Source organism: Triticum aestivum, chromosome 5B (assembly GCF_018294505.1).
Source record: "Triticum aestivum cultivar Chinese Spring chromosome 5B, IWGSC CS RefSeq v2.1, whole genome shotgun sequence".
Taxonomy (NCBI): Eukaryota; Viridiplantae; Streptophyta; class Magnoliopsida; order Poales; family Poaceae; genus Triticum; species Triticum aestivum.
Window position 1 is genome coordinate 707,045,595 of NC_057807.1, and position 71,911 is coordinate 707,117,505.

A 71,911-nucleotide genomic window follows, 5' to 3' on the forward strand; every position below is an offset into this window, starting at 1 on the left:
AGGCATTATTTTCATTCGAGAACGTGCCTTCCTCTTTGCCTACTGCTGTCACTAACATTTTGCAGGAGTTCGCTGAAGTCTTTCCACAAGACGTGCCACCGGGATTACCGCCTATTCGAGGGATTGAGCATCAGATTGACTTAATTCCCGGTGCTTCACTGCCAAACCGTGCGCCATACCGTACCAATCCAGAGGAGATGAAGGAGATTATGCGTCAAGTACAAGAGCTTCTCGACAAAGGTTATATACGCGAATCCCTTAGTCCTTGTGTTGTTCCTATTATTCTAGTGCCGAAAAAGGATGATACATCACGTATGTGTGTTGATTGTAGAGGCATTAATAATATTACTATTCGTTATCGTCATCCTATTCCTAGGCTAGATGATATGCTTGATGAATTGAGTGGCTCTACAATATTCTCCAAAGTTGATTTGCATAGTGGATACCATCAAATTCATATGAAATTGGGAGATGAATGGAAAACAGCATTTAAAACTAAGTTTGGATTATATGAGTGGTTAGTCATGCCTTTTGGTTTAACTAATGCACCTAGTACTTTCATGAGATTAATGAACGAAGTTTTACGTGCTTTCATTGGACGATTTGTGGTAGTTTACTTTGATGACATATTGATTTATAGCAGATCTTTGGAAGAACATTTGGAACATTTATGTGTTGTTTTTATTGCTCTACTTGATGCACATTTTTTTGGTAACCTTGGGAAGTGCACCTTTTGCACCGACCGAGTATCTTTTCTTGGCTATGTTGTTACTCCACAGGGAATTGAAGTTGATAAAGCCAAGATTGATGCTATAGAGAGTTGGCCGCGGCCCAAAATGGTCACACAAGTGAGGAGTTTTCTTGGCCTCGCTGGATTCTATAGGCGTTTTGTGAGAGATTTCAGCACCATTGCTGCACCTCTCAATGAGCTTACAAAGAAAGATGTGCCTTTTCTTTGGGGTACCGCACAGGAAGAAGCCTTCACGGTATTGAAAGATAAGTTGACACATGCTCCTTTACTCCAACTTCCTGATTTTAATAAGACTTTTGAGCTTGAATGTGATGCTAGTGGAATTGGATTAGGAGGTGTGTTATTACAAGATGGCAAACCTGTTGCATATTTTTCTGAGAAATTGAGTGGGCCCTAGTCTGAATTATTCTACTTATGATAAAGAATTATATGCTCTTGTTCGGACTTTAGAAACATGGCAACATTATTTATGGCCCAAAGAATTTGTTATACATTCTGATCATGAATCTTTGAAACATATTAAAAGTCAAGCTAAACTGAATCATAGACATGCTAAATGGGTTGAATTCATTGAGACTTTCCCTTATGCCATTAAACACAAGAAGGGAAAAGAAAATGTTATTGCTGATGCATTGTCTCGTCGCTATACTATGCTTTCACAACTTGACTTCAAAATATTTGGTTTGGAGACCATCAAAGATCAATATGTGCATGATGCTGATTTTAAAGATGTAATGCAGAATTGTAAAGAAGGAAGAATGTGGAACAAGTTCGTCATTAACGATGGATTTGTGTTTCGTGCTAACAAGCTATGCATTCCAGCTAGCTCTGTTCGTCTTTTGTTGTTGCAGGAGGCGCATGGAGGAGGATTAATGGGACACTTTGGCGTGAAGAAGACGGAGGACGTACTTGCTACACATTTCTTTTGGCCAAATATGAGACGGGATGTTGAGCGTTTTATTGCTCGCTGCACTACATGTCAAAAAGCTAAGTCACGACTCAATTCCTCATGGTTTATATATGCCTTTGCCTGTACCTAGTGTTCCTTGGGAGGATATATCTATGGACTTTGTTTTAGGTTTACCTCGAACAAAGAAGGGGAGGGGTAGCATATTTGTTGTCGTGGATAGATTCTCGAAAATGGCACACTTTATACCATGTCATAAAAGCGATGATGCTGTTAATGTTGCTGATTTGTTCTTTCGTGAAATTATTCGCTTGCATGGTGTGCCAAATACTATTGTTTCAGATCGTGATACTAAATTTCTTAGCCACTTTTGGAGATGTTTATGGGCTAAGTTGGGGACTAAACTGCTTTTTAGTACTACTTGTCACCCCCAAACTGATGGACAAACTGAAGTAGTCAATAGAACATTGTCTACTATGCTTAGGGCTATTTTGAAGAATAATAAGAAAATGTGGGAGGAATGCTTGCCTCATATTGAATTTGCTTATAATCGTTCATTGCATTCTACTACTAAGATGTGCCCTTTTGAAGTTGTGTATGGTTTCCTACCTCGTGCACCTATTGATTTGTTGCCTCTTCCATCTTCGGAGAAGGTTAATTTTGATGCTAAACAACATGCTGAATTGGTTTTAAAAATGCATGAGTTAACTAAAGAAAACATTGAGCGTATGAATGCTAAATATAAACTTGCTGGAGATAAGGGTAGAAAACATGTTGTGTTTGCACCTGGAGATCTTGTTTGGTTACATTTGCATAAAGATAGATTTCCTGATTTGCGCAAATCAAAGCTAATGCCACGTGCTGATGGTCCCTTTAAGGTGTTAGAGAAAATAAATGATAATGCATACAAACTTGAGCTGCCTACAGATTTTGGGGTTAGTCCCACTTTTAACATTGCAGATTTGAAGCCTTATTTGGGTGAGGAAGATGAACTTCCGTCGAGGACGACTTCATTTCAAGAAGGGGAGGATGATGAGGACATCAATACCATTGTTACACCCACAACCCCTGCTGCTATACATACTGGACCAATTACTAGAGCTCGCGCACGCCAACTAAATTACCAGGTACTTTCGTTTCTTGGTAATGATTCTAATGTTCATGAGAATATGATGCTGCCTAAATTGGATACATTTGTTTTGCTTACAAATGAAGGGCCTAGCTTGGAGAAGGATGAACATTGGAGCAAGAGAAAGCATGGAGATGATGGCATGCGCAAGGGGAACAAGAACGGAGTTACGAGTGATGATTTCAGGTCTTTGAAGCCACCATAACGAGTGCATGAAGCCTTGGACGAAATATACAAGATGCCACTTCATAAATGTCTTCCAGAGGCTATTATAGGTGCTACGTCACCTTTTTATTGGGCCAGGCCCATGTAATTTCGAAATACATTAGTATAGGCTATTTTTAGAGTCCGTATGGGTGGGGAAACAAGAGATAGGGTTGATTTCGGACCCCTCCACCAAGGGCCACGAAATTCCCCCTCTCTTCTTCCATATATACAGCCCTTAGGGCACCGTTTAGACTTTGGGGGTTTTGTTTAGATTAAAGTTCGCCATAGCTGCAACTTCGCATACTTCGTTTGTGTTCAACGACCAGACAAAGGCGTCACAGACCCCCACCTTGATCAATAAAGCTTTCATCTTATATTCGCAATATCCAGATTGCAATCTCAGTTTCTTGCGTGTTCTTCGTTTGCTCGCAGGAAACAGACCCTCGTGGTCAGGTTGATCGTGCTCCGGCGTGGTCAATAACCTCTCGGAGTTGGTTTAGCGATTGCTAAGGCGCGACGTCCTCGCACGTTCGTAGTCGGATCGTCAAAGTCGACTTCCACCAAAGCGATATCCATCATCTCATCAAAAGACGGGACACCTTTGCCCCTATCACAAACTTTTCAAAAACGAGTGAGTCCAAAGATCCATCAACATGGAGCTTCTTCATGCGTTTTATACCAATATGACTTATATGGCAGTGCCACAAGTAAGTGGTACTATCATTACTATCTTATATCTTTTGGCATGAAAATGTGTATCACTACGATCGAGATTCAATAAACCATTCCTTTAGGTGCAAGACCATTGAAGGTATTATTCAAATAAATAGAGTAACCATTATTCTCCTTAAATGAATAACCGTATTGCGATAGACATAATCCAATCATGTCTATGCTCAACGCAAACACCAAATGACAATTATTCAGGTTTAATACTAATCTTGATGGTAGAGGGAGTGTGCGATGTTTGATCACATCAAACTTGGAAACACTTCCAACATATATTGTCGGCTCACCTTTAGCTAGTCTCCGTTTATTCCGTAGCTTTTATTTCGAGTTACTAACACTTAGCAACCGAACCGGTATCTAATACCCTGGTGCTACTAGGAGTACTAGTAAAGTACACATTAACATAATGTATGTCCAATATACTTCTATCGACCTTGCCAGCCTTCTTATCTACCAAGTATCTAGGGTAATTCTGCTCCAGTGGCTGTTCCCCTTATTACAGAAGCACTTAGTCTCGGGTTTGGGTTCAACCTTGGGTTTCTTCACTGGAGCAGCAACTGATTTGCCATTTCATGAAGTGCCCCTTCTTGCCCTTGCCCTTCTTGAAACTAGTGGTCTCACTAACCATCAACAATTGATGCTCCTTCTTGATTTCTACTTTCGCGGTGTCAAACATCGTGAATATCTCAAGGATCATCATATCTATCCCTAATTTGTTATAGTTCATCACGAAGCTCTAGCAGCTTGGTGGCAATGACTTTGGAGAAACATCACTATCTCATCTGTAAGATCAACTCCCACTCGATTCAAGTGATTGTTGCACTCAGACAATCTGAGCACAAGCTCAACGATTGAGCTTTTCTCCCTTAGTTTGCAGGCTAAGAAAATCTTCGGAGGTCTTATACCTCTTGACGTGGGCACGAGCCTGAAATCCCAATTTCAACCCTCGAAACATCTCATATGTTCTGCAACATTTCAAAAAATGTCTTCGGTGCCTCAACTCTAAACCATTTAACAGTACCGAACTATCATGTAGTCATCAAAACGTGTATGTCTGATGTTCGCAACATCCACAGACGACGTTTGGGGTTCAGCACACTTGGCGGTGCATTAAGGACATAAGCTTTCTACTGTCCGCATAATCGCTACTGTCAACTTTCAACTATATTTTCTCTAGGAACATATCTAAACAGTGGAACTAAAGCGCGAGCTTACGACTTAATTTGCAAAGATCTTTTGACTATGTTCAGGATAATTAAGTTCATCTCATGAACTCCCACTCAGATAGACATCCCTCTACTTATCTAAGTGATTACATAAACCGAGTCAACTAGGCCGTGTCCGATCATCACGTGAGACGGACTAATCATCATCGGTGAACATCTTCATGTTGATCGTATCCTCCATACGACTCATGCTCGACCTTTCGGTCTCTTATGTTCCGAGGCCATGTCTGTACATGCTAGGCTCGTCAAGTTAACCTAAGTGTTTCGCGTGTGTAAATCTGGCTTACACCCGTTGTATGTGAACGTAAGAATCTATCACACCCGATCATCACGTGGTGCTTCGAAACGACGAACTTTTGCAACGGTGCACAATTAGGGGGAACACTTTTTTGAAATTTTAATGAGGGATCATTTTATTTACTACCGTCGTTCTAAGCAAATAAGATGTAGAAACATGATAAACATCACATGCAATCAAAATAGTGACATGATATGGCCAATATCATTTTTCTCCTTTTGATCTCCATCTTCGGGGCTCCATGATCATCATCGTCACCGGCATGACACCATGATCTCCATCATCGTGTCTCCATGAAGATGTCTCGCCAACTTATTACTTCTACTACTATGGCTACCGGTTAGCAAAAAAGTAAAGTAATTACATGGCGTTATTCAATGACACGCATGTCATACAATAAATTAAGATAACTCCTATGGCTCCTGCCGGTTGTCATACTCATCGACATGCAAGTCGTGATTCCTATTACAAGAACATGATCAATCTCATACATCACATATCATTCATCACATTCTTCTTGGCCATATCACATCACATAGCATACCCTGCAAAAACAAGTTAGCCGTCCTCTAATTGTTGTTTGCATGTTTTACGTGGCTGCTATGGGTTTCTAGCAAGAACGTTTCTTACCTACGCAAAACCACAACGTGATATGCCAATTGCTATTTACCCTTCATAAGGACCCTTTTCATCGAATCCGTTCCGACTAAAGTGGGAGAGACTGGCACCCGCTAGCCACCTTATGCACCAAGTGCATGTCAGTCGGTGGAACCTGTCTCACGTAAGTGTACGTGTAAGGTCAGTCCGGGCTGCTTCATCCCACAATACCGTCGAAACAAGATTGGACTAGTAATGGTAAGCATATTGAACAAAATCAACGCCCACAACTACTTTGTGTTCTACTTGTGCAAAGAATCTACGCAATAGACCTAGCTCATGATGCCACTGTTGGGGAACATAGCAGAAATTAAAAAAAATTCTACGTGTCACCAAGATCTATCTATGGAGAAACCAGCAACGAGGGGAAGGAGAGTGCATCTACATACCCTTGTAGATCTCTAAGCGGAAGCGTTCAAGAGAACGGGGTTGAAGGAGTCGTACTCGTCGTGATCCAAATCACCGGAGATCCTAGTGCCGAACGGACGGCACCTCCGCGTTCAACACACGTACAGCCCGGTGACGTCTCCTATGCCTTGATCCAGCAAGGAGAGAGGGAGAGGTTGAGGAAGACTCCATCCAGCAGCAGCACAACGGCGTGGTGGTGGTGGAGGAGCGTGGCAATCCTGCAGGGCTTCGCCAAGCACCTGCGGGAGAGGAGGAGGTGTCACGGGAGGGAGGAAGGCACCAGGGCTTCAGGTGCGGCTGCCCTCCCTCCCCTCCACTATATATAGGGGCAAGGGAGAGGGGGGGGGGCGCAGCCTTGGCCCTTCCTCCAAGGAAGGGTGCTGCTAGGGAGGAGTCCATCCTCCCCAAGGCACCTAGGAGGTGCCTTCCCCCTTTAGGACTCTCCCTTTCCCTTATCTCTTGGCGCATGGGCCTCTTGGGGCTGGTGCCCTTGGCCCATATAGGCCAAGGCGCACACCTCTACAGCCCATGTGCCCCCCCCCCCCCCGGGGCAGGTGGACCCCTGGTGGACCTCCGGACCCCTTTCGGCACTCCCGGTACAATACCGATAATGCGCGAAACTTTTCCGGCGACCAAAACAAGACTTTCCATATATAAATATTTACCTCCGGACCATTCCGGAACTCCTCGTGACGTCCGGGATCTCATCCGGGACTCCGAAGAACATTCGTTAACCACATACAAATTTCCTTTATAACCCTAGCGTCATCGAACCTTAAGTGTGTAGACCCTACAGGTTCGGGAACCATGCAGACATGACCGAGACGTTCTCTGGTCAATAACCAACTGCAGGATCTGGATACCCATGTTGGCTCCCACATGTTCCACGATGATCTCATCGGATGAACCACGATGTCAAGGACTCAATCAATCCCGTATACAATTCCCTTTGTCTAGCGGTATTGTACTTGCCCGAGATTCGATCGTCGGTATCCCGATACCTTGTTCAATCTCGTTACCGGCAAGTCTCTTTACTCGTTCCGTAACACATCATCCCGTGATCAACCCCTTGGCCACATTGTGCACATTATGATGATGTCCTACCGAGTGGGCCCAGAGATACCTCTCCGTTAACCGGAGTGACAAATCCCAGTCTTGATTCATGCCAACCCAACAGACACTTTCGGAGATACCTGTAGTGCACCTTTATAGCCACCCAGTTACATTGTGACGTTTGGTACACCCAAAGCATTCCTACAGTATCCGGGAGTTGCACAATCTCATGGTCTAAGGAAATGATACTTGACATTTAGAAATCCTTTAGCATACGAACTACGATCTTTGTGCTAGGCTTAGGATTGGGTCTTGTCCATCACATCATTCTCCTAATGATGTGATCCCGTTATCAACGACAGCCAATGTCCATGGTCAGGAAACTGTAACCATCTATTGATCAACGAGCTAGTCAACTAGAGGCTTACTAGGGACATGGTGTTGTCTATGTACCCACACATGTATCTGAGTTTCCTTTCAATACAATTATAGCATGGATAATAAACGATTATCATGAACAAGGAAATATAATAATAACTAATTTATTATTGCCTCTAGGGCATATTTCCAACAAGAATTCCATCCCTCCAGAACTGTTGGTCAGACAAGTTCCCAGTTCGTGTTACATTTCCCACACAACAATTCATCCATCTTGGCATAGAGAAATGGTCTCAAAAGCTTCACGGTTGCTTTGATGGTGATATGTGGAAAGACAATGGATGTTAGGTGGTAGGTCGATGGCAAATAAGGACAAGTTTTATCAAGGTCCATCTTCCCATCACTTTGTTGTGCTTTCCTTAGTGATAAGCTTTTCGACAGTCTTAATGGAAAACATGGTGCACCATCAAAACGATGTCCATGTATCTTAATGGAAAACTTGGACATATGACACGAAACCATCATTAAATATCAACACCAGATATCTCAAGTGGCACTAATACTTGCATTTTAATCACATTCCCATCATAAGATAAATTGCTCAATTTTCATGCTTACTCAACTATCGTTGCTCTGTTATCTCCATTTGATATCGTATTACCAGTTCCCATCGAAGCGAGGACCACAAAGTTGCTGGAGCCCAGAATACGAGGATTTGGAAGAAAAGCAATATTTTGTACTGAGGAAAAATAATACAAAAAAGGAACTTTTGGAAAATGGGTCATTAGCTGTCGGGATATAGTTTCGGCTTGTCGAGAGTGATTTAATATACTAAGAAGGTAAACTTTTAAACTTTCTCGATAAAATAGGTATCAACTTCTAGGATTTTTTTGGAACTTTCAACTTTTCCTAACTTGCATCATCAGCTTTGGATATGTGCTTCCTCAGCTACTAGAAAATGAGGCATTAAACTTTTAGAATGTGAGATTTAGGGAGGTACCAACTTTGAGAAAAATGGAATTTTCAACTTTCAGGATATGGATTCTGAACTTTTCGAAAATGCGTTGTTATACTTTTTGAAAATAATAGAATCGTCCAGGATATAAGTCGCCAGCTATCAGGATATCATTCCTAAAGTTTCCAAAAAAGAGTTATAAAATTTTGGATTTTGAGCTTTTGGGATTTGTTTAAAAAAAATGAGATTTTGATTTTGTGGGAAAATTTATGGATTTGCGAGCTTATGTCCCGCAAACTTTCTATTTGTATAATATAAGCTTTTAAGTTGTTGGCAAATTTATTTATTTTCCAGATTATATGAGCTAGTGAATTACGAGTGACTTGGCTACCTTTTGAGAAACAAACTTCCAACTTTCGGTGGAGAGGGGGTGAAAAATATATATGAAATGTTGGCTTCTTTAAAAATAATGTAGTGTTTTGCCTTTTTATGATATATATAAACTGATCTCCTAGAAAATGAGGTATTAATTATCAAAATCTGTGCCATTGGACTTCCATTAATAATGAGGTTTTAACTTTCAAAAAGTTAGGAAAAAGTAACTTTCAGCTTCCAGAAATGGCTTTCAGGATAAAATCGCCATTATATTTGAAAATATGTTATCTAGGACATTATTAAAGAAAATTAGCTTTTGAATTTCAGTGAAAAACAAATAGGAAGATTTCATCTTTTGCTCGCCAAATTTTGTATATGTTTTTATAGTTAATTGCAAACGAAATCTGAATTTATTTTAGGATTTCAGCGAGGCACATGTAGCATCTTTATTAATCTCAAGGACATGCCGACTTAGTCTCTCAGAAGTACTTATAGGGTTAGGGCGTGTGTGCGTGAACCCATAGGGGTGAGTGTATGTGTGTATGTGAGTCTCTGCCTCTATGTTGTTTTTTGTCAAAAAAACATTCAAGATGTGCGGGAAAGAAAGAAGTTGTTTGCTTTTGTAAAACATAATATGGGCTTTAACCTTCTAAAAAAATGTCTACTTGTATTTTGGAAAAGGCGGATGCTAAGCATCATCCAACTAAACCCCCACGCGGGATCAGTCGCCATGTGCACCGTCCAATGGAAGGGGCCACAACCGTAAGATTGTTTCTCTGACGCAATTCATGGTCTGCACGACCCCCGAGCCCCGACCATGAAGTACTGTGTTCTCTGCAGTTGGAACTCATCGCCAAACCTACCCCTGACGGCAGTGCATCGTTGCCCAGTTCGTAAAATCGTCGATTGTCACTCATAGCAGGCCGCCATCGCAGTACTAGCGGCCCATTGATGCTCTATCGCATCTCCATCATAGCATAGTGCGGTCCGATAGTTTGGTGGTGCATCATAGCATCGCATCTCTGGTGACACCTCGCGGCAAGGGTGATGCTGCAAATCCCCATTGCAACACCAGAAATGATCCGTCCGTCGGGCCGGTGATGTTCCATTGCAGCATTTACATTGTTCAAGTCGTCTGACGATGTTCCATTGTAGCTAGCACCAATGATGCTCCATTGCAGCATCAGCTATGCTCCCGGCAGTTTGACGTTTTTCCATAACAGCAACACTATCAAAGATATGCGCCATCCGCTTTCAACAAAAGATATATGCCCGCAAAACTTTGTGAATACAAACCACTAGCTTCTGTAAATATGGGACTTATAGTTGTTTAAAAAAATTGCAGTTTCTATATTATACATGAGCTGTCATCTACTGCACTTTCAACTTTCGAGTTCTGCGGGAAAAAATTTAGTTGTTGCCTTTCATAAAAAATAATATGGGCTTTCACCTTTGATAATGAACAAAATTATCCAACGGGCTTTTGGAAAACGAGGTATTAATTAGTACACCCTCCATTCCCATATGTAATGCGTATTTGTTTTTGGCTAGAACTCACAATGTAGTGCGCGTGAGCTAAATGACATTACCCTCAACTGTTGACGGGAGGTGCAGCCACATCCACATGCATGTGTACAGAGTGTTTGCATGCAGAGTTACTATGGTCCAAAAGTATTGAACTAGAGGGAGTAGTATAACTTTTCTCAAATGGTAACGCCCACACGTGTGGCACGAAGCAATATGGCCCAAATGCCTTCATTATCATCCATTTTCCACGTCAAAACAGATGTCATCAGCGAATTTTTTTTTTAATTTTCGGCTTAAAAATGTTTTATCTTCTAATTAAAAAAATCCATTTTCACCATTAAAACCGTCTCGACGAGATCTTCAAAACTAGATTCCATGTTAATATGTTTCGACGAATTTTTTTGGGCCAAAAGTTGCTATGATGTTTACACTGTATTTGCGATAGTGTTTACACTAAAGTTGCCATGTGGCAATTTCAGTTTATAGATCATGCCAATTTTAGTATTTTTAAAACGGATCTTCAATCAGATTTTTTATTTAAGAGATAAAATATTTTAAAAACTAGAAATTCAAAAAGATTTCCATATGCACGTGCGGTGACATGGCGCAATCTGTGTGTTATAGGGCATGTGGCCGATGTTGTTTCCACCACACGTGTGAGCGTCCTAACTTTTAGGAGAGTCATAGGGCTTGAAAATCGGTTGAGATCATCGTCTTCAATGGTCGAGGAAGAGTTGTACTACGATCAAGACTGCTAGTACTAGCAGTACAAGGACTCCTTTGTTATTTCTTTTAGCTAACGGATTCCTTTCCTTCGATACATAGTTTCCTTAGCTATATGATTACTTAGGAAAGAAGAAAAAGACAACTTAATTTCCAGACACCACGTCGGATCGAATCTCGGAACCCTCGCCGCGGCCGCAGCTAGCCATGGCGAACAAGGAAAAGTGCGTGCGTCATCCAGCAAATTAGATCGTCCCGTTCCTTGTTTCCGATCCGGCCGGCTTTTAGCCAGCAAGCTATATATGTGTACCCCCGCGTGTGAGTCTTCGCTCCTTCTCCTTCTCCCGAAGGAAAAAACAGAGCCTTCACTCGTTAGTTTCCGATCCATACACGCCACGATCGACCGGAACCCTCGCCGTCGCCAGCCGCGGCGGCCCTATGGCGGACCGCACCTTCCCACGGGTGGTCTTCAATCCCTCCACTCCGACCTAGCGCCGGCACACTATCGCCTGGACTTCCACCTCGAACCCGCTGCTGCACTTGGACGACGAGCCGCCGCTTCTCGATGAGCTGGACACCCCGACCGAATCTCTTCCTCGCCGAGGCGGAAGCAACCTCGCCGCCACCGCAGCAGCCATGGTGAACAGATACCTCCCCTTCTTCCAAGGGGTGGTACTCAACCAGGCCACGCCGACCCACCATCCTATCCCCGGGAACGGGAACGTCGCCGTCAACTTCGACGATGAGCCGCCGCTTCTGGAGGAGCTCGACATCGACACGGGCCTCATCTGGCGGAAGGCGGTCTCCATCCTCCACCCGCTCCGCTCCGTGGACCCGTCCCTCCACGCGGAAGCCGATCTCTCCGGCCCCGCGCTGATCCTACTCTCCTTGGCGTTCTTCCAGCTCCTGGCCGGGAAGCTCCACTTCGGGATCGTCCTCGGCTGGGCCACCGCCGCGTCAGTCTTCCTCTACTTCATCTCCTCCATGCTCCTCTCGCCGGGACGAGGAGGCCGTGGCGACCTCAGCCTCTACCGTTGCGCCAGCCTGCTCGGATACTCCATCATGTCCATGACCATCTTCTCGGCGGTATCCCTCTTCCTGCCGCGGGGCGGCGGGCTCATCTTCGCGGTGGGCATGGGGTTCGTGCTGTGGTCTACAAGGGTCTGCAGCAGGCTGCTGGTAGCTTGTAGCGGCCATGGCGATGGGCATCGGGGGATCGTTGCCTACCCGTGCTTCCTCGTCTTCATGCTCTTCTCCCTGCTCGTCATCTTTTGATGCTAGCTGTTTTTGGTTGGTATTATGCAAGAACATCATCATTATTATTATTATTATTATTATTATTATTATTATTGTCAGATATTCGTTGTTCTTTAGGTGTCCATTATTCATTTTGTTCCTTCTCCTTGTGTATAGGCTGCAGATCATGCTCAGAAATCTTTTGCCATGTGGAGTGTACAACTGCCTTTGATCAGTCATTGGAGAGGTTTTGCTGTGATGCTACAAAACTATTGATGATCTACTCCGCTGGTTGTACGGCACTGTATATCTTTATCTTTTTACCTAATAATATAATCTTTATCTTTATCTTTACCTACTAACTAGCTAAGTGTCCGTGCGTTGCCACGGATTAACAAATATATATATACAAAGAGAAAATTCATGTGACATGAGAGTCAAAGGTCATTTCTATGGGATGATATCTCATGGTCATGATCTAGTCGATACATACATCTTGTCATTGTCTTTCTTCCACACTCCATGTCTGAGCTACCACGCGACATTCGACTTCCTTCTCCCACCATGCATGCTTTTATCTCCTATTTCTCCTACCTTTACCTTACACGACAGTACCAAGTTTCTTGTCCAACTATCATAATCTTCTCCGGTAGGGCACCCCCTTAGATTATTACTGACTTGTACATGTTGCAAATAAGATCAACGAAAATGGATACTAAATTTCTGATGAGAAATGAGAATTCAGGGCAATATCTTCCCAAGACAATAATAATTCCAAGACAATCTTTTTATACCTTCTGTCAACATTGGGACACACATTCCACACAATAAGCATGCAATGATGTTGATACTTGATTAATTGTCATTATATGTCTACAGTAAAGATAACTTTACTCAAAACCGCCTATCTTAGCCAAATCAACAAATCTCTCTCATTAATGCAATTTTCTTTAGAAAACAAATAATAGATTCTTGCCTATCTTAGCCAAATCAACGGATCTCTTTCATTAATGCAATTTGCTTTAGCAAACAAATAATAGATTCTTTCCTACCTTAGCCAAATCAACGGATCTCTCCCATTAATGCAATTTGCTTTAGCAAACAAATAATAGATTCTTTCCTACCTTAGCCAAATCAATGGATCTCTCCCCGGTTCGCTGGGCGCGTTTCGGTGGGTGGGCGTGGGGGTGGGGGTAATTTGATGGAAATAAACCGGTTGAAAATAAACCGGTTGAAAATAAACGGATCCTGTCTCACTCTTCACTTTCTTTACAATAAACTTCAGAATAGCAATCTTGGCGAGTGATCTCGACGGGGTTCAATCGGCGTGGCGCACCGCTGATTCTTCCAGGAGTGGGTGTTGAGAGGAAGGATCCCAAACCTCCATTGTCAATCGGCCAGAGCTGCATCTTCCTTTGGATCAGAGCGTGGACGGGATCAAGACGGTAGGGTTTGAGGAATTTGTAGGACATGAGGGTTTATGGTTGGCAGCACGAGAACTCACCCATATCTTGGCAGACGGCAGGCCCGAGGTGCGGTCGTGTTCATGCTTCGGGAGCTGCCACATGCTGTCCTCGCCGCCATCAGCGACACCACCGCCATCACCTGTTGCCACCACTTCAGCGCCATGAGCGTGGGACCGAGGGACGAAGGGAAGGGAAGGAAGTGAATTGACGTACCTATGTTTGGTATATATCACACGAGGAATCAAAACTGGATGCACGTGAAAGCATAGAGATGGGAGAGGAGGACAGAGGAAGGGAAGGGCAAGAGGAACCTGAGGATGTGCGATGAAGGAGCGATGCCAAAACATCACAAAGGGGGACCCGTAGCTCGTCACGTAGCGCGGCCGCCTCATTGCCGGCTGCCACCCCGCGCTACCGCCTCCGTGCGCAGGTTCCGTTCGTGGAGCGTGAGGAGCGCATGACCTGCCTTCACCGCAGCCTGGTCCTCCCCACTATCGTGAAGCTCGCCCGCATCGCCGCCCCAATTGCTCAGGATGACGGATGAAGATCCTGCAACAGCGACGTGGGTGAGGGATGCAGCCGATGATGGAGGGATGATTTTCGTGGCTAAACCCTCCCTATCAAAATAACTACTTAAAAAGGCAAAGATCGATGCATTAGGAAAATTAGGATTTGGAATTGATTGTCATAAAACAAAATTTTATTAATTGATAACGTGCTATCGGTACATGCCCGTTTATAACGTGTCTAGTTAGGAAACTTTGGAAAAGTTAGGAAAGTTTTTATTGTGAGGGTAAAAAAATCAATGTGAAGAGATATGGTGGTGGGATATGAGACGAAAATAAACCGGACGAAAATAAACCAGACGAAATATAACCAGACGAAAATAAACCGTGGACGCAATCCTACCAACTGCTCCATTAGGAGTAGAGATAAACCAGCGATCGCTTCGTCGTCGGCTTTTTTGCACAAAACTCCCTTCGGTTCTGAGAAATTAACCCGCAGTCCTATTTTAAGTGGCTTATCTAGAAAAACGTTTCGTTTATGCAAAAAAGACCTTGTGATTTGGGGTATTCAACCCGCGATCCAAGCAAATTTGTAAAAAAAAATACACACGACCGGGCTCGCCTCCTCTCCCTCTCGCCCACGAAGCCGCCGCTGCCCACGCCGCTCGCTTCTCCGGCGAGCTCCGGCGCCGCGCAGCACGCCCCGGAGCTCCCCACGGTCCGTCCATCCCTCCCCTCCGGCCATATTCTCCGCTCCCGACCTCTACCGTCCGCTCGCAACCAAACCCTCGTGGCTAGGGTTTCGGGCAAAGCTTCGTCGGCGCATCTCCGGCAGCCCCAGGTTCGTCCTTCCTTCTTGGCCAGGATCTGCCACTCCCACACCTCACCTTCTCTTCATATCCTCTGCTGCAGATGCAGATGAAGCACGCCATGGGAGTTCCCCATCCACCACGGTCGCCGCCGTCAAGCGCTTCTTCACGGAGATGTGAAGGACCCCATGGACCTGCAGCTCCTCAAGGTTTTATCTTGTCCCCATCCTATCCCCTCCCCTTCCCGTCCCTTCCTCATGAACATACACATTGGGTGACGGGATGCACAACCACAGGACAAGGAGCAGGCTCTGGGTTCCCAGTGGACTCCCCAGCAGGCGCATCTTTTGAGGATGGCCACGATATTTAGAGGATAGTGAATTTGGTCAGCATCCAATGTAGATAAAGGAAATCATAATTTTCTATTGGCAATTTTCCCCAAGGTTTGAGCCTTCCCGTCCCTTAAAGCCAATTTCTGTTTGAGCCTGCAGCAGAATATGTGTGCCCCAAGGTTTGAGGTGTGGCTTGTGTTGTTACCAAACGGCAATGGAGATTTCAAACTTTCTATGTAAATTCGTACGAGTAGATTTCTTTTTATTTAACATCTCTAAAACAATTATCTAGAAGCATTCGTTTGTATGTTTTCAGTTTTTCAGAGAAGAAACACGTGTACATGTTTATCAGATTTTTTGGGGAAAGAAGCCTACAGAGTACACAATGATTTGGGATTTTGGATGTTTCCCATGGTCATGCACGAATTTAGTTATTGAGCAACTAAGCATCTTAGCCACCCGGTTGCTGATTTCATTCATCACGCGACCAGTGTGGCTAAAGGCGAATGCAGGTAAACCAAAATTCTATATTGAACATGCGGTACCTCCATGGTAAAAGAAAGCTAGCCAGCGGGGCATCAGATGGGCCTGCTCAGCTAGCTTTAGATTTTGTTCTGCATCAAGATTACAGATTTATAATGCTAGGTTAACCAATTCCAACGCAAGTGGCATGTATTTCTATATTTCTCTGTCCATTGTAAGGAGTACAAACTGTAAAAATTCCCACATTATCTCAAACATCTTGGTGTATATCTATGGTCTCTTTGTATTGCTCTGAGGTTGATCTGATTTCTCTATAGGCTCAAAAATAAAGTACTGGCATATATCCTAAATCATCTTTATATCACTTTGTAAGAGCAGCTGACAGGGGTGCATGCCTTGCTTGAATGCGCACAAAATCATGTTAATATAATTTATTGCCCTGAGTGAAATATTTGAACTATTTCTTACTGTGTACAAGCTTATTCTATATTACTTTGAAGAAAATAGAAACTTTTATAATTATCATCTTTTATGTGGGGGGGTGCTCCATTATTAAATCTAGAAGTTCGTAGTAGATAATATGTCATTGTGTTGTTTGAAGACTGACTTGCTCTTTTGACTGGCAAAATGTTGATACTGACTAGAGGGCAGAAATTGAGTTGATCGCTACTTCTTTGCTTAATTAATTAGTCTTATTCTTGGTGAATTTTTATTGTCATCCTACACAAATTATGCGGGGGTAAGAGTACCAATTGTTTTATGGGCATGCTGAGTGCGTATTTCTGCAGTACTAAATATTGTTTATTACCCCAAATTGCTTTGTCGGAGGTATAATTTATTCTCTGATACTCTGTTTTGTGGGCCAAGCCGCAACATATCTTGAAAATTCTAGCTCGACATATCTTTGTGTGACTCATGTCCACATGTGTTAAGTTGTTTTGAGTATAATCTTAAACAGGTGGAAGCGGAATTATTGTGTATGATGTTGTCTAGGTACATAACATATACACTTCAAAGCACCCTTTGTTTATTTGAAGAGTTTTGTAGCTTCTTTTCTATCTTTCAAAATTGCAGCTTTTCTTAGTTAGCGTTACTGAATTACTTAAAAGTAATTAACTTGTGCATTCTGAATACTGAAGGTGATGGTTCTAGGCATAGAGGCTGCTTGGCTTTGACTGAACTTGCTCAGAGGGGGTTGCTGCTCCCGTTAACCAAGGTACATAATATAATAAATATTGTTCTGGAACCAACTTGCATCGTGGGAACGATGATTATTTGATTATAATCATAGACTACGCACGATGATCATTTACGCTCCTAAATTTTCGTCCTGTTTCATGGTGGCAGGGAAACACCTACATATGTTTCTTAATCACCTGTTGGACTAACTAACTTACCTGGATTCTAGAGTCAGTTAGTTGGTGAATTCGTGATTTAGTAGAGTCAGTAGTTGGTCAAGTTCGTTGGTCCAGTTTATGGTCGTTGAGACACGGTGATGTTTCTGTATCGGCAGCGTGACTGCTTGGTTTTTTGTAGCCTTGGATATTATGGTTTCATAATATATGAAACTGGAAATGCACGCTCATTACAAAAATATTCTGTAAACAACACTGTCAAAGCTACAAGAACGTCAGCGTGGGTACAAGGCAAAGTTATGTGTCTAGGTCTTCAGTTTGGGCATTCCAGTATTTTGGGCTACAACAATGTCTTGACCTGAAACTTGTGAAGAACAATAATTATTAGGTGTCTAGGTCTTCAGTTTGGGCATTCCAGTATTTTGAGTGGAGGAATTCCACAATGCACAGCCATCTTCATTGAACAACTGAAAGTAATATACAGAAGACAATCGCTTGTTTATTTCTTGACAACCAATTGATTTTCTAACTATTCTATTCTTAGTGTACAAGGCAAAGTTATGTGGTGGGTCGTTTGAAGAGCTTGGCGCGGCGATGTGGCAGGCTGCTCTGCAGCGGCACGAATGGATAGCTCGGTCAATGGTGGCGGGACGACCGACTGATCTGCGGCAGCGTGGAAGGAGAGCTCGGCAGTCAACGGCGGCTCGACCAGCTGGTCTGTGACATTTCAGAGGGAGAACTTCTTGTACTGGTGTGCGTATGCATAGGTGCTGTACTATCCTGGGTGCTCACTCCCCCAGGATCCCACAAGTTCGCATAGAGCTCAGACGTCGTTGGCGGCGTGGCAGGCTAATCTGCCACCTCCACACGAGGAATATATCACATTCAAAAGTTGCTGCTCCGTGATTAGGGCATTGCATTCAGGCATTCATTATATTAGAAGACAGATTTAGCTAGCACTTGGTTCCATCGGCATTGTAGGGCCTTGAATATTTTCAATCCTTGCCAGGACAGTTCTTGCCATGAACGACGGGTCTCTCTCTGTGGTCTTAGTCCAAAAGCTGAAATAGGGAACAAGATGTGCCTTGCCGTGTGGAGTGTTGGGTATCTTCTGCACTTGCTCCATCAGCTGCAAAAACTATAGCCCAAAAGCAGCATACTGTTACTATTTCATATCATCTGTTGATGATTTGTTTTTTCATAATTGAACTGGCAAATGATGAAAAGGTGTAATGTTTAAGGATTTTTGCTAGATGATTTATTGATCCGATTTAACTTTAGTAGGCATCTGGGTACTATTTATGAATTGATAGTGCACCTTGCTTAAATCCTACAGTATTATTTTTACTTTTCTGAAATAATCTTCTCGAGATTTCATACTAACATGTGGCTTGGCTTGTACCAATGATAAAGTCCTGCTTTATATTGCCCAATCATGAGTTGTGCCATCCTTTTTGTAGTGATAGCTGTATCGGGCCGGGTTGTAACGGATGCATTCAACATGTTCAGGAAACACGTTTCAAGGGGTATGTCGTTCTCGACTAAAATACAGGGGGTATGTCGACCTGGAGCCACTGTAAGTAGATTATGGCAGGAAACAAAGTCAGTTTCCTCATTTATCCTTCACCATAGGACTATTATGACAGCTGCATTTTATTTTATTTTGCAGATAAGTTATGTTGTCGAAATTACTTCTTTTTTGCAACTGATTGGTGTTGCACAGAGTATACATGCCCCGTTGCAACGCACGGGCATTTGTACTAAATAAATGTTCTGTTTGTATTTTAACAATGCTGACCATATTAGAAAGATAAAAATGCAAAAGAAAAGAAAACTAGGAAAAATGAAGAAAAAACAAACAAGAACAGAACTAGAAAATGAAAAAATATATAAAAGACGGTGCGTTTCTCTCATTTTTTGGTCCATCCACCTACTCTAAGCTACCCATAAAGTTGAAGTAAATTACCCACTATACCATCCGTAAGTGAAAAAAAACTCTATTTAATTACTTTTTTGATATTTTTCAGCTGTCATTGAAAACATCTCTAAAGTTCAAGTAAATTACCCACCATGTCGCCCGTGAGTGAAAAAAAATCTTCATTAATTATTTCTCTAATTTTTTGATCTGTCATTGAAACTGCCCTTAAAGTTGGAGTAATTTAACCACCCGCCACCCGTAAGTGAAAAACTCTTCATTAGTTGTTTTACTGAATTTTTCGTCTGTCAACGAAACCGCCCCTAAAGTTCAAGTAAATTTCCCACCCCGGCACCCCTAAATGAGAAAAACACTTCTTTAGTTGCTTCCCTGAATTTTTCATCTGTCTTGAACACTGTGCATAAAGTTGAAATAAATTACCCAAGGCCACCCGTAAGTGAATAAAACTATTTTTTAATTGTTTCTATGAATTTTTCACGTGTCACCCTATTTCATCTCTAAACATCTGAAACGCCCGTGTCCAATAAAAAAAGACCTACGTACCTAAAAGCGAGACCAGATTTAGGGGCAATATGAGAGTGGCCGGACAAGCCAATGCACCTTACTCCACATCGTAGCCATCTCAGAATATCTCACATGCGACCACCCACTCCTCTCTCTATTGAGGCAACGAACACGAGCGGAGGAGATGGTGCTTCGCGGCGGCGACGACATGGGCAAAGGAGGCGGATGGAGCTCGAGCCCATCGGGGATGGAGCTCGTGCTCGTCGGTCTCACCTGCCCGGGCCAGAGCTCTTGCACACTGGGGATAGAGCGTGAGTGTGCCGGGTCATACCGCGGCCGAGCCGAAGCTTGATGCCGCCGTGCCCACTGGGGCCTGGCCTATTGTGCTAGCGTTTGCGTTGGACGTACCTGTGGGCCCTGCGGGCATGCTAGGATGTCGCCGTAGCCGCGGGAGCATCGGCGGCGTGCAGCCATAGCGCCGCTGCAGGCCGTGCTGGCCATGCGTGCAGCCCGGTGAGCCGCATGTGACGTGCAGGCGTGCACGCAACCGAGCTGGCGGATGTTGCCGGCCATGCTGGATGTGCGCAGGCGCCGTGTGCTGCTGGACTGGGTGCCACGGTCGCGTGAGTGGCTGCTGCCGAGCTGGTCTGTTTCATGATGCAGGCGTGCTCTGGAGGTCCCATCCACAACGTATTTATCGAAATGTCTGAGATAGTGAGGGGTCAAAGTAGGAAGATTGTGATCATGGTCATTGGAGATTGTAATTTTTTCCTCCCGTTGCAACGCACGGGCCCTTTTGCTAGTAATATCTCTCCCTACTAATAAACCAGCGATTGCTTCTGGTCGTACGTCGTGCTTTTTTGCAAAAAGTCCCCCTGCTTCTGAGAAATTAACCCGCAATCCTATTTTAAGTGGGTATGAGAAACCGTTTTGTTTTTGCAGAAACACCCCTGCATTTGAGAGTATTCGGTCCATGATCCTTATGTGTATTATTTTGCTGGGGCGGCCATGGCAGGGAGGGGAGGCGACGCTGCGCTCCGGATGCGACAGGGAGGCGGAAGCCCCGCGAGGAGACGAAGGAGCAGAAAATGAAGAGGCATGGAGGAGAGGCGGGCGAGCGGGAAGGGCTGGGGCGTGTGGGCGAGCGGGAAGGGCTGGGGCGTCGCCCACGACGCCGAGCTTGACGGCGGCCTTGCGGTGGCGCAGCCGGCGAGGACCTGTCGGATCTGGCCGGATCCGGTGGGATACGGCGCGCATGCGGCGGATCTGGAAGGAAGGCGACCGGGGCGTGGAGTACGATGGCTGACATGCGCGGCATGGCTGAAGCCGACGAGAGAAGAGAGAGATGGAGAGAAAAGAGAGGACGGGAAGGAGACGAGACGCCAGAGGAGAGAGAAGGGGGTGGTGGTCACTTCAACGGGCTGCAGCGCGGCGCCGCCCCGGCCGCTGAGCCTGCCCGACCGCCCCGTCGCCAAGTCGCCACCCCACTGACTGCCCTGGGCTCGCCCTTTAAACCAATTCAGAGCCAACGATTGTTGCCCACATCGCCGAACCTGGCTCCCCTTCTCCACCCCAGCAAGCACGCGCGCTTGAAGGCGCCCAGGAGCTCGCCGGCAACACTCAGCAGACACAGGAGAGCTGCGTGCCTGGTGCGTGTGAATGTGTGGACGCGAGGCATTGGAGGCCTCAGCAAGGTTTGGTTTTGGCTCCAATTTTTTTTCAGAATCATATGCTAATCTTATCTAATGGTCGTTTCTGTTGCAGTTAACAAATTATATTGCCCTGTACTACTTTTTAACAAATTGGCTCCTACAAAGACTAATGGAAGGATCATCAGACCAACGTAGTCAAATTGTCTGCTTCAAATTTTCGGGTATGTGCATTGACGGATTACCTTAATGCCAATATTTCTTGATTTTCGCTTCATATATGAAATGATTTAGCTAGCTCTTGATGAATATCTTTCGGTACACCTGTAAGTTCTGTAGCAAATGTTTCTTAGCAATTCTGATTGTACACTAAAATTTAGGTGCTTTTGGAGAGCTGATTGTACAATAAAATGATCTACCTTGCAATATCATTTTTCTCACAACTGATGAAATTCAGAGCATCTAAGTCTTAAATTTATCTGCTAAAATATTGATGTGTATCATTCATGTTGTCCGGTAAGTTGAGATTCGCATTGCTTAATTATGTGATTACAGTTTTGGAGCTGATCAGTAGCACGCTGACATGCATCAGGAAGCCGACGGACAGCCATAGTAGGAAGGCGTGGATCTTGAGCTGCAGCGACAACGACAACTTGGGCGTTACCTGCAAAAATACAACAGTTCAAGGGTTCAACCAAGTGTAAGTTTGATTCAGTCAATTATTGCAGTTCTGCACTGAAACATTCAGATTCTTGCATCCAAAGTTAGATAGGAACAGGGAAAGAATCTCCAACGCTTATTTACATGGGAAAGAACACTCTTTAACTTTGGTTCAGATCATCAGTCTATCTGAAGCACCATAGATTGAGTTTGCAAGCAAAAGGATCACACAATCTGACAGTACAAGGAGCAGTCTTTTTCTTCACATCTTTGTTTTAGCTTGCATCTGACACTTATGTGCTCCAAGATTAGGCAACCAAAACTGAACTTATGACTACATGAGTGCATGAAAAACTGTTAATATCTCTTATTTGACTAATCTTTGGATTGGTCGGAGACGAGATTCTCTGGCTTTGGGGATGGCCCTTTGGGGTTCTATCACGGTTCTATTCATGTGCACTAGGCACTTCTCAACACTTCCATAGTTATTCTAGAACCTCTTTAAATTTGCAATGCTCATCAGATTGTACACGTTTTGCAGTCAACTATTCAGACTATTGACTAGGGACGATATTTTCAGTCCTACTGAGTCTGCAAAGGATGAGCCAAGCCAAGATTAATTATGGTTTTGGTAAATTGCATCGGTTTAGTTATGTACCTGCTCCTTAGATGACTGTGTATTTGTGATTCAGTCGTTGAAATTTGGGTGCTTTCTTCGAGTGTCCTGAAAAATGGTTCAATGCATGTTTGCCAGAAACTGTAGATTAGCAAGACTAATTTGTGTTGAGCATGTCAGTCTATGTGTGGGCACGAGTGACAATGTAAATTATGGTAGACACGATTTTCTTGAAAAAAGTCCCGGAGACGGGCTGCTGCTGCTGCTGCTTTTGATAGCCAAAGTGGAGACTGCAGTTCTAAGACTTCAAGGAGGAAAAGAATACATGGTTGCTACTTGGAGAGGTGAGTTGTTTCCCTGCAGAACAATAAATCTCTTAGAGTTGTTTAACTGAACCTGTTCCACTCTCATTGTTATGTCGAGATAAAAATTGTTATTGGTCACTCAGTGCCCAAGCTGTCGTGGATTAATTTGACTTGAATTGGATTGTACTTCAAGAGTCCACAAGATGTCATTTCTGAGTGTGGTACTAATTTCGGCACATAGCACCAATTTCTAAAAATAAGGCTGGGCAACATGAGCCAACCACAGGGGAGGATGTTTCAAGAGAATAAACTCACTGTAGTTGCCGAATTGGTATTAGTAAGTTGCTGTTTCAACTTCCTAGAGAACAACAGGGGGTGTATTTTTTTTACTATTATTAGTTGCAGCACATGGCGACGATGACGAGGACTTGTATTTTTAAGATGCTGCACCTCTGTTTTTTGTTGACCTTTGTTTCATGTATATATGTACATTCTACGGAAATGTATCATCGGAAATGTGAATTCATAACTCTATGGTTGATGTATCTATTGATATTGACGTGTCTATTAATATTAAGTTCTTTTTTTAATTGTTTCTTATTTTTCCTGACAGTTATACCAGACTGGGATATATCACCTCCCTACTTTGCCAAACCTTTTTTAAACACTACTTTGTCAAACCTGACACCCACATAACCCTTGCTCACGCTCCAACTATGAACGCATCACTTAAATATCCCACAAAGAATATTATTTCGTATTGTTAAACGTGCATCGCACGTGCACTGTTAAATATCACATGAAGCAGGTTGTGCAAAAACAGTTGCGGAAATATATATATTTTGAAAAACAAAACATTTTTTAAAAAATTAGATAGAAAAATGCTATTACACCTCAAAAAATGCTACTCAGGAGGAAGTATAAAAATTCAATTGGAAGGCCCACTTCTTCGGCTCATGGCCCAGTATACGGGGGTGTTCTTGCACGGATAAAACTAACGAGTTAAAGTGTGGCCAACAGGGTCGGATCCAATTGCAAGAATAACATATGTTCAAAAAATGGTCTTTTCCAGAGAAATGTTCACATTTCACGAAAATGTTAACTAATATTTCAAAAATTATTCCAATTTTTATGTAAACATTACCTTCTATATGAACAAAGAAAATTTTAATGTTTAACATTATCATTGATTTTATTACAATTTGATATAAAATGGTGCATAATGGAGCAAAAAGAAGATTCTGCCTTTTTTTCGCCCGGTGCAACGCAGGGGCATTTGTACTAGTAATAATAAAGAGTTGAACGCTTCTTCCTCCCAAAAAATTCGTACGTTTTCGTCCGTCAGCCGAACCTTCGATCGGCGGTCGGATTAAAAAAAATCGGCCGCCAGCTCTACCCTAGATCCACAAAAAAAAAAACTATCTGTACATAAAAGTACGTGCGTTTCCTTGACTAGCGTTTAGCATTAATTCGCTAGAATAACGCATGCAGCCGGGTAATCAGCATTAATTCGCTAGAATCATGCAGCCGGGTAATCCTTTCTGGCCTGCGCGGGAGGACGTGGGCGATGGATCCATTTAATGGCAGCGCTGATTCCGGATATTTTCCTTAGCAGCTTATAGCTTATTAATCTGAAGGAATAAATCTATACCGATCTTCAAAAAAAGCTCAATCGATTCTTCTCATCTTCCCCATCTCTACCTCTCTCGCTCCGTAGTACGCTGCCGCCGGCCAAGCCTTCGAAGATTCCGCTCACTGCCACCGGCTCAGAGCCTCATGATCCTTCCCTCTATCTCTACCTCTCTCGGAGCCCCCGTGATCGTTGACAAGACGAGATGTACCTGTACGTGGTACCGCTGCTGTCCTCCTCCAACGTCACTCTTGCCAGAGGTGGGTGCTCTCTTTTCCTCTCAATGTTCTCAGATATGAACGTAATTTTTGAGTTAGCTTGGTTTGATGTTCTGATTTGTGTGTGGTCGGAAATTTCATAGTAGGCACCTCTTTTCCATCTCCAGCGACCTCCTCCGCGGCAATAATCCAGTCAGTCTCTACCCCCCAAACTGCTATCTAACTCAGCTATTGCAGATACACATGTGCCAAGATGTGACGGATCATTGATGCTTCTCCAATCCGGTTATTTTTTATTGGAGGCGCTAGATGGTGAACTTTTCTTCTTCCTTTTGTGTTCTTTAATTAGGGTTCTGGAATGAAGAAACAGATGAAGCTAGCATGTTCCGTTCCCAACTACAACTACATCTCTCTATATCCCTTCCTCTCACACATTAATTTAGTACGAATTGTGTACTTTTATTGCTCTTATCTGGTTGTTTTGTAGAATCACTACATACGGTATATTGGCATATTGGGGTTCATTTTCAGGTAATTTGTCCTCTGTGAGTAGTATTCCATTTTGAATTTTATGGGATCATTAATTATATTACATGAGTGATACAATTGTGTGATTGGCAATGTTGTTCTTTCCATGCTGCACGGTTCTACTGTTGTCACAACAATCATCTACCTACATAAATGAAAAAAAAATATGAAGTGATTCTTATGAACATACTTGCATTCTCTATACTTACTATACATTTTTTTATAGTTAGAATATCACTATTTGATTGTTATGTTACTAATAACAATCCTAACTTCAATGGTTTTACCTCGCTTAGAGGATCAGGTATGGGCTGTTCTCATTGTCCTTCAATTTAATTGAAATGGAGTGTACATGTGTCTACTCAGGAACCATGTCATTTCGTATAGCTGGTTATCTTTCGCTCAATGAATGGATCAAGGTGGAGAATGCAAGATGATTACTATTCGGGCGCATTAACACCGCGAGGCTCGCAAATTAGTATGAAGTATATTTGTTTCCTGCTTTGATGCACTTCTAATAGACAAACAATTACAGCAAAGCTGAAGGCGCGCATGCAGTTAACTGCAGTCGCCTTGGTCCTCGAGTTATTGTCTGCGGGACTAAAAATCCCGGACGGAGGTAGTATCTCTTTGCGTGGGCTACGAAATTATAAATGAAGGAAGGAAGGATTTCGGGATTGTCGGCCCACAAAGTGGGCTATGTGTGAAACAAATGTGGCTTGGTGTGAAAGAAATGAAGCAAAAAAGAAATAAAAAATTTACCACTGAGGGCGAGGAAGTAAAGTAGGGGAGGAGCGCAAAAAGGACGCCAGCATTGACATGGACCGACACAAACGTGCGCGTACTCTGCGACACTGTCCATGCAACTTTTTCAGTTTCGCCGGCAATCATGTAGAGTAGAAAGAATTTTACGAGGTGATCTTTTAAAATTCAGTTTCCATCCAGGGTGACTAACTGTTTCTTTAGTAAGTTTACTTAGCCAGTAACTACACATGTGTGTATAGTACAAATAATCATGTTATGTACCAGCACCGTTTAGACCTTATTTAGGCGGTACAAGTGCAAGACATGCCCTTTCTTCATGAAACAAGTCCACGGCATTGCAAGTTCAAAGTGAGCAGGTGTAGGGGGTTGTATATGGACCAGGTGTCGGGAGGGTCTCACAGAGGGCAGCCCTCGCTTCCAGCTCGACGATATTTGTCTAAGCATTATCTTGCACTGCCGCGGTTCAATGATAGATGAGCAGTGCAGTTGCCGAGCTTGTTGCCTAGGGATTGATCATATTCGTACATTTTAATGATCATGTGGCACGGCTCGATGAGTTCATGAAAAAGGATAAACGACAGTTCAGATGGGACGTCATGTTGAAATAGAGGGCATATGGATGTGGGGGTCTTCAGAAATAATTATTGAGTATAGAGGTCCACATTTTTTTCCCGTTGCAACGCACGAGCATGTTTTGCTAGTACATCTAATTGGTAAAGAAAAGAAAAGGCAAAATCAGGAGTTCATGGTAGTCAAAAATATATAAACAATCATGTCTCGCTGATGTGTTGATGTGATATATATAGCAACTTTCAAAAGAGTACACCTCCGATCCGTTAAACTGCCTGCTTACCACGACTAGTTGTTAGATAACATCTTCAAAGAGACCCTAAGTGCATCTCCAACTGCCTTACTTTAGGGAGAAAAAAGTTGGAAGTAAAAAAAATTGGGCACGAAAACTGTTTTTTTGGGCATGAGGAAGCGCCGTCTGCAACAGCAGCCCTAAAATAGGGCATCAACTTACCCGAACTGAGCCTACTGTCAATTCTGAACTTAACAGCTGAAACTAAATCTAACTGTCGTGAATGTCAGGTTTAGGACATGAGTTAGGGTTCCGATCATTATGTATTGGGTTCGGTGACCAGTTAACCAAGAATTTAGCACATAGGACGACATCCATTGGTTGATTTGCATACCGTAGGAAAAAATCTGACAAATAAGGAGCAGCATCACGCGAGTGCATAAACGTCATTAGAATAATCATAAAACAGAAAATACGGTGAACAAAAAGGGAAACACACATATTTTGCATTTAGCCCGTAAAACACACGGCAGCCCTTTAAAGGCCCAACCCAGCAGATAATTTTTTTAAAAGAAAAAACATTTCCTTCTGGGCTAACAGAACCTGGGCCGTAGCCCACGGCCAGAATTGGCCCTTTGGTCGCTGATCGCCGGCGACTGATCTTCTGCGGTCGACGACGACGTGTCCGGCGTCAAGAGGTGAGCCTGTCAGCCCACTCCTTCTCTCAGTAGTCACAGTACAGATTACCTTGGTCTTCTCCATCCAATAAGTAAGCACTAAGCACTAGTAGAGTCTGACTCTGACTACTGTTCTCTCTATTTCGTCCAAATATTTTGGTTGGCTGATAACTTATTTGAGCTAATTTTGAACTAATTTGTGCTAGGGATTAATCATTTGATACACGCAGATGTTGCTTTGCAGTATACTTATTTCACATCTGACAATATGAGTTTGCTATGTGTTTTGTTCTAGCGCCAACAGATTCTCTTGTGTGACTTGGAACAGAGTACTCGTTTGTGTGTATAAAAACATGTTTAAACAAAGTGCAGCGAGTAGGATTAATTAGGCCATTCCCGTTAATTAGCAGCTGATCAAGTGTGACGATACTTTACTTCACAAGTTATTTGTGCTAGTTTATTCCTGTTAACTAAATTCTTCTCCTGAGGTGAAAGTTGTCTTGATCAAAATTTATTGTGATGAAATATTGTGTTTAGTTCGATTGTTAAATGCATCTGTATACAAGTTCTGCTGTGACTTCTACAATGTTCAGAAAACGGAAGAGTTGTGACTGAGCCAGCTGGTTGTCTGCACCTGCACTTGGATAATCCATCCTGCTGCCCTGCCCCAAGTAGAGCGCTGCCCGGAATATGAGTAAACAACTCCACGGTGGCAGCAGCTTGGCTCCGCCCCCGCCGCTCCAAGACGAACATCTCCTGGATGAGGTACTCCATACTCCTCCGCCTCGGCCCTCAACCCCCCTCCCTCCTGCGCGCCGCCGCGGTCTGCAGGCCACAGACCACGGGTTTCTCAGACGCTTCCACGAGCACCATGGGAGGCCACCCCTCCTCGGCGTCTTCCACAATGGCTACCCCAACTACTACACCGACAACTTTGTCCGGGCCCTTGCCTTCACCCCTGTCATGGACCCTCCCAACCGCATCCCTCCCCAGCGCTTTAAACTGCGGGTCCATGACAGCCAGGTGCTCGACTACCGCAACGGTCGCGTCCTCGTCCAAAAGCTGGAGCGAAAGCGGTCCGGGGTCATCATGTGCGACCCCTTGACGGGCCAACAGCACCACCTGCCTGCCGTTCCGCCGGGGGGCAGTAGACATTTCAAGGGGGCGGTGCTCTGCGCAGCAGGCAGTGACCGGGGCCACATTCATGGCCACTGCCATTCCAGCCCCTTCAAAGTCGTCCTGCTGTGTATGTCTTCGGGATATGGTCACGGAAGCATTTACTCCTCAGGGACTGGCGTATAGGGCAACGTGCCAATAGCCGATCCTCGTGATCTTTATGAATAGGACACTCCCGCGACACTTATCGGCAATGCGGAAAAGCTCTTTCACAAGCGAGCGTAGCAACGAGCGATCCTAATCTTTTCTCTTCTTCCTGATTTTAAGGTGGGCAAGCTTGAGATCTCCTCTAAATCTCTCTCCCCCTGATTTAGCGTGGGGTAGGTGAGATATACCCTCTAATCCTCTTCTGTTATGTCTCTCTCCTTCCTGTTTATATAGAGAGTGAAGCTGCATGCGGGCGAAAATTGTTTCCTAATGGAGCCTACAATACCCACGCCTTCCCCTCCCCTCCCCTCCCGTGGCGCGCCCGCGCGCGCCCGGTGGGTCCCCCTGTGGCTGTGGCCCTCGGCCCCGCCTCCCTCCCCTCCTCCCCCTCCCCCCCCGCCGTCGCCTGCGAGCTCCGTCAGGCAAAGCCCGGGAGGCGCGACGGCGGCGGGGACCTCCTTCCCCGCCCGCTTGTGGGCGCCGGTGCGGGGCGGCTCCTTCGAGCGATGGCGCTGGACGTCCGCGGGATCCAGCGGCGCGGCGGCGGTCTCGCGGGGCGGCGGGGTGGCCTGCTGATGGCGGCGCTCCGGTGACCCTCGTTCTGCGCGCGGCGGGGCAGCTGCGGTGCTCCCGTCTCGGGATGTAGCGCGCGACCGATCTCTTGCCGAATCCGACCGGATCTGGCTTTGGGGGCCGGCCGGCGGCGCCTGGCTCTGGTGGTGCGTGCCTGGCGGCTCCGGCGCTTGGAGCTCGCCGGGCTACGCTAGTAGGGCAGCGGCCGGGCGTGGTTGCTGCTCCGGTCGTGGGCGGCGGCATGGGTCAGTCTCGGTGGTGGCCTACCGGTGTCGTGGCGGCTTCACTGTGGCTCGATGGATCTGCCTGCAGCAACGGACGGCTTCCCCGGCGTCGGTTTGTTTGTGTTCGGGCGTCTCGACCTTCACCCCATCTTCTCGTCGTCCGGGCGCTACTCCCATCAAGGGGCTGGTTCTCTCCCAGCTGCGGTCCACCACTCCTCTCGCACCCGATGCCGCAGGACCGAGCTCGTCTCACGCACAATGCAGCAGGACCGAGCCCGTCTCGCGCACGATGCAGCAGGACTGACCTCGTCCCCCTCTCGTTGCTGCAGGACCTAGCTCGTCTCGCGCTTGGGGCAGCAGGATGGGTTGGTGGATGCCAGTTCTGGCCGACCTATTGGGTCTCGACGCTGGGGGTTGCCTAGGGGCGCGAAAGGTGGGACCTTTTCGCTCGTCTCTTTCATTGGGGTGCGGCGGGTCTCGGGTGAGGTGGTGTCGAGGTCTTGGATGCTGGGGCGGCGGCCCTGGTGGTGGTTGCGAGGTGCTCTTGGGCAAAGCCCGTGCCTTGGTGCTGCCCGGTCACCATGGTCGTGTGGGCGGCGTGGTTGCCGGGGTGTGGCATTCGGTGGCGGTGAATGTTGGCCGAGGTGAAAACCTGCTCTACCTTCGAACGGACCGGCGGCGGCGAAGATCATTCCCTTCTTGAAGGCATCGTCGCGGCTCTCATTGCCCATCATGCGACTCCGGGGGAAACTCTGTTCCTTGGATCGGGCGGTGGCGGCGCTCTGGCGTCGTATCCTTCCTGAAGGCGCCGCCTTGGAACGCATGGTTCGTCATATGTAGCTTCATCTCTTCGGGGCGGTAGTGCTAGGAGTGGTGTTGCTGCGTTCGGCGCCTATGTATCATGTCCTGGGTGTGTGCGTGTGTTGAGGTAGCGTGACGTGTGGTTGTACTGGATGCTTGTGGTTTGGTGATTTATATATAAAGCGGGGTGAAAGCCTTTTTCGGTAATACCCACGCCTCCGGCTGTGGCAGAGAAATGTCAATGGTCATGGCAGATGGGTGTTGCAGAGCAGCCTTAAATTGTACTACCTCGGTTCCTAAATATAGGTCTTTCTAAAGATTTTAACAAGTGACTACACATGAAGCAAAATGAGTGAGTCTACACTCTAAAATACGTCTATATACATCTATATATGGTAGTTCATTTGAAATATCTAAAAAGACTTATATTTAGGTATGGAGGAAGTATGACATTCTTGGCGTCCGCGCTACTATTTTTTTTAGGAACTTGACAGTGGAGAGAACTCCCACTGCATATCTTTCATATATCCATATAAATGGGGTGTTTACATAGATATATCACTTGCATCACATCCCACCCTCATTACTGGTGTCACCAACAGGGGGGTGGTCAGCTATGCCATGATCACTACTCACACACTGTTTTTTGGCTCTATGTAAGCTAACATAGTACAAAAGTAAAAGAAGGACTCAACTAAGTGTGTCACAGTATGAAAGCAGGGCAGCCCTGCGCGCACCTTTTACTCTATGTTGCAAGAGCCCCAAGTCCTCTTTGAAACGCTGAAACCAAGATGTAATGCTTGGGGCTACACCTCTGAAGTGCTTATTATTTCTTTCTTTCCACAGACTCCAGGCAACAGTGTAGAACGTTTCGATGAAGAAAGGATTGGGCCAAATGGTTTGTGCGTTCTGCAGCGCCACAAACCTATTAGGAAAATCAGGCCAGTCAACACCTATCCTGGCCCAGCACCCTTCACTAAACTGGCAAGTGAAGATCATATGTTCAAGAGTCTCCTGAATGTTTCGCCCGCAAAGGAGGCACGTGAAATCATCCCCAATATCATAATGTCTTCTCCTCAGCATGTCACGAGTGTTCAACCTGTCTTGCAGTAGTAACCATCCAAATACTTTGATTTTCATTGTACATTTTGATTTCCAAAGGCGCCTAAAAGAGGGATGAGTTGTTGCGTCACGGAAGAAGTTGTTATAATAATCTTTCGGTCTGTACTCGGTTGCACCCCAGATGTAGTGCCAAACATCAGATATCGTCGTTGATGGGTGTATGTGGGATGTAGCACGCTAGACATCCCGCACCTCATTAAGAGCACGAGCAGACAGCGGCAGGTGAAAGGTTTCATGCAGCTCAGTGTTGGCCCAGAAGTCAACGACTGTTATGTCCTCATGCAGAGCAAAAGAAAAGGCACGTGGGTGTGAAGATTGGAGCACATCATTGGACCACAAATCCTTCCAGAGAAGCGTGGTAGATCCGTCAACCACTTGGACACGGGTGATCCCCCTGTAAACGGGCGTTAGTTTGAGAACATCTTTCCACCAGAAAGACCCGATCGAATCCACCGCATGAGGCACCTGGTTAGCATATTGATTATCCCAAAGCATTCTAACCCATGGCACGTCCAGTTTGTTATAGAACTTGTGCAAAAACTTTAGCAGGAGGGCATCATTATGTATTTGAATGTTGATCACTCCCAGCCCGCCTTTACTTTTGGGCTTGCAAACTAGCTCCCAAGCAGCCATTGAGTTGCATTTGTCTCCTTGATCAGTTTTCTTTTTCCAGAGGCATCTCCTTCGAAACTTGTCTAGAATTCCAATCAGTTTTGGAGGAAACTTGAGCGTGCACATGGGAAACACCAGAAGCGATGTGACAGATGCATTGAGCCAGGAAAGGCGGCCCCCATAAGACATCATGGCGATCATGGCAATGAGACGACATTCCATTTTGCAAACCAGAGGCATGAATTCTTGGATGGTTGGTTTTGTAGTGCCAAGTGGAAAGCCCAGGTAGGTGAAGGGCATTGTACCTACATTGCATCCAAAGATAGTGGCTAGGCTTGAAGCTGAACTTGCATCCATGTTGATTGGTATCAACGTTGATTTGTGGAAATTAATTCTGAGGCCGATCGAGGATACAAAGTCAGAAATGACTTTTTTGACACATATAGCTTGTTGTGGAAAGGCAGGCAAGACAAGGAGTATATTGTCCGTGTATTGGATCACTGGGTAGTCATTTTGCCCAAAGCAGGGGAAAGGCAGGCTGATATCTCCACGTCTGAAAGCATCATTGATCGCGCATTGAGGTAGCTCGGCTGCGAGGACAAAAATGAGGGGGAGAGAGGGTCACCTTGCCTCACACCACACCGGCAAAGAAATTGTTGGCCAGGGTCTCCATTTAGCAGGACGGACGAATGACCCGAGGAGAAAAGGCACTTGATCGAAGAAATCTACTTGTCATTGAAACCCATTTGCTACATAATGCAAATCATTGGTGCATGTGCAATAGTATCAAATGCCTTAGCGAAATCAAGTTTTAGAAGAACGATTGGCCGGCTCGAGCTTTGACATTGATGAAGATATTGGTATGACCACGCCAGACAATCCTGTATCGTGCGTGCTTTAATGAATCCATATTGGTTTCGGTGAACAAGGGCGATGATGACACGTTGAAGTCTGTCAGCTAACAGTTTGGTAATCAACTTGAGGCAGTAATTGAGCAGAGTGATGGGTCGGAAGTCATTTACAGTCTCTGGAGAGTTGATCTTAGGTATGAGCATGATGAGACCATCATTGATACTTGTCACGTCTAACGTACCTTGAAAGAACTGGTCGCAAAGGGCATAGAAGTCATGGCGAATAATGGGCCAGCAAGCTTTCAAGAACGCCCCACTGAACCCGTCCGGGCCAGGTGCTCGGTCAGGCGGCATATCTTTCAGCACATTGTCGATTTCCTCATGGGTAAAAGGAGTGGTGAGCTGGTCGAGGTTGGTTGCGCGGGGGATGATGGTTGGAAGGTCAAATTTCATGTCCGAAGGGGAGACAGTCCCTAGGCGATCTTTGTAGGTTTGAAACAAGAGGGCCTCTTTGGCAGGGTGATTGTCAACCAACGTGCCATCATCAAGCTTGAAGGAAGCGATGTTGTTTTGGCGATAACGTTCCGTGGCCAAAGCTTGAATTTTTTTGGAGTTTTCATCTCCGAACTTGATCCAACGAACAGTACAACGCTTCTTCCAATATAGTTTTTGATATTTGAGCAGTCTGAGCAAATGTGACTTTACGATACGTCTGAAGTTCATTTCTGGGATTGAAAGGGTTCGTTTATTCTCCATCTCATCTAAATCCGCAAGGACAGCGTTACAGTTCGTGATGGCCACAGAAAGACGAGAAATATTCTTACTCCAGATCTTGAGGGCGTGTCGAAGAGCTTTGAATTTGCGACAAAGAAGTGTAGCAGCGTTTGCGGTCCCAACTGGCCGCTCCCAAACCTCCCTAACAATGTCCATAAACCCTGGTTGCAAGGTCCAGTAGGATTCAAAACGAAATAGCTTTGATCGTGGTATTTTAGTCTCGATAGAGACAACGCAAGGCATGTGGTCCGAAACAGGCTTGCCAAGGGGTTTAACGAGCGTCTTATGGTATACGTTGGTCCAGTGCAAAGATGTGAAGAACCAGTCAATCTGCTCAAGTAAAGGGTCAATCTGCATATTGCTCCAAGTATAGGTTCTTCCTTTCACCGGGAGCTCAATCAGTTGCAGCTTACGAATTATGTCGTTGAAAGTAATCATGTCATGAATGTTACCCCCAGGTTTATTATGATTGTCCGGTGCTCTCATGTAGTTAAAGTCGCCTAACAATAGCCAGTCTTGATTACTGGGTATTTGAATGTCATACAACCATTGCGTGAAAACATCTCTATCCGTACCAGTGCACGGCCCGTACACATTGACTAATGTCCAACGCTGAGAAGATTGTGTGCTAACGAAATCGACAACTAGTGCAGACGGTTCAGACGAAATAACGGAGCCAGAGAAAACCGATCTTTTCCAGATCGTTAACAACCCCCAGAGGCGCCACGCGAAGGTACGTACGCAAAACGATCAAATTGTCTAGGACAGCAGGTTTTAATAAAAACAAAAGTAACCTCAGGCATCTTAGTCTCCTGAATGCAAACGATAGCACACCCACTGGTGGAAATAGCATTATTCAGAGCTAATTGCTTCTTCTCAGAGTTGAGCCCATGGATATTCCACGAGAGCACATTCCAGCAGCTCAACATCGCGAAAGAGAAACCCCAAGATTAGGCCGAGTTGTGGGAGAGATCCTCTCCCTGGTCCTCCATATCAGTCGCAGTAGCCAAAGGTTCAGACACCGCAACAGGTTCAACAAGCAACGCTTCTTCAGAAAATTCAGTAGCAGGTATAGCACACTTGTTAACTCCAATAGATTGCAGGGTAGCTATAGGTGTTGGGAGTGGGATCTCACCAGTGGAAGAAGCAACAGAAGCAGAAGTGCCCATAGACGGGATGACGCGAGGCTTAACTTTTGAATTGGTCTTGCGAATATCAGAGATAGGAGGGACCTTGAATCCATCGTATTTGTTGGAGCAAAGACTGCGGCACACTTCAGTTGTGGAGATAGGAGCAGCGGCCCTGGCCCTATGGGATCGCGGGCCAGTGGCTGCAAGAGATGCCACAGCTTCAGAGATCACAGATGATTCAGGAGCTGGAATATGCATAACTTGTTCTGTATCCATACTGGCGTCATTAGTGTTGGGCAGCAAGTCAAGCTCAGTAGTGTTAGCCATCGTAGCAGGTTCAGATAACTCCTCGATGGTCACTGAAGAAGTTTCCAAAGCAGGAGCAGAGCTAGATTGTTGTAAGAAGTTCATATTAGAAGAGTCATGTGTGATCAAAACAGATAACTGAATCGGGTTTGCTCTTAAAACCAAACCCCTCCCTCCAAGGCCCAAAAGTTGCAAGCATTGGACTAACAGCTTGGAAAATGAAGGTGTTGAGATTCAGGCGAGGGATTGGGTCATTCAACAGCCTGGATAGGATCTCATCACCTTGAGCAGATAAACCAAACCTGATAGTATGATCAGAGATCTCCATTGAGATGGTAAGATATTCAGAGCTAGCATTGTCAGTCAAATGCAATGAAGGATCAGCCAGGATGAGAAGATCAGACTAAGTCGAACTCGAACTGTCAGATTGTGTGATGGAATCATTCCAAGCTTCGAGCGTGTTGTCAGTGATATTATTTTCAGGAACTAAGCCATGTTGCACTATCAGACCTTGCGCCGCAAGCCAGGTGTGATAGTTCACCAGATGTGGTGGCATTTGCGGGAGAGGAGGAGCAGCGGGTGCATCCCAAGTGCCCCAACCAGCATTTGCATTCACCTGCTAGGCTGCATTGTTGGCAGCTGCAGGTGCACCATTTTGAACAAGCCAATTGTGAACTTGCTGTTGGTAAAGCTGCTCTGCAGTTAACTCAGGGCCGAACAGCGGGTGCGGATTACCATCGGGGGGGTGGCTGATCCTCAGGTGCGGCCGGGACGTCGGGGAGAAGGCCATTCCAGTCGTTACTGTGGAGGATTGTGACTACGACTGTCCAGGTGTCTCGCGCACCGCCAAGCTGCCATACCACAAAGCTCTTGGGGATGAGTCACAAGCTTATTACTCTGGCTTTCAGAAGGATGAATCTGCGATCCTGACGAGGATTATACAAGAAGACTAATGAACCATATCCACCCAGGGCCTTAGTGATATAATAATCAGATTGATAATCATACGGGAAGCCAAAGAACATAATCCAAACTTCAGGCCCAAATGGTGCAGCGCGACGGTTAAGAGCGGCATTGTGCGTAACAAAAGTAATCAACAGATCTCCGTCCTCAAGTTCAAGTGGAGTGTCCACAGCAGTGTCTCTCATAAAGGAATCCACAAATCCAAAAATTCCAACTCCAAGGGGGTGATCACTGACCTCAGTAGTAAAAAGTTGTGATTCCTGAAGCAGAGCATTGATCTGATTGCGGACGGAGGCGCGGCGATGCAGGGGCACATACGCACTGGCTTCAGCAATGGCGAAATACTCATGGCTGAGGGGGGCAATCGGTCCAACGACCATGCCACTGCGCACTAGACGATCGGCCGGCCCAGGTTCAACGGCGAAGCCCGGCGGGAGGAAAGGCACTGGATTCAGCGGGTAGTTCGCCATTGTTGTGGAGTGGAGCGGCGAAGAGGGCGACGGTGAAGAGATTGGATGCGACGGCAATGGCGCAAGTTGTAGCAGAGTATCAGACTGTGGTGATGGGACGGGGCGAGGTGAAGTCCGTTGGGTTCTCGAGGCGGAAGCTGAAGTGTGAATGGGGGCAGTGGGAGGCATATTTTCCTTTACCACCCATTTCCATTTCTTTTGGAGAGCGGCTCTGCGACAAGATGACGCCACATGGCCATAGAACCCACAGGCATTACATCAAACGGTCCTCGCTGCAGCTTTGGTCAAGCATTTGGTGGGAAAAGGATGGCCCAAAGATCTCGGGGGAATAATTGCAGTTTCCTTGTTTGACCCAGGCAAGGAGCGAGTGTCACGGTTGCTACGTTTTGTGCAATCCCCTGTTTTATGATCAGGTCCCGAGCAATTAATGCAAATGAGGCGAGCTTGGCAAGCAATCCTGCAGTGTCCCCATTGAAGGCATCTAGCACAGAGGGCGGCCCAATTAGTGGCAAGGGAATGAATGTCATCTGCGGAATAGTCTGCCTGGGCTAAATCAGCCTTATGTTTGGCGCTAAGCATCGGGGGCCACATGTCAGGGGGCGGGGCGTAGCGGAAAGCGGATTTGAGGAAACTTTGCGGGAGTGGTGGGTATTGGGCACGCATGTGGCATTTGAATTGCCCAAAAGAAATACACTCAATAACTCTAGCGGCCTCAGACTCCGCCTGGGAAAGATAATGCTCCATTAATGCCAGGCGATCCGTTGGTAAGGCGCTAAAGCCGCCCTGCTGAGGTGGCGGAGTGAAATACCCAAATTCAATTTGAGTTTGCTCATGGCGATCAACCAACAAAGAAGTGGAGGCCTCATGATCATGCGAATTGGAAAAGTCCCAATGCTTCAGATAAACCAGGTTAAACTTGCTGAGTTCTTTGGCCGACAAAGAATCTGTTGACTGACCCTTACGTAGAAAATCCAGAGAAGCAGATATGGCCACAGGACGACGATCCAAGATCTCGACCAATTCTTGATCAGCATGCCAGTGAGAACCAGAAAATTGCTTCGCAAAACGACCATTAAAAAGATGGAAGTGGCAAACAAAGTCTGGCCAAACACGATCCTTTAACCCGTAAATGAAATGTCCCACCTTGTTGTTAGCCACAGAAAAGCGAAATGATCGGGGGGTAAGGGTAACAATATTGAAACCAGAGCAAAGTCCCCCAATGCAACATTGTAAGGCCAATCCAACCGAGTCATTCGTGAGTGGGAATGAAGCCGAAGAGAAGGAGACGGCCAGAAAGAATTCCTTGGTGTCCCTAGAGGGGGAGAAGTGCACCGTAGAGCCAAACTTACGTCTCACCTGATCAGCCAAGGACAAACCAGGAGCAAAATCCCTCCCCCTGTCGTCTTCCTCCTGCCAGGAGGACAGACAGGTGCGTGGCAAGTGCGCCGACGACGCCTTGCCACCTCCTGCTTCAGCCGCGCAGCCTCGACCCCCCAGGCGTGCCACAGAGATGCCCCGAAGCCCCTGCTCCCTCTCCACCACTCGCTGCTCCCTCTCCTCCTCTGTAGCTCCTTCCCAAGCCCCATCCGAGCGTCGCCGTTGCCGCCACTTGCCGTAGCCATGCCCACAGGCCCTCCCTCGCCTCGCCGACATGTCCATGGCCTCCGTCTCGAGGCCCTCGTCCTCCACATCGACTCGCTCGACGCCGGACGCCCCAAAACATCGTCCCCGACCTCGTCGTTGTTGTTCGGCCGCCGAGATCGCTGGCGACCTCCTGTCTCCATCAGCCCCTCCCCGAGCTCGCCGTCCCGCTCTTCGTGCTCGCTGTGAGCCACTGACCATCCCCACCCTCTTCGTTCTCTCTGCCACTCGCCGTAGCCGCCGCGCCACCCGCACCCGCACGCGCCGCCGCCTCTGTCGGCCGCCATCGTGGCCACAGCCACGCGGGCTCAAACCCGAGTGCGTCACCGCACTCAGTACACCCCCAGGAGCACGTTTCACCCACCAGCTCCCCTCCCGTGCACCACAACGCCAAACCCGCAGGTGCCCCAATGCCGGCCGCCGCCACGAGCTCGACTCCGGCGAGCTCGTTCCACCCCGCGCCTCCCGCGTGCCTCCCCTGGATGCACGCGAGCAAGGGCAACCCTCTGGTGCCCTTGGCTTGGCCCAAAACCGCCCGTAGCGCCACCCCGGTGATCTTTCGCCACGGTTTTGGTCGCCGCCGGCAGAACTCCAGCGAAGCCGACGTGGCGCTGTCATTAGCCACTAATGACGCCCTAACTAACCCACCTAGCTCACTGACACATGGACCCCACTCCCTAATTTACTCCAGTTTTATTTCCTGTTTAGATTAGTGTTAATCTTGCGGACCCCACGTGTCAGTTTGACCTTGGCCAAGTCAGCGTTGACTGGTCCCACGTGTCATCCACCCAAACCAGCCCTGAGACACTGACGTGTGGGTCCCTGCCATCAGGTTTGACCTGGACCTGGCGTGTTGACCTGCTGATGTCACACTGACGTCATGCTAATGTAGTAAATCATTTTCTGGATTTAAAATAATCAGAAAATTCTAGAAAATGTTCTAAACTTCTAAAAATCATAGTAAATCAACCGTAACTCCGAATGAGATAAATTACATATAAAAAATGATCAGAAAAATCCAATCTATCCATCTGTACCATTCTCATGCATGTTAAAACACTTTAACCTTGCTGTTTAGGTGACACAAGTTAATGCACTAATATGACCTCTTAAAATGGGTTTGCATTTGAATCTTTGGTTCAAATGGACTCATCTCAATCTGTTCTAACTTGCATTAGCCCAAAACACATTCATGTTGCCATGTCATAGCATGCATCATATTGTGCATTGCATTGATCGTGTTTCTTCTCTGTTTGCCGGTGTTGTTCCCCCTTTGTAGACGTTGTACCGACGTTGTGATCGTTGACACTAATGAAGACTCAATGCTATCTTCAGAAGTGCCAGGCAAGCAAAACCCCCTTGTTCATTCCGATACAATCCCACTCTCTCGCTCCTGCTCTCCTTTATTGCATTAGGAAAACAACGATTCATCTGTTACTTGCTGCGGTAGCTGAACCCCTTTATCCTCTGCATGACCTGTCATTGCCACAGTAAATAGATGAAACCCACTAGCATGAGTAGGAGTTTTTTGAGCCCTGATGTGCCTACTCATACATGCTTGTTTGTCATGCCTGCTACTGCTTAGAGTTGAGTCAGGTCTGATTCATCGAGGGTGAATCAGAGGTGTGTGAACATGTCCTACTGTGTGTGAGCTAAGTGTGTGAACACGATTTGGTAAAGGTAGCGGTGAGAGGCCATGTAGGAGTACATGGTGGGTTGTCTCATTGCAGCCGTCCTCGGGAACTGAGTTCTGTGTTTGTGATCCATGAAACAGTTACTACCACACATTGGGTTCCGGTAACTCGGCCCCTCTCGGCTTATTAATTGCCTTGATCTCTGTCCAGGAGTTGCAACTAGTTTCTGGTGTTGTAGGACATGTGTTGGAGGCCGTGCGTAGCGCTGACCTTAGGGGTGGGCTATGATGCGGTAGATACATCATGGCCCGGTGTACCGAGCGCCCGTTTGGTGTCTCGGGAAACCTGCACACATCATTTGGGGCCATGAGCGACACCCCGGCCGGATCTCCTTGCGGATGGAACCCGAATAGGTGATAAACCTGGACTAGAGACTTGTGTGGTTAGTCAGGTCGTGGCCGACTCCCTCGCCAGGCTTCCGCTTGAAGGTTGCCGAGATACACGACGTGTACATGGTGGTAAGTGGCGAGAGCGTGTGTGAAGAAGTACACCCCTGCAGGGTTAACATCATCTATTCGAATAGCCGTGTCCGCGGTAAAGGACTTCTGGGTTGCCTATAACAGTTCATAGACAAGTGAAAGTGGATACTCTAAAATACGCAAGATAAGCGTGAGTGCTATGGATGGCGTTCTCGTAGGGAGATGGGAGCGGATCCATAGTGGTGTATTGATATGGTGAATATGTGGACTCGTGTGCGCCACCTCAAAAGAGTTAATTACAGTTGTAGTTCAGCATAGCCACCGAGTCAAAGCTGGCTTGCTGAAGTTAAACCCCACCACCCCTTTGTTGATAATGATGCATATGTAGTTAGTTCTGATGTAAGTCTTGCTGAGTACAATTGTACTCACGTTTGCCTATTTTATGTTTTTGCAGAGAGACTTCAGTCTCACTAGTAGTTCCGCGTGGACTTCGACATTTAGCTTGTTACCTCAGCTACGATCTTGTGCCCTCGGCAGGATCTAGTAGATAGTCAGGCTTCTCAGCCTTTTTCATTTGTAGATGTCTGTACTCAGACATGTTAAGCTTCCGCTTGTGTTTGACTTGTATGCTCTGAATGCTGGGTCGAGAGACCCATGTTTGTAATATCTCGCTCCTCGGAGCTTAATGAATAAATACTTGAGTCGTAGAGTTATGTTGTGATGCCATGTTGTATTTACACATATCGAGCATATTGTGTATGTTTGAAATGCTTGGTATGTGTGGGATCCGACAATCTAGTTGTTTATCCTTGGCAGCCTCTCTTATGGGGAAATGTAGTCTAGTGCTTCCTTGAGCCATAGTAGTCCGCTACAGCCCGGTTCACCGGAGTCCTGCTAGCCCAACACTACTGCTCAGGACACTTGACTGACCGGCATGTGTTTCACTTTGTTCCTGTGTCTGTCCCTTCGGGGAAATGTCACGCGGTGACATCTGGAGTCTTGCCTAGCCTGCTACAGCCCGGGTTCCCGGAGTCCTGTTAGCCTAGTGCTACAGCCCAGATTCACACGATGCTGACCGACATGCCTGATGTGATTCATGTATGGCTGTCCCCATGGGTTAGCGCCGCTTTGTGTTCACGACTAGCCATGTCGGCCCGGGTTCTCTGTCATATGGATGCTAGCGACACTATCATATACGTGAGCCAAAAGGCGCAAACGGTCCCGGGCCATGGTAAGGCGACACACGTGGGAATACCGTGCGTGAGGCCGCAAAGTGATATGAGGTGTTACCGGCTAGATCAATGTGACTTGGAATCGGGGTCCTGACAGTTTTGGTATCAGAGCCTGACTGCATGTAGGATTACCAAGCCAAACCGGTCGAAGTTGAGTCTAGAAATGCTTTAGTTATATGTAGGGGAATTGATTGTGGAAGGGAACGTAAGGCTCTTTTTACTCCTTATACCTCATGGCCTTCTGATCTGAGTCATCCTCTTCTCTTCTACGGGGTTTAAGAACTAGGCTTCTCATCTATCTATCAGGATGACGTGTTACTAATCCATACACCTTTAAGATTGTTGGTTTTAAGCCCAGTTTAGTTTCTACTACTTCCGTGTGTTCATAGTTGGTCTCAGAACCTTGATTTTGTGCTTCTGAGTGGTTATGCCACCATTTTTGCAGGATGTCTCAAATCATTTTGAGCATTTACAGCCGTTATGCTGTCCGAGTCATCCCAGGTCTCTAAATAGTCTGATGCATATGCAAATCCCTTCTCTCCGTTTCTAATGTTCATTTGGGCCAGATTAATCACACAAATTAGTGTGTTAAGGTACTCCGCTGCCTCGACATATATTTTGGAGCTATTATTATGAAGCTAGGTGTTTTAGGGTAGTCACCTAGTAATCTAGCCATGTTTTGTGTTCCCGGTGTGATGATTCTGGCCATTATTCTCGAAAGCATCCTGTGATGCCATTTAGTAGTAGGTATATGCCAACATTGCTAGATTCAATCTACTCATTCATGTTGATAGTGTTTGCTAGTTCCTTTAGGATATTAGTAACCTTTGCGATAGTCCTCGAGGTCCGTGGTATATCCTTCTTCCAAATACCATGAACCAATAAGGCAGAAGTTCTTTGAATTAAAAGATCACAATCAGAGTACTCTTGAGGGGTTCTCCATTCATAATTGTGACTCTGCCAGTTCTACCTTCTCTGCATGGGTTATCCGGAAGAAATGTTGAGCTTTGCTCGACATATTAATCTATGCATCCACAACTCAGAAAATTATATGTTCCTTTGAGTTGTTCTCTTTAGTTGTATTCTGACCCTCGTCTATCAATTGATAGTCAAGAGTATGTGTGCGATCGTGTTTATCGATGCCTATTATCCTTGTGGTTCGTCAAGCCATTCTAGTCCGGAATGACTAGGAGAAACAAACTCCAGTACCTCATCCATATCTAGGACTGGGTCAAAGTAGTTGTGCTCTGCAGATCAAATGCCAATCCATCCTTTGCTCTGTTCTACCTTGGAGTGTTACCATCTTTATGTCAAGAGTGTCATGAGAATTGCACCACCTCTTATGAATTCTTGACACAGTAATACTTCTTGCCATCATTGTTCATTCCTCGGTTCCCGTGTTATTGTAACCGGAATGCCGACAAGTGTACCGTGATGTGCGAAATCAATACTCCTAGCAACTCCGTTGCTTGGTAGTTAATGGACAATAATTTCATTCTTAGCGTGTTGGTTCTTGAATCATCATTCTAAGATAGATTGTGCTACCTGGTCCTTATCTTCGGTGCACTCTTCTATCAATGAGTTAGGATTGTGTCAATCCCTCGCTCTTTGATCATATCGTCTTGCCCTGAAAAGCAAGATTGTTCTCGAGCTTAGTAACATATCGGTGGTTCGTGATTTTCCGAATATCTTCTCGGAAGTATCACCAGGTCATCACCTGACTGTTATGTTGAGCTCGTAATCAAGTTGGTTTCATATAAACCACCCATTCTCCAAGATTCTGTGTTGGATACCCCCGAGCTAGTTGGTTAAGCTAAACAACAACTTGGAGAGTTGGACGATGAAAGCTTGTCCGACTTAGTTCATCACTAAGGGATATCCTTGAGTGTGAGTGTGTGTGTGTTGAAGAAAGATGATATCTTCATCGACTGATGCTCGTGATCAGTTGTTGAATCTATTGTCTTGCCCAAACCTTGATTTGAGTGTGGGCTATCGTCAAATCAAGTTAGAACCAACGATATTCGTAATGTTGTCTTACTCATGGTTGATCCCTCGAGCATACACCGTTACATCTTTTGGTCTGACCAATACTATCACCGTGTTCACATGATGGCGGAAGTCTAGTGATATGGAAATTCCGATGAGTTGCTGTTGAGCCCATCAGCAGCATTTTGCCCGCGATGATGGTTCCCAACCAGAACTCGGTAGTGTTTTATTATAAGACTACCATGTGGTCATGCTTGTCTAGGACAGTGTGTTCACAGGGGTGTAGCAGAACCAGCTCACGTTTTGGAGCTTGCTATCGTAGTTCATTCCCCGAGAATCTCGCAACGTCATCTTGTCGATTTGTGTTGCAAACTTTCATTTTTCTTTCTAGACCTGGTGAGTCTAGAATTTCCTGACACCAACCAGATCTGAATCTCAGGCAAATATGATGGTTGGAACATTCCCGACGTTTGCATTTTTTCCCAGCTTGCACCGCTTTGTGCCAATCTCTCTTGGACTGCCCTTCTCAGCAATTGTTGTTCAGGATCATCTTCAGAAGTGGTCCTACCATGGGTCCCATCCATTTCCGATGATAAGAAAAATCATCCATTGTGTTGTCTTCAACAAGGTAGTCCACATCATCCATTCTGGTATGAGTATGCCATTTTTTCGAATTCGTTCACACGATCGTTTGTGATTGCCTTAGGCTGGTATGAAGAGTGTCAATGATCTATGGATCAAAAGTAATTCTTTTTGACACTTGAGGGAGTTCCGGACTAGGGGGTGTCCGGATAGCCGAACTATCATCATCGGCCGGACTCCAAGACTATGAAGATAGAAGATTGAAGACTTCGTCCCGTGTCCGGATGGGACTTTCCTTGGCGTGGAAGGCAAGCTTGGCGATACGGATATGTAGATATCCTACCATTGTAACTGACTCTGTGTAACCCTAGCCCTCTCCGGTGTCTATATAAACCGGATGGCTTTAGTCCATAGGACGAACAACAATCATACCATAGGCTAGCTTCTAGGGTTTAGCCTCCTTGATCTCGTGGTAGATCCACTCTTGTAACACACATCATTAATATTAATCAAGCAGGACGTAGGGTTTTACCTCCATCAAGAGGGCCCGAACCTGGGTAAAACATCGTGTCCCTTGTCTCCTGTTACCATCCGCCTAGACGCATAGTTCGGGACCCCCTTACCCGAGATCCGCCGGTTTTGACACCGACATTGGTGCTTTCATTGAGAGTTCCCCTGTGTCGTCACCGATAGGCTCGATGGGTTCTTCGATCGTCACCAACGACGCAGTCCAGGGTGAGACTTTTCTCCCCGGACAGATCTTCGTATTCGGCGGCTTTGCACTTCGGGCCAATTCGCTTGGCCATCTGGAGCAGATCGAAAGCTACGCCCCTGGCCGTCAGGTCAGATTTGGAAGTTCAAACTTCACGGCTGACATCCGCGAGGACTTGATCTTCGACGGATCCGAGCCACAGCCGAGCGTGCCGCACTGTCACGGCGAGCATGATTTAGCTCTGCAGCCGGACAATACCCTGGAGGCCGCACTAGAACCCGCTCTGATCTTCAATTTGGAGCCGGCTGCGCAGATCGAGGACGGATGGCTAGACACCGCCTCGGGAGCTACAACCTCTACGGTGATAGAGCCGAACAGTGACCTTGTCCCTCATGAAGCTTGTGACTCCAAGGCGCCGAACTCCTTGCCGGACTCCGAACCTCCCGCGCCCCCTCCGATCGAATCCGATCGGGCGCCGATCATGGAGTTCACCGCAGCGGACATCTTTCAACACTCATCTTTTGGCGACATCTTGAGTTTGCTAAAGTATCTCTCGTTATCAGGAGAGCCCTGGCCGGGCTACGGTCAGGACGGTTGGGATGCGGACGACGAAGAAATTCAAAACCCACCCACCACCCACTTGGTAGCCGCTGTCGACGATCTAACCGACATGCTAGACAACGACTCCGAAGACATCGACTGTATGGACGACGATGCCGGATACGACCAAGGACCAGCGCCCACCGAGCACTGGAAAGCCACCCCTACTCACGATGTATACATGGTGGATACACCAAAAGGAAGCGACAATGAGGAAACACGGGACGTGGCGAAGGACAACTCCCCCAACAAACAACCAAAACGGCGACGCAAGCGCCGCCCGAAGACCGGCCTCGATAAAAAGGGCACTCATACGGACAAGGCCCTAGAGCAGGGCGAAGCAGTGGACGACGCACACGTCACCAAGCAGCCAGCCGAACATGAACTGGACAAGCAACCCATCCCCGGCGAAGATGATCTCACATCACCAGAGCACACGAATCTTCATACAAGGCTCGTCGCCACGGCAAGAAGTTTGAAGAAGCAAAAGCGGAAGCTCAAAACAGCGGAGGACGCACTCAGAATGAGATGGAGCAAAGTACTCAATAGCGCAGATAAACATGGCGAGTCACCAGACAAAGAGCTACCCGAAGCGCAAGCTGTTGCCCGAATTTGACGAGGAGGCCTTAGAGCCCCCGCAGTCAAAAAAGAAAGAAGCCACCTGGCCAGATAGACGACCAGATGACAGGCCAAGAGCAACAAGGGGCACCGCACACAAGCCGACACACGGTCAGCATAAAGATCCTCGGAAAAAAGACTACCCAGTCAGATCTATTTATGGACCAAAAAAGAAGACTCCAGGAAGCAACATAACCCGCCGAACATCTGAAGACAACGGCACACCCAAATATAGGGGCGCCGCACACCCACTATGTTTCACCGACAAGGTGCTGGATCATGGATTTCCAGCGGGATTCAAACCCGCAAACATAGAGGCATATGACGGAACAACAGACCCCGGAGTCTGGATTGAGGATTATATCCTACACATACATATGGCCAGAGGAGACGACCTCCATGCCATCAAATACCTACCCCTCAAGCTCAAAGGGCTAGCACGGCATTGGCTTAAAAGCCTCCCAGAAAATACCATCAGAAGTTGGGAAGAGCTTGAGGATGCGTTTCGAGCAAATTTTCAGGGGACTTATGTCCGGCCTCCGGATGCAGACGATTTAAGTGACATAACTCAACAGCCTAGAGAGTCAGCACACAAATTCTGGAACAGGTTCCTCACTAAAAAGAACTAGATAGTCGACTGTCCGGACGCTGAAGCCTTAGCAGCCTTTAAACACAACGTCCGAGATGAATGGCTCGCCAGACACCTCGGCCAAGAAAAACCAAGAACAATGGCCGCACTAACAAGCCTCATGACCTGCTTTTGTGCAGGGGAGGACAGCTGGCTGGCTAGATGTAGCACCAGCGACCCGAGTACATCCGAAGTCAGGGATGGAAATGGGAAATCACAACACAGAAAAGATCAGCGCCGGAACAAGGAAAATGGCCCAAATAGTACGGCAGTCAACGCCGGATTCAAAAGCTCTCGGCCGAATAACAAAACACTGCCCCTCAAGGACAACAGTGACGAGCTATCGAACCTAAATAAGATTCTGGACAGGCTATGTCAAATACACGGTACCTCCGGAAAGCCTGCAAACCATACCCACAGAGATTGTTGGGTCTTCAAGCAGTCCGGCCGACTTAATGCCGAACACAAGGGGCTCGACACACCAAGTGGAAGTGACGAACCCCAAAAGCAGCACTCCGGACAACAGAAGACTTTCCCACTAGAAGTCAAAACAGTGAACTCACTTCATGTGATAACACGAAAACAGAGTGCGGCACCTGCCATACCAGGAGACCGTCCGCAGAATGGGGATAGACGATATCAACATTCGACATAACAGTACTTCCCTTAAAGGAGTGATGCCAGGCCTTTAAGCCAATCATACGGGCTCTGTACCACTAGAGTCGTGTTCGGTTCATCCAACAACCTCCGTCGCGAAAGGCCCATTCTTCGCAGCACCCCATTTCACAGTGGCCATCAAGCACTACTGGGGCACAAAGCTTTCGACCGCTTTAACGCCATACCACACTACACGCCTCTTATTCTTACAACGCCTGGTCCACGCGGCATAATCTCATTTAAGAGCAACTACGAGTGTCCCTCGACAACAGAGAGCGTGGGGCTGCCTTGACAGCCACTCCGACCCTGCAGGTCAAGGCCCCTAACCACAAGTCATTCAGACCCCGGACACGGTTAGGCGAGTCCGGCTTAACTTAACAAGGGGCTTCCAGCCGCATATCCCCTTTATAAGGGGCTGCGCGTATAAATGATGAGAGCCAATAAAGCTCAACTTTCTTCATCTTCCAAATTATACTTTATTTCATACAATTTTTTGCACGATATTTCTTAGAAACTAAGTCCTTCTCTTTTACAGATGAAGCACGTGCTACACCCGTCCAGGATACAGCACAACGGAGACACAGGCGCAGACGTGCAGCAGGGACCCGTTGCAAGGATTCTTTTCAGATTAAGACCCTGCGTAAACCTTTCTTAATGTCTCTTGTTGATACACATCCCCCGGTTTCCCAGCATAGCCGAGGAGGAGGCTGGCGTTTTGGCATCGGCCGCGCCAGAAGTTCCCGCCCGTACCTGGACACTAGGGGCTTAGGGCATTATTCTGCCCAATATCATAAAGACCGAACACCTCAGGGAGTGTTCGGCGTCTCGAGTTAGGCCTTATATGCATCAGCTCCGAATCATGTCTTTGGTCAAATGTTGGGTTTGCCCGGCTCCTGTGTTTTGCTGCCTTACGTTCCGTATCATCGGCTAACGCGGCACCAGGAGAACTACTGTGATTGTGCCCCGGTTCTGCCGGGCGAGCACCTCAGTAGAGAAAGCCGAAAACTACTGTCATGATATAGCGAGAGACTGGTCAACCACTCGATCGACCATTGTAATGTTTAGAATTCCTCCGCTTTGACGAAGGACCGCTTCCCGGTCAGGCACATACGCGCCCTGAAGTTCGGAGAGGAGCGGTGCCGCTAGGGGCTATATAGTAGCCCCACATTCGAGCTCCTATGGCTAAGTGAAAGTGATAAAGCATTATAGTCCGGTTGCCTAGTTTGCTACGCTATCACCTCCCTAAAAGGACCAAGATGTTGGATTAAGTGTGAAAAAGCGCCTTTTTATTTGCAAACACCCCTGCACCATGTGCGTGGGGGCTGAAGCCAAAGACTGCAACTTTCAGGTTATTCATACATATACGGCCGCACAGGAGATAGTTCAATACTTGAGCACACAAGTATAAAAAGTTATTGCATTATAAACATAATATCAGAAATCATACATATCATTGAAACATAACATCTTCCGAGCACTGTGCCTCTATTATACGAGCACCCTGCAGGACTTCCTCAAAATAGTGCTCGGTGGGGAATCGACTTTTGTCCGAACCCCGGGATGCAACAGTGGTGGCATCCATCTCCGCCCAGTATGTCTTACCACGGGCCAGAGCCATCCGTGCACCTTCTATGCATGCCGACCGCTTCATCGCCCCAATATGCGGCACCGCCCCAAGGAATTGCTGCAACAAGCCAAAATAACTCTTTGGCTTGGGCCTTTTCGGCCACAGATGAGCGACCACATCCGTCATGGCAAGTCCGGACAATCTATTCAGCTCAGCCCACTCAACCAGCCGATCACTCAACGGCAGTGGACGCTCCGGACTATGGAATTGAGACCAGAAAAGCTCTTCCATTTCGTGATCCTCCTGGCTTCGAAAGTGCACAACTGCGTCCGCCGCACTCGCCGCCAAGTCCAGATACGGATCATCCGCACCGTACAATCGGCCCAGCTGAGCATACTTCGGATCCGTGAACTTCCTACGCAGCATAAAGGGCTTTCCAGCCACAATGTCTCCAACCTGACGAAGTTCCTCCTTCATAGCCCGCATTGCACTACGGGCATCCTTGGCTTCGGCGTCGGCCTTCTTCAGGTCCTCTTGCTCCGCTCGGCGTTATCCTTCAAGAACCTCCAGGCAGTCGGTAGCAACTTTTAATTTCGTGGCCATTCCGGCCATCTCCTCCCTGCTTCGGCAGTGAGCAGCCTTGTCGGCTTCTAGCTCTTCCGCTGCCTTCGAGGCAGCCGCCTCACTTTTTCTAGCTTGCTCCTTGGCCCGAGCAAGTTCTGCTCAAAGGCCTTCTACAGCGGCAACACTATCTGCATCAGGCATACAAATTGTAAGGAATGGGCGTCAGCTCCCTTACTAGGCGACCATAGAGCAACCACGCACCTTGTGACTCATCGAGTCGTTTATTGACCAACGAGATGTCCACATCCGCAACGTCGAGTTGCCTCTCAAGCTCGGCAACTCCATTAGTCCGGCTAGCCACCGAACGTTTAGCCACCTGCATAGGAAAGGCGACATTATATAACTGAGATTATGATCCTTGGCACACTGCCGTTTTCGACGGCATACCAAGTCTCAGGGGCTACTATCTATACAGGCCGCACTTCATGTGCAAAAACTGTCAAAAGGTATATCATTTTTTGCGTACCTCAAATCCCGTTAGCAAACTCCCGACGGCCTCACACAACCCGCTTTCGGCGGACGAGATCCTCTCAATCACCGTACTCATTAATGTGTGGTGATCTTCTGAGATGGATGCCCTCTTAAGCAAATCCTGCAGCTCCACCGACCGTACTCCAATGGGTGCCGAACACTCTGGCCCCACCGGACTCGGGGAGACCCTCTGCGATGACACCTCAGGGTCGTCCGCCCCGCACGATGGGGCGGCAGATGGAGGCGTTTCGCTCTCCATCATATCCGTACGAAGGTCTCCCGAAGATGAGCTATGCTGAGATGGGCTGAGATCCGAACTACAAGGTGAAAACTTCGGTTACCCTTAGAAATTAAACGGGGATGTTCACTATTACAAAATTCCCCCTTTTTACTTACGGCTTGCTAGAGGGCTGATTCCTCCAAGGAGACAGTTCGGCCGGGGCTCTTCCCGGCACGGGACCTTCCGGTACAGATTTCTTCCCCCGCTTTGAGGCCTTGACCTCCGGGTCTTCGGAAGCGGTCCTCTTCTCTCCTTGGAAGGAGGGACTCTCGATTCCTCCCTTACTGAAAGCCTCCGTGGCTGAGGTGGTAGATCCCTTGTGTCCTCCTTTGCCCTCCTCCGAAGGTACGACCTCTAACATTTTGATTAACACGGGATCCTGCATGGTCTCAGGGAGGGGGGCCGGACACCATATCAGTTTTGCTTGCGCTATCCACTCCTGTCCAAGGGATAGCTGGTTAAAAGGCAAACTCACAGTAAATAAATGGACGATGTGTTCGGACACAGGGCTACTTACTTGAGTGTTCGGGCGATTGCAGCTTAGGCCAGCATCCTCGGTCAATTTTGGACGCATTTCTTGTGATCCGAAGAACAGTTTGTACATCTCCACGGGTGTCGAACCCATGAAGTGTTGGAGAGCTCATGGCCCCTCCGGATTAAATTCCCACAGACGGAGGGGGCGACGTTTGCAGGGCAGTAAGCGCCGGATCAACATAACCTGGGCCACTACGGCCAGATTGATCTCCCTTTCTTGGAGATCTCGAATCCGGTCCTGCAACAGGGGAACATCCTTGGATGGCCCCCAGTCACGCCCCTTGTTGACCCATGACGTCAGCCGCTGTGGGGGGCCCGAGCGGAAGACGGGCGGCAGTCTCTTCCTGCTGCCCCTGGGAGCGGTGATATAGAACCACTCCTGTTGCCACAAGCCGAGCTCCACCGGAAAAGAGCCTTCGGGCCATGGAGCATCGACCCTCTTACTTATAACCGCCCCTCCGCACTCTACCTGACGCCCCTCAATCACCTTCGGCTCCACGTTGAAGGTTTTGAGCCACAAAACAAAGTGAGGGGTAGTGCGGAGGAAGGCTTCGCAGACGACAATGAATGATGAGATGTGGAGGATAGACTCCGGAGCCAAGTCATGGAATTCCAGCCCATAGTAAAACATGAGCCCCCTCACGAAGGGATCCGTCGGGAAGCCTAAACCCTGACGGAGGTGAGACACAAACACGACGCTCTCACCGCGCTCGGGAGTAGGAATAACTTGCCCTCGGGCAGGCAGCCTATGCGAAATCTCGTAGGTCAAGTACCTGGCGTCTCTTAGCTTTAGCACGTCCTCCTCCGTGACGGAGGAGGGCATCCACCGGCCTCGTAGGTCGGGGCCGGACATTGTCGAAGATCGAAGATACCCGAATATGGAGCCTTGGGTGTTGGAACTCGGGGCGAGGGGCAGATTCGATAGAGGATTGAAGAAGAAGAACGGGCCTTGGTCTCATTATAAAGAGGAAGAATACCAAGAGCCGTCCCCGTGACCGTTTGGAACCCGCCTTCGATGGAGGGGGCGTGGCAACAGGCGCGGCTGGGTTACCCATGTCCGTATTGATGGGAATCCCGGAATAAGGGGAACACGATCTCTGCTTCGACAAGACGTGCCAAGGAAACCGCCTCGCTAAACGCGCTGAGGTGGAACAATAAAAAGATTTTGAAGGCTTGGTAGTGGTGTGACGTTACGCCACAAAATACGTCAGCAGATTGAACTTGTGTAATATTATTCTCTCTACGGGGGTACGTGGAATTTATTTTTGCAGAGCCGGACACTATCCTGGTGTTCACAATCTTCTATAAATTATTCGGAGGAAGAACCCGCCTTGCAATGTCGAAGACAACATGCACGCCGGACTCGTCGTCATTGAAGCCTGGTTCAGGGGCTACTGAGGGAGTTCCGGACTAGGGGGTGTCCGGATAGCCGAACTATCATCATCGGCCGGAATCCAAGACTATGAAGATAGAAGATTGAAGACTTCGCCCCGTGTCCGGATGGGACTTTCCTTGGCGTGGAAGGCAAGCTTGGCGATACGGATATGTAGATCTCCTACCATTGTAACCGACTCTATGTAACCCTAGCCCTTTTCGGTGTCTATATAAACCGGATGGCTTTAGTCCATAGGACGAACAACAATCATACCATAGGCTAGCTTCTAGGGTTTAGCCTCCTTGATCTCGTGGTAGATCCACTCTTGTAACACACATCATCAATATTAATCAAGCAGGACGTAGGGTTTTACCTCCATCAAGAGGGCCCGAACTTGGGTAAAACATCGTGTCCCTTGTCTCCTGTTACCATCCGCCTAGACGCACAGTTCAGGACCCCCTTACCCGAGATCCGCCGGTTTTGACACCGACACCACTTAAGGGAACAGTTCAACGAGTCACCTTCTCCAAGGTGCCCCGTTACGGGATCATGGCAATTATTTCCTTGCCACCTTGCCACCACCCACCATCTTTCTAAGCGTGGAATTGTTGCCCACCAAATCAAACCCCGTCGTTTGTTCTTCCATCCCTCTCGATGTGTTTTGTGTCTCAACTCGAGATGTTTCAACATCTCATTCCGCGAGTTGATATCGTATAGCTCGATCTTTCAGAAGATCAATCCTAGTAGAGTTTCTTTCCGTCATCATTGCATGGATGAAGATATCAAAAGCGAGGATGTCAAGATCAACATATGCAACAAATCAACAACCTCGAGGAGACAGTTGGATCATGAAGTTTGTGATACTTAGTGTCCCCTTTGTCTTCTTACCTCACGTCTTGAATCTCGGGGCGAGATTCTTGTTTAGTGGGGGTGAGTTGTCACATCCCTAGCCTTACCTTGCACTAGGCTAGCACTTGTCTGTTGCATCATGTTTAAATTATTTTGAAACTTGAAATGGGGATTGATCAAACCCTAGCACCAGATCAAATCAAATAGGTTCAACATAAAAACATTTTTAATGAACCTGAAATGCCCTTCTAAAATGTTCATCAACTCTGCCTTGGTCTTAAACCACTGTAAAAAGTGATGCACAAATTTCTAGGTCACTCTAAGGTCACTGGATTAAATCTTTAGTTATTTGAGTATGGGCATTTAAATTATATAAAATATTTCAAATGCTCAAATAATCCTAAACTAAAATGTTCCATGTTGGATATATTCTATACAGTGGGCATGTGCAGTTTGGTGATTTTTGAAAGGGTATAGGTATTTTTAGAAAAGCCACAAAGACTACAGAATAATAGAAATATAGAAACAATAAATAAAAGAGAGAGAGAGAGAGAGAGAGAGAGAGAGAGTTTTTACCTCGGCCACTTACCTGGCCGGCCCAGCTGGCAGCCCACCTCCTGGCCCAGCCCAGCAGCCCTCCCCCTGTCGTCTTCCTCCTGCCAGGAGGACAGACAGGTGCGTGGCAAGTGCGCCAACGACGCCTTGCCACCTCCTGCTTCAGCCGCGCAGCCTCGACCCCCCAGGCGTGCCACAGAGACGCCCCGAAGCCCCTGCTCCCTCACCACCACTCGTTGCTTCCTCTCCTCCTCTGTAGCTCCTTCCCGAGCCCCATCCGAGTGTCGCCGTTGCTGCCACTCGCTGTAGCCACGCCCACAGGCCCTCCCTCTCCTCGCCGACGTGTCCATGGCTCCCTCTCGACGCCCTCGTCCTCCATGTCGACTCGCTCGACGCCGGACGCCCCAAAACATCGTCCCCGACCTCGTCTTCGTCGTTCGGCCGCTGAGATCGCCGGCGACCTCCCATCTCCATCAGGCCCTCCCCGAGCTCGCCGACCCGCTCTTCGTGCTCGCTGTGAGCCACTGACCATCCCCACCCTTTTCGTTCTCTCTACCACTCGCCGTAGCCGCCGCGCCAGTCGCACCCGCACGCGCCCCCGCCTCTGTCGGCCCCCGTCGTGGCCACAACCACGCGGGCTCAAACCCGAGCGCGTCACCGCACTCAGTACACCCCCAGGAGCATGTTTCACCCACCAGCTCCCCCTCCCGTGCACCACAACGCCAAACCCGCAGGTGCCCGAACACCGGCCGCCGCCACGAGCTCGACTCCGGCAAGCTCGTTCCACCCCGCGCCTCCCGCGTGCCTCCCCTGGATGCGCGCGAGCAAGGGCAACCCTCTGGTGCCCTTGGCTTGGCCCAAAACCGCCCGTAGCGCCACCCCGGCGATCTTCCGCCACGGTTTTGGTCGCCGCCGGCAGAACTCCGGCGAAGCCGACGTGGTGCTGTCATTAGCCACTAATGACGCCCTAACTAACCCACCTAGCTCACTGACACATGGACCCCACTCCCTAATTAACTCCAGTTTTATTTCCTGTTTAGATTAGTGTTAATCTTGCGGACCCCACGTGTCAGTTTGACCTTGGCCAAGTCAGTGTTGACTGGTCCCACCTGTCATCCACCCAAACCAGCCCTGAGACACTGACGTGTGGGTCCCTGCCGTTAGGTTTGACCTGGACCTGGCGTGTTGACCTGCTGATGTCACACTGACGTCATGCTGACGTAGTAAATCATTTTCTGGATTTAAAATAATCAGAAAATTCTAGAAAATGTTCTAAACTCCTAAAAATCATAGTAAATCAATCGTAACTCCAAATGAGATAAATTATATATAAAAAATGATCAGAAAAATCCAATCTATCCATCTGTACCATTCTCATGCATGTTAAAACAATTTAACCTTGCTGTTTAGGTGACACAAGTTAATGCACTAATATGACCTCTTAAAATGGGTTTGCATTTGAATCTTTGGTTCAAATGGACTCATCTCAATCTGTTCTAACTTGCATTAGCCCAAAACACATTCATATTGCCATGTCATAGCATGCATCATATTGTGCATTGCATTGATCGTGTTTCTTCTCTATTTGCCGGTGTTGTTCCCCCTCGGTAGACGTTGTACCGACGTTGTGATCGTTGACACTGATGAAGACTCAATGCTATCTTCAGAAGTGCGAGGCAAGCAAAACCCCCTTGTTCATTCCGATACAATCTCACTCTCTCGCTCCTGCTCTCCTTTACTGCATTAGGACAACAACGATTCATCTGTTACTTGCTGCGGTAGCTGAACCCCTTTATCCTCTGCATGACCTGTCATTGCCACAGTAAATAGATGAAACCCACTAGCATGAGTAGGAGTTGTTTGAGCCCTGATGTGCCTACTCATACATGCTTGTTTGTCATGCCTGCTACTGCTTAGAGTTGAGTCAGGTCTGATTCATCGAGGGTGAATCAGAGGTGTGTGAACATGTCCTACTGTGTGTGAGCTAAGTGTGTGAACACGATTTGGTAAAGGTAGTGGTGAGAGGCCATGTAGGAGTACATGGTGGGTTGTCTCATTGCAGCCGTCCTCAGGAACTGAGTTCTGTGTTTGTGATCCATGAAACAGTTACTACCACACATTGGGTTCGCCTCTCGGCTTATTAATCGCCTTATTAATCGCCTCGATCTCTCTCCAGGAGTTGCAACTAGTTTCTGGTGTTTGTAGGATATGTGTTGGAGGCCGTGCGTAGCGCTGACCTTAGGGGTGGGCTATGATGCGGTAGATACACCGTGGCCCGGTGTACCGAGCGCCCGTTTGGTGTCTCGGGAACCCTGCACACATCGTTAGGGGCCGTGAGCGACACCCCGGCCGGATCTCCTTGCGGATGGAACCCGAATAGGCGCTAAACCTGGACTAGAGACTTGTGTGGTTAGTCAGGTCGTGGCCGACTCCCTCGCCAGGCTTCCGCTTGAAGGTTGCCAAGATACACAACGTGTACATGGTGGTAAGTGGCGAGAGCGTGTGTGAATAAGTACGCCCCTGCAGGGTTAACATCATCTATTCGAATAGCCGTGTCCACGGTAAAGGACTTCTGGGTTGCCTATAACAATTCATAGACAAGTGAAAGTGGATACTCTAAAATACGCAAGATAAGCGTGAGTGCTATGGATGGCGTTCTCGTAGGGAGACGGGAGCGGATCCATAGTGGTGTATTGATATGGTGAATATGTGGACTCGTGTGCGCCACCTCAAAAGAGTTACTTCCAGTCGTAGTTCAGGATAGCCACCGAGTCAAAGCTGGCTTGCTGAAGTTAAACCCCACCACCCATTTGTTGATAATGATGCATATGTAGTTAGTTCTGATGTAAGTCTTGCTGAGTACAATTGTACTCACGTTTGCCTATTTTATGTTTTTGCAGAGAGACTTCAGTCTCACTAGTAGTTCCGCTGGACTTCGACCTTTAGCTTGTTACCTCAGCTACAATCTTGTGCCATCGGCAGGATCTAGTAGATAGTCAGGCTTCTCAGCCTTTTTCATTTGTAGATGTCTGTACTCAGACATTTTAAGCTTCCGCTTGTGTTTGACTTGTATGCTCTGAATGCTGGGTCGAGAGACCCATGTTTGTAATATCTCGCTCCTCGAAGCCTAATGAATAAATACTTGAGTCGTAGAGTTATATTGTGATGCCATGTTGTATTTACACATATCGAGCATATTGTGTGTATGTTTGAAATGCTTGGTATGTGTGGGATCCGACAATCTAGTTGTTTATCCTTGGCAGCCTCTCTTATGGGGAAATGTAGTCTAGTGCTTTCTTGAGCCATAGTAGTCCGCTACAGCCCGGTTCACCGGAGCCCTGCTAGCCCAGCACTACTGCTCAGGACACTTGACTGGCCGGCATGTGTTTCACTTTGTTCATGTGTCTGTCCCTTCGGGGAAATGTCACGCGGTGACATCCGGAGTCCTGCCTAGTCTGCTACAGCCCGGGTTCCCGGAGTCCTGTTAGCCCAGTGCTACAGCCCGGATTCACACGCTGCTGACCGATATGCTCGATGTGATTCATGTATGGCTGTCCCCATGGGTTAGCGCCGCTTTGGGTTCACGACTAGCCATGTCGGCCCGGGTTCTCTGTCATATGGATGCTAGCGACACTATCATATACGTGAGCCAAAAGGCACAAACGGTCCCGGGCCATGGTAAGGCGACACCCGTGGGAATACCGTGCGTGAGGCCGCAAAGTGATATGAGGTGTTACCGGCTAGATCAATTTGACTTGAAATCGGGGTCCTGACACAAATAAAATATAAATGGGATGGCCCAATGGCTACATCGCAGGGGAAAACGCTACGGCGAGACAGGAAAAACTTGGGAGCAACTAATTAAGGAGCCCCGCAAGGGTCAGTTTTGGTGGGGCTGAGAGTGCGGCAGTGATGCGCTTTCGGCCATCGCCAAGTATCACGTGCTGGGCGCTTCCTCTGTATTTTTTTATGTTTCTATATGTATTTTTGGGTTTTAGATGATCTTTTCCTTTTTTTGGCTTTCCAGTATTTGGCCAGTTTTTCTTAGGTTTGGACAAAAAAATCAAAAAGAAAATCACACCAAATACATGTTTTCTTTTTTTCATCCGCGAGAGGCACAAATTTACTCTCATGGAGACACTGATTAACTCCCGCGAGTTGTGCCTCTCGAAAAAGGATAATGAACACGTTTTTTCGGCGAAAGACACATATTTACTTCTCGTGGAGGCACTGATTTGCTTCCGCAAGAGGCATGGTTGTGCCTATCGTCAAAAAGAAAAAAAATGCATTTTTTCCTTCCACGAGAGACACAAATTTGCTTCTGCGGGAGGCACAGTTGTGCCTCTCGAAAAAGGAAAACAAATGTATTTACTTTTTGCTTTAGCAAGAGGCAAATATTTACTTCTCGAGAAGGCACAAATTTGCTTTTGCAAGTGGCATAGATGTGGCTCTTGTAAAAGGAAAAATAAGTGTGTTTTATTTTTTTCTTCTGCGAGAGGCACATATTTGCTTCTCTTGGAGACACAAATTTCTTTCCCGTGAAGCGCGGTCGTGCCTCTTCGGAAAAGAAAAAAAAAGTGGAAACAAGGCGTTCTTCCGGCTCAGTTTTTTCGTCCTCTTTGTTTTTTCAAAAAAAAGTTCAGTGAAACCTATCAACATGGGATATGTTTTCGAAGATCTCGGCGCGAGGGATCCAACAATGAAAACGGCTCGGGATTTGGACGTAGGGCTTAAGAGATAAAACATTTTGAATAAATGAATCTAGGAAACGGGAAAACTCCCAAGTTGCGACATGCGGTGCGCCATTTATCACAATCTAAAATGATGGGAGTGATATTTGTAAAGAATACTCCTTAACTATTGGTTTTAAAATAACTCTTGCGTGAAGCGAGATACAGTGGCCGCGTTCCTGGGAGTCGCTATAACCCCTCGGTACAGCACGGCCCAATAATGTTATGTACAGCTCTCCCGCTAGAGGGCAGAAAATTACTTGCTCCGTCCAAATAATTCGATTTATTGTTACGTCAGATTTACTTGTGATTTCTGAAATGGCAGGCTTTAATTGGATGAAGGGTGTGGATGGGCCCCAACACGGGTGAAAATCACCGGGGCGGAGGGGGGGGGGGGGTGAAAAGGATTTACGAAAGGATCTGTAGCAGCCCCGTAAAAAGCTGTACATGTAGTATTCTTGTAATTAATATCGCAGGAGTATGTAGTAACTGATTTGAATGAGGTTTTTAATTAATATCGCCAGTTAAATACATTCAAATATTCATGTAGCACACATTTTCAAATCTCATAAAAAAATTGCAACTGATTCAACACAGCATCGCGCTTAGTTAGTACAGTATGTTTGAGATGTTTTGTACTTCGGGCGATCATTTTTAGAAAAAAATATATATCAAAATGATATTAACACAACGTCGATGGATGTTAATTAGCAGCACGTTGATCGGCAAGCAATCGAACAACAAAAGCCGGCTCGGTTTACAATTAAGAAGGGAGAGTTGAGTCCTACTCGGATTCAGTTCAGGACAAAGTAGATATATGCTGGCCGGTGCCTCCTGCGGCTCCTGCCGGGTGCTCGATCGATCGGCAACGAGGCGAGGTGAGCAACATGGCTTCACCGTTGAGCAGGATGCTGCCACTGGCGGCTGCGGCGATGGAGTGCCGGCTGAGCGGACGACTGGGTACCGAGCCGCGAGATATGAGCCTCAGCCCGAGCAAAGGGTACTACAGCCGCGTGCGTCTGCACGGCGACCTGGTGGTGAGCTACTGGCTGCGCGCGGTGGGAGGCGCCGTGAGACCCACGCTCCAGCACGAGGAGGCGGCTCCACGGAGATTCGACCACAAGTTCCCGCTCCTCAATGGCCTCAACGCCGACCACCACTCGGCCTGCTGCGACGCCATCCGCGAGGTGCTGCTGCGGGCGCGGACGCCGCTCGGACTCGACGCCGGCAGCTGGGACGACTCGCTGGCTGACCACCTGGCCACGCTGACCGTGGATGCTGTCCGTCGAGAGCGCGTGGCCGGCGACGGCGGCGAGCACCGTGGAGTCCCCCCGCGCTTCGACGTCGACCTGGCTCTCACCATCGTAGCGGAATTCGTCTACAGCGAGCCCAAGGCGCTGCTCCTCGCCTGCGACAAGGCTGCTGCGGCAACGACGACGAGGGCTCCACCATGCCGGGCTGGAGATGCCGAGTGTCGTGTGTGCGTGGAGGCTAAAGAAGACACCATGGCGAGGCTGCCGTGCTCGCACTCCTTCCACCGCGGCTGCATCCTGCCCTGGTTCGACAAGGTGGCCACATGCCCAATGTGTGGCCATGACGTGGCCAAGTACCTTGCTGCGGCCACCAACACCCCAATTGGAAAGTTCCCTGCAGCTCTATTCGGACCCTGATGGATTCATGCAGCTTGCGTGCTTGCGGTGTATTTGTGCCTTAAATCTTGTTCTAGTTGATATTTACTCACTTTTTGAATGATGAGATATATGGGGCAAAAAGTCTAATATCACTTCCCCCTGCTTCTTTTTACTCCGCACAAAAAATTTAGTCTGAAGTCAAACTTTCTTAAAATTTGACCAAATTTATATGAAAAACTGTTAAGATCTACTCCCTCTGTCCCATAAAGTAAGACATTTTTTCACACTAGTGCACTGTCAAAAATGTCTTACATTATGAAATTGAGAAAGTACAAATTATACAATATAATAATTTCATAATGCATCTAATGATATTGGTTTTGTATTATGAATGTTGATGATTTTTCTTATAAAGTCGGTCAAACTTTGCAAAGTTTAACTTTAGACAAATCTTATACGTGAGTAAAAATAAATGAAGGGAGTACTTCTTTCAGATTAGCTATTCTTAATTGACCAAGAGTTAAGGTGCCTCCTAAAGCGTAAGCCTGCTGATGCCAACTACTCCTTCCTGAGCCGTATGTAGTCCATATTAAAGTCTCTAAAAAGAATTATATTTAAAAACGAAGGGAGTAGTTTTAAACCGCCTCAGGCACTGTCGGATGAAAGGAACCGCGGCCATCCGATTAAGTTGTGCGTGTAGCACATGTGGACGTCGAGTTGCCATGAAGCAAAACCCCCGCATACAGACCGCATCTCGCCTAGGGCCGAGAATCACGCGCACCCCTTGCATCTACGGTGACGGTCACCGGAGACGAGACCACCGGCCACGCAACACCCTGAAAAAACTCAAACATGGCGATGGGTGCCCGTTACCCGCAAACCCGAGGGGTAAAAAACCCTATTAGGGTAAGGGTTTGGGAAAGTGAAATATCCATGGGTTTGTAAATGGTAAAATAATCTGCCCATCGGGTAAGCCGTGTATGGGTATGGGAAGGAAATACCATACATGTGTACCCGCCTACCCGCATATTAGTACAACTTATAGGTAGGTCCCCTATGGCAAAATAATCATCGCTAACTCAAGACGAAGCAATTCACAGAGAAGATGCAATCCCAGCCCCCAGCAGGCCTGGTTGCCGCAGCCCCCCAGCAGACCAGGCAGCAGCGTACCAGCAGATCAGGTCGCCGCGCACTAAAAAATTAAATGAAGCCATCGGCGTCGCCCCCCTAGCAGATCAGGCTGCCGGTGACGCCCTCCCGCAGATCAGGCCGCCGCACACAAGCAGATCAGGCCACAGCCGCCGCAGGAACGGGTCCTAGGAACGCCCCGGCTGGTCAGGCCATCGTCCTCCAGTCGCCCGGCGCCGGACCTGCTCCTCTTCAGATCGAGAGAGGGAGATACGAGAGAGAGGTGAGACGCAAGATGGAGTGAGGGGTTAGAGCGAGACCCAGACCGTTTTCCCGTGCTTCCTCCGATTTGGAGGTATCGGCGCATTTCGGATATGGGCCGAATATTCCCTCGGTGGTAACGACTTGGTTCCTGCTCCGCTTACGTACCAAACATAGGAACTAGCACTAGTAGAAAACAGGGCTTTCGTTCGGGCCTGGCCAGCCCATTAGTCCCGGTTCAGTCACAAACCGGGACCCATGGGGGAATTCGTCCCGGTTCGTGAGCCCAGGGGGCCGGCCGGGGCCTCGTGGGCATTGGTCCCGGTTCGTATGGACCCATTTGATCCGGTTCCTGGCACGAAGCGGGATCAATGGTCCTCGCTCCTAGCCCACAACTATTGGTCCCTGTTCGTTGCTTGAACCGGGACAGAAGGCTGGGGTTTAGTTCCGGTTTCTACCACGAACCGGGACAAATGAGTTGCCTATATATACCCCATCGCCACAACAGAGCACTCCACAGTGCTCTGTTTTTTCTGGCCGGCGAGGGGAGGGCATTTGGGTGCTCTAGCTCACCTCCTATGCACATGAGGTGTTCAATGAAATGTTCGAGCCGCGCTAGTTAATCTTTCTCCTCTCGAAACTCGACCTCCGAGCTCCATTTTCCCCGAGATTTGTCTAGGTTTAGCGGTCTGTCACGTCATGTCCCCATCTTCACCGCCGTCGATCGCCCGCGCCGATCTCGTCGCCGGCAGCACCGTGATGCAATATAATAATTTCATAATGCATGATATTGGTTTTGTATTATGAGTTTTGATAATTTTTCTTATAAAGTCGGTCAAACTTTGCAAAGTTTGACTTCAGACAAATCTTATACGTGAAGTAAAAATAAATAAAGGGAGCACTTCTTTTGGATTAGCTATGTTTAATTGACCAAGAGTTAAGGTGCCTCCTAAGGCGTAAGCCAGCTGATGCGAACTACTCCTTCCTGAGCCGTATGTAGTCCATATTAAAGTCTCTAAAATAGACTTATATTTAAAAATGAAGGGAGTACTTTTAAACCGCCTCACGCACTATCGGATGAAAAGCCGTGGGATGGGTCTGTCCCATGCCATTCTTGTTGGTGACTGAAACCAAACACACTCTAATAAGGGAACACCCTAGCCTAACCGAGCCGCACACCCCGCACACGAAATCCCCTACCCTCACCCTCCTATTGCTCAGTCACACTCACAAACTCCATCTCCCCATCTCGCCTGAGATGCAACCCTAGGTAGTGGCTGCCACCGCTGCCTGTAGCACTGGAGCGACGTAGGCAGGCCATCTCCTCCCCACGACATCGTGCCTCCATGGCTCCACGCGACGCACTCACTGTCGTCACCCCGTCTCCACCGCAAAGACGGCTGGAGCTCCTCCCAGTGATGCTCCATGCTGTTGGGGAACACGGTAATTTCAAAAAATTTCCTACGCACATGCAAGATCATAGTGATGCATAGCAACGAGAGGGGAGAGTGTTGTTGGGTTCTATGGTAGGTTGCGTGGACTGCAAATTAAAATTTTCTACGCGCAGAACATCCAGGAACATGCTACGGGAATGGATCATAGATCGGTACCACTAGACGTGCAGTGCCGTGGAGTGGAAGTAGAGTTGAGGCAGCGCGTTCCCGGAGTCGCCTCGCGTTCCCGGAGTCGTCTCCTTGTTGCCGGTCTCCCACGTAGCCGATCGGATCCCGCAAACAGGTTCGCCGGAGCGGTGCAAGTTCACCGCCTATAACGGTATCCGCGCGTGTAGGAGGAACGTCGTGCGGTGGACTGCTAGGTCTGAACACACAATCGGTGGCGAGTGGAGGTGGCTATTCGCAACACATGCAAACCCTAGTGACAGCACCGAAGCGATCAACCGCATAAGTGTGCCGCACCTCCACTTTATATAGGCGTCCGTCGCGGGCTCAAAATTTGGGCCTCGCACAGACCCTAAAGCCCACAAATCTACTCGGCCACAATCCGAATACAGCTCAGATCACATCCGACCAATGTCCTCGGATCCGACCTCATAGTTTCCTTCCCTTAAGCGCGCGACCTCTTAGGTTCAAGTCGGCTTGGTCGCAGTTCGTATCACCTCCGAACTGCACGGTTGGTAGCAGCCTCTAGCAAGGCATGCCAAACACCAAGCAGACTATGAAGTTGGTTAGGCGAACCTGTATAACATGTCACACTTATGTTCCCTTTGCCACACGATATATATATGTTGTCGGGCTCAAGGTGAGATTGTCATCCTTGTGCTAGCCCGACCTCTTTCTCGTTCCAGTGATGCCGACCACTATCCGGATTATCTCATAATCCTTGTCATATGGCCATGCTTATCCTGGACGGATCACACGAGGGGCCTAGAGTATATCTATTCTGATCGGAGGGGCAAATCTCATCTTGCTCAACCACGTCTCGTAGCATGGGTCTGGACAAGCCCGAAACCTACCTTTGTAATTACCCAGTCATGGAGTAGCGTTTGGTCGGCCCAAAGAAGGTTTTTCACCATCCCGAGCACATGCGTCAGCTCAGGTCTTAGGACATAGAACGTATGTTGTACTAGAGACTCACAGATGACATATCGCTGCATCTCATAGTTGGGTCGATCCGAGTCGGACCTTATCTCGACTCGGATTCGACTATGTTGAATCCGACTAGGTCCTTCCGAGTCCATATTATCCGGTTAGCATCCAATGCTCCATGGCTAGTGAGACCAAGCCATCGACCATGTCATATGCTAGTCTAGTCGGCTGCGCGTCCACACAACCCTTTCGACTAGGGACCTTTTAGGACAGTCATCATACAACGCATAGTCCCACAAACAAGTCACGTACTTGCTAATACACATCATTGATAATGTCCAAGGACTATCTTTATTCATAAACACATAGGAAATATCATCATACATGATTGCCTCTAGGGCATATCTCCAACAGTCTCCCACTTGCACTAGAGTCAATCAAATAGACATCAAATGCCCATAGCTCTAACGTGCCCCTCATGCTTGGGTTGTGGAAGCGGCTTAGCCAATGGATCTGCAACATTTGCATCCATGTCAATTTTGCATATGTCTACATCACTATTCTTTACGATCTTTCGTATCAGGTGATATTTCCGATCTATGTGTCTGACCTTGTGGTGATTCCTCGGCTCCTTGGTGTGACGCCCGGATACTTAAGCTACAGTAATCCCCTCCTAATGATGCCATGTCATCATATTACTATTGCTAATCCTCACTTGATCCAAATCTCTATTCATTTTCAAATTCAAATTAAAGTCCAAACATCATAGTTCGCAAACACTAAATCTAAAATGTTCAAATGGTGGCAAATAATCCGTGGTTATTTGTCATATTGAAACCTATGTTTTATAAAGTATTTAAATGCCCTTTAATGAATAAAACAAGGGCCAGAACAATTATATAAATGCTTTTGATTTGTATACATATAAAAAACTCTAAACTAATTTATTTTAGTGCCAAAATAATTGTGGTAGTGGTCTAACTATTAACACTAATTTAGGGCTAGTGTTATAGTTTATAAAGCCTAAAAATAAATAAAATTATGCAAACATAATCTTCTTTTTTAAGAAGAAAAGGAAAAGACCCCCTCACCTGGGCCAAACGGCCCAGCTGGACCGCCAGGCCGGCCCACCTGCCCAGTGCCCACCACCTCCCCTGTTCCTCCGACCGCGTCGCTACAAGGGAGGGGTTGCCCCCGACCACCTCGCCAACGATGATGTCGGGAGGGGATAAGGGTGACGCCTCGAGCTCCCCTCATCTCCCCTCTCCCACTTGCCCTCTCCACTTGCCCCCTCCCTCTCTCTCTCGCCCACGTGCTCCCCTTCCTCCTCCAGATCCGCTTCGCCGACGCGCCCGACGCCGTCCGCCTCGCTCCGCCGCGGCCACCGACTACCTCCTGCTCCGCCATCGTGTACGCGAAGGCCGTCTCCTTCCTCTACGTCCTCCATGCCGACGCACTGGAGCCGATGGCCGCTACGACGCTGCCCCGAGCCGTCTTCCACATCGGGACCTCGCCACCATCTCCGTCGACGCTGGCCATCGCTGCGCTCCTGTTGCTCGTCGGGCCTTCGTGAGCCCACCCAGTGAGCTCCTTCCCCTCACCCCTCTCTCGCGTAGGCCGCCTCCCTCTCTAGCTTGCTCGCCGCTACCATCGTAGCTCGCCACCGCCTCGCTCCATAGCCGTCGTGTCCATGCTCGCCGTCGAGCTCTGTCGAGCACGGCACCATGCCCAACACGCTTCGAGCAGCCCAGCGCACCTCGCCGCGCCTTCGCCCGTACTCCTAGCCCGATTCCACCCGTGCCCGAGCTCCGACCTCCGTCGTTGAGGTCGCCGCCGTTGATGCAGCCCCGCTCTGGCCGTGCCGTAGCTCCAGAACGACGCGGCTTCGCCTCCGCTTTCGAACGCTTTATTACACGGGCCAAACGGTGCCCCGTAGCCCGTTTCCGGCGAAGTCCCGAGCCGCGCCGCCGCGATCTGCGTCACCGGAGCTTCACTGCCGGCGGCGCCGACGTGGCCGCCTTGGGGTCACCCACTGGGTCGCTGACCGGTGACCCCCGCTGGCCCCGCCTTGACCGGGTTGACCGGTCAATCTTGCTGACTAGGCTGGCCCCAGCAGCTGATATGTGGGGCCCTTCTGATTATTTAGGCTAATTAAACTCCTTTCTAGATAAACTTAATCTGATTAATTAGTAAGTCACTGCAATGTGGGGCCCATTGCCTGATTAACCTCAGTTTAGTTTAGATGAACCCTGTTTAACACACATAGTATGACAGGTGGGACCCAGCCGTCATTTTGGCCAGTCAAGTGGTGTTTGACTGCTGACGTCATGCTAATGCAATAACCCCATTTTGGTATTAAAAATAATTTCAGAAAATGTTTAAAACTTTGAAAAATAATATAAAATAATTCGTAACTCGGATGAAAATGTTTTCTACCTGAAAGTTGCTCAGAACGACGAGGCGAATCCGAATACTCGGTCTGTTCGCCCGCCACACATCCCTAGCATAGCAAACATGCAACTTTTCCCCTCTGATTCATCTGTCTGACAGACGTCCGGAACCGGGAGAACTTCCCGGATGTTTCCGCCTTCGCCAGTATCGCCTAGCACTGCGTTCGAACACCTCTAGTCCCGTTTTTTGTCTTGTTATGCTTATGTTTGCATGTATTTACTATTTCTTCCCCCTCTTCTTCTCCGGTAGACCTCGAGACCGCTGATGATGCCCCTGTGATCGAATACGTCGACGACGACCCTCCTTCTTGTCTGAGCAACCAGGCAAGCCCCCTCTTTGATCATCCTGATATCGCCCGTTCTATACTCTCATGCTTGCATTAGATTTTGCTACTGTTATTGTTTGCTCCTATTCTGATGCATAGCCTACTTTTGTACCTGCTATTGTTACCTACCAGCTTATCCTAAACTGCTTAGTATAGGTTGGTGAGTGATCCATCAGTGACCCCCACTTGTCCTTGTTGCCCCTTCGTCATCATCGACGACTCGATCAACGTGATCGATGACCAGAGCCCGACACCTCACATCACATCACGCCTCTTTTGTTGGTCGACTCTACAGAGCTACTATCGAGTGCCGAGGGTGGTCCCTCATAATGCACTCCTGATGATAATTCTGTAGTGTGGCTATTCGGTCGTGGTCATCGAGGGTGATTTCCTCTTTCACCATTCCGGATACGGCTCTCTCGTTCAACACCTCAAGTGTGAACCTTGAGGGTGGTCCCTCTTACGTTCACCTTGATGATTACATTGAGTGGAATCCACCGGGGGTGATTCCTCGGGTTTTCCCCTTGATGTTTGGACACACGGTTACTTTGGCTTTACTTGAGACCTTGGTGAAAGTCGGGCGGGCCCGAAGAGCACCCGCAAGATAATGACGTGGCACGACCGGGCATTCTGAGCCCTTCTCATAAGTCCACGAGACGGGGCGATGGGGTCACTTTCGATCGTGAGTCTCTGCTCGTCTCCGCAAACTAATAATACACTATGGTTTGGGCATTTGTTCTGAGTTGGCCTCTGGCCTTTATGCACCAACCACCACGCGAGAATAGTTACGGGCCTCGGCATCGTGGTATCAGCTGAAGCTTTGTCATACGTCCAGTTCAGCATTGTGGGCCTTTCGGGCTAGTGCCATCCAGTATGAGGTGGTGCTCGTCCTGGCTCGTCGCACAATGACCCGGAGTGCAACGGGCGATGGGCCCAGACCCCGGAGTGCTTAGGATGTAGACCGACGGGGACCTCTCTGCTGAGCCTAGGTCGGGCTGCGACGTGTTGATCTTCCGAGGCCGGGCATTGACCCAGAAAAGTGTTTCCGGCCAGAGGGATCGAGCGTGTTGGAAAACGTGGTGCACCCCTGCAGGGAAGATTATCTATTAATAGCCGTGTCCACGGTAACGGACGTTCAGACTTATATCCTGATCTTATACAACTACAAATGGATACTTGGATATGTGGCTCCGGGATTACTTTCTCACAGGGAGTCGAGGAAGGATCTATGGGCATTAATGTTACAACATGCTTGTTAATTATAAACTTCTATTCTTTACTCTTCTACATGCTGCAAGATGCTTGGAGCTGCTTGAAGATGCTAGTCTTCGATAGGCTAGGCCTTCCCCTCTATTCTGGCATTCTGCAGTTCAGTCCACAGATACAAACCTTCCATTTGATACCAATGCATACTTAGTATAGATCTGATGCTTGCGAGTACTTTGGATGACTACTCACGGTTGCTTTGCTACCCCTTTTCCCCCTTCTTCTTCTTTCCGGTTGATGCAACCAGATGGTGGATCCCTAGAGCCAGATGCCGCCGCTGGCGGATGCTACTACGTGGAGACCGCCAACGACCAGGAGTAGTTAGGAGGTCCCAGGCAGGAGGCCTTGCCTCTTCGATCGTGTTGCTTTTGTGCTAGCCTTCTTAAGGCATCCTTGTTTAACTTATGTCTGTACTCAGATATTGTTGCTCCCGCTGACTCTTGTGTATCGAGCTTGTATTCGAGCCCTCGAGGCCCCTGGCTTGTAATATGAAGCTTGTATTATTTCATTTCGTGTCTAGAGTTGTGTTGTGATATCTTCTCGTGAGTCCCTGATCTTGATCGTACACATTTGCGTGTATGATTAGTGTACGGTCGAATTGGGGGCGTCACAAGTTGGTATCAGAGCCGACTGCCTGTAGGATCCCCCTTTCCAACTCCTTGGCCAAACTCGAGTCTAGTCTTTGAAAAACTGATTTACTAACATGGTTGTGCGGCTTACGAGCCCACATCATCATTGGGTGGTATTAGGATCTTTTACTCCTAGTCTATACTCTGGGACTCTGATCTCTCTTCTATTCGGGTTAAATGATTTTGTTAACTCTAACTCTAGGTTCTCGTAAATGCTTTCTCCCCGAGAGCCACTCACTCCAGATGATTGCTTGGTGCACCAGAAGATTCTGAAGATACTCTCCGATGTTTTACCGAGTCCCTTGTACCCTTCGCCGTTGTGATCCCTACCACCGATAAATCCTTAGGTGTAACTACCTACATTGTCGTTCATACTATCATCCCCTGTTGATCTTGTTTTTACAAGATACCCTGAATTTCTCCTTATTGTTCCGAGAATACTTTATGCCTACTACCTTGTAATTCTTTGCCACCTGCATACCCCTACAGTAATTTCTCACACCTATCAAGGATTTGCTCATTCCTAGCTGATCAAGTGATTCACAAGATACTCTAAAATACTATTCGATCTTCCGATAACCCTCTCCAACTATTGATCTACAAATACTTGTCTGCTTGCATTATGGATACTTTCCATATGTATGACAATATTGGTAGTATCCTTTGTCATCGTCTTTTTGAACATTTGATTCGATGTGTTTTTTTAATGCTTGCAATCATCCATCTCAATTGGAATTCTTCCCTTCGGCTCAGACGTCACCCCTGACATGAGCTAGTGCTCGACAAATCAAACCTTGATTGGTTGTTGATCTATGTCTATTCAACTTACTTGTCTTTGATCAGAGCCTCTTTTCTGATCCCCCATTTTGGAAATATTCCTTTGCATTTGAGCTTTGAATTAGTCAGTTGTCTTTATAACCTGACCTCCTTGAATTCTTTCTTCTTCTGGTTGAGTATCGATACTCACAACAGATCTATTGTGGACCTCCAGGTCCTTTGTTGGATTTTATCCGACAACGTCCTTCTTATTCAGTAACCTTGTGAGCCTTTCCTCGGATACACAATGCCTTTAGTAAATTGTATCCCCTGCTCTCGTCAACCATACTCTGCTTCCGAGCTTGAGTTATTTACTCATGAAGTTTGTGGTATATGTTCCTAAGATGCCCAGTGGTTTGAGTCTATGTCTTCCTTAAATCCGTGTGGACACAAAAGTTATGCGGGTTATACTCTACTGGCTTTTCGTCAGGTAAATTTCAATGCTACAACTTCTTTGAAAGCGAGAAGTGAATGGAAAGTTGTGCATTAGTGAAGTGGGAGTCGACCTTGAACCTTTGTGTTCATGCCCATGGACCCGATGTGGAACTTATCATGGAAGCTTCTTGTTATAATGATAACCCCCCATTGTGGCAAGTTCATCTTGTATCTATATTTGGTCCTTTGCAACCATGGTTCCGACCATATAGTTCTTCTTTGATCCGCTTTCTCAGACAAGTTGAAGTACTTGTCCTCTGCAGATCTTTTCACCTACCCAACCTCTTTCATGTTCTACCTTTGAGTTTTACACTCTGTTATCTCGAGAATATCATGGAACTACATAACTTCTTATGAGTTCTTCATCAACTATTATTTCTCGCTGATTCAAATTGTCCACGGGTTCGGAGATGCTAGACACTCGAGAACATCGATAACTGATTTGAGTCTACGCTTGCCTTTCCATTGTTTTGTTTAAACTTTCTTGTAACCTAACATATCCGAGCAGTGATAATTCCCTGCTTATGTAAACACCTTGGTGTACAAACTCTGTCAGTAATACCTTGTTACTATTGTTGATGACATTCCGGGAGCCAACGATGGACGAGAACTTTGCCTATTGGTCCGCCTCGTTCAACGAGCAGGAAAATGGTTCTCTTTGTCCCTCGCCCTTGGTACCAACGTTGTTGCCAACATAACTGCCAGGTTGTCCTCTCACCTGCCTTGCTATCATGACCGTACAAAATGTTAGCACCCTTCCTGCTTTTAACCCACATGGTGGGCCCATAACCCACAGTTCCACAGGATCGAAACCTGACTCTCCTATGCATATTTGTTTTCAAAGTTATCCCTCGCATTTGGCTTCGTATGTAATTCACGAGCCACCTTCCTTGTGATCTGTTCTGGTATTAGATGCAATACTTATTCTCAATGCTCTGAGACATCGAACGATTGTCCATCCGCTTGAAGCTTCTTATTGCACCTTCTAGCTTCGCTCTCGATGACTTTCTTGAATTTCAACTTGAGAGATGCCTCTATGCCACGTTCGCGAGATAGCCCCCACGTACCTATCTTGTGTTGAGATCCGTCCTTCCCGAGTCTTTTCCCCTTACTCCACCCCTTAAATCTCGGGACGAGATTTCTTGTAGTGCAGGAGAATTGTGACGCCCGGATACTTAAGCTACAGTAATCCCCTGCTAATGATGCCATGCCATCACATTACTGTTGCTAATCCTCACTTGATCCAAATCTCTATTCATTTTCAAATTCAAATTAAAGTCCAAACATCATAGTTCTGAAACATTAAATCTAAAATGTTCAAATGGTGGCAAATAATCCCTGGTTATTTGTCATATTGAAACCTATATTTTATAAAGTATTTAAATGCCCTTTAATGTATAAAACAGGGGCCAGAACAATTATATAAATGCTTTTAATTTGTATACATATAAAAAAACTCGAAACTAATTTATTTTAGTGCCTAAATAATTGTGGTAGTGGTCTAACTATTAACACTAATTTAGGGCTAGTGTTATAGTTTATAAAGCCTAAAAAAAATTATGCAAACATAATCTTCTTTTTTAAAAAGAAAAGGAAAAGACCCCCTCCCCTGGGCCAAACGACCCAGTTGGACCGCCAGGCTGGCCCACCTGCCCAGTGCCCACCACCTCCCCTGTTCCTCCGACCGCGTCGCTACAAGGGAGGGGTCGTCCCCGACCAC

The 71,911-nt window shown here is 47.3% G+C and overlaps 2 protein-coding genes across 13 annotated transcripts; both read left to right on the forward strand.

Annotated features, from left to right (window-relative positions):
- Window positions 1-11,398: 11,398 nt before the first annotated feature.
- Window positions 11,399-18,838, forward strand: LOC123114435 (protein YIPF7). Of its 9 annotated transcripts, none has more exons than XM_044535911.1 (5): window positions 11,399-12,613; window positions 12,737-15,372; window positions 15,444-17,148; window positions 17,295-17,371; window positions 18,055-18,838. In XM_044535911.1, exon 1 carries the CDS (start codon window positions 11,960-11,962, stop codon window positions 12,596-12,598), a length of 639 nt encoding a protein of 212 aa, XP_044391846.1. In that variant the 5' UTR covers window positions 11,399-11,959; the 3' UTR covers window positions 12,599-12,613; window positions 12,737-15,372; window positions 15,444-17,148; window positions 17,295-17,371; window positions 18,055-18,838. The 9 variants fall into 9 exon arrangements, with proteins under 9 accessions (XP_044391846.1, XP_044391849.1, XP_044391847.1 ...); XM_044535914.1 differs by having other exon boundaries at window positions 18,063-18,838; XM_044535912.1 differs by having other exon boundaries at window positions 15,444-16,184.
- A 2,081-nt stretch (window positions 18,839-20,919) lies between these two features.
- On the forward strand, window positions 20,920-23,734 carry LOC123114437 (uncharacterized). Of its 4 annotated transcripts, none has more exons than XM_044535916.1 (4): window positions 20,920-21,644; window positions 21,715-21,823; window positions 22,155-22,299; window positions 22,801-23,734. In XM_044535916.1, exons 1-4 carry the CDS (start codon window positions 21,249-21,251, stop codon window positions 22,877-22,879), a joined length of 729 nt encoding a protein of 242 aa, XP_044391851.1. In that variant the 5' UTR covers window positions 20,920-21,248; the 3' UTR covers window positions 22,880-23,734. The 4 variants fall into 4 exon arrangements, 2 of the variants coding, with proteins under 2 accessions (XP_044391851.1, XP_044391853.1); XM_044535918.1 differs by having other exon boundaries at window positions 20,920-21,599; XR_006456540.1 differs by lacking the exon at window positions 21,715-21,823 and having other exon boundaries at window positions 21,548-21,644; window positions 22,192-23,734.
- The last annotated feature ends 48,177 nt before the right edge of the window (window positions 23,735-71,911 follow it).

Bases quoted from the DNA above. Each gene is read 5' to 3' on its own strand.
- LOC123114437 (XM_044535916.1), top strand. From the start codon at position 21,249: ATGGCTGACATGCGCGGCATGGCTGAAGCCGACGAGAGAAGAGAGAGA. The intron at 21,645-21,714 runs GTTTGGTTTTGG...TTTCTGTTGCAG, and splicing joins GCATTGGAGGCCTCAGCAAG to TTAACAAATTATATTGCCCT. The intron at 22,300-22,800 runs GTAAGTTTGATT...CACGTTTTGCAG, and splicing joins GTTCAAGGGTTCAACCAAGT to TCAACTATTCAGACTATTGA.
- LOC123114435 (XM_044535907.1), top strand. From the start codon at position 15,070: ATGCAAAAAAGACCTTGTGATTTGGGGTATTCAACCCGCGATCCAAGC. The intron at 15,373-15,443 runs GTTCGTCCTTCC...CCTCTGCTGCAG, and splicing joins CGCATCTCCGGCAGCCCCAG to ATGCAGATGAAGCACGCCAT. The intron at 17,372-18,062 runs GTACATAATATA...TTAGTGTACAAG, and splicing joins TGCTGCTCCCGTTAACCAAG to GCAAAGTTATGTGGTGGGTC.